The 72089-nt window shown below is 44.8% G+C and overlaps 1 protein-coding gene and 1 pseudogene across 1 annotated transcript; one reads left to right on the top strand and one right to left on the bottom strand.

The window, feature by feature from the left end:
- Positions 1-35146: 35146 nt before the first annotated feature.
- LOC120844302 lies at positions 35147-35845 on the bottom strand (annotated as a pseudogene).
- An 18283-nt stretch (positions 35846-54128) lies between these two features.
- On the top strand, positions 54129-55223 carry LOC115319316. The gene is made up of 2 exons (XM_029979198.2): positions 54129-54246; positions 54859-55223. Exons 1-2 carry the CDS (start codon positions 54133-54135, stop codon positions 55162-55164), a joined length of 420 nt encoding a protein of 139 aa, XP_029835058.2. The 5' UTR covers positions 54129-54132; the 3' UTR covers positions 55165-55223.
- The last annotated feature ends 16866 nt before the right edge of the window (positions 55224-72089 follow it).

Here is a 72089-nt window from a genome sequence, read left to right as displayed (position 1 = left end):
TGCTGTAACTGACCAATTATTTCGTCTGCGTGACTGAGAAATGTTCCAATGTGCCTAGTAGGTACAAATTATTCGTGATATTTGCTCTTATAATCGAGAGCAGAAAGAAAATGCACTCGCTTTTTCCCATAGAAATGCATTACCGGAAGTCAATTTCTGACTGCATGCTGTCTGCTTCAATTTGCAACAGCACACTAGCGCCAGCTGAGCCTCTAGCGTTTATTGTAATAACTCTATGTGCACAAAGCTCCTCCTTTCCTAAAAGTATGGTAAATGTCTCGATGCCAGAGCATAATCTGCAAAATATCAATGGAATATTTAAGTCGCAAAACATTTTTGAATCTGGGAGCAAGTTTAATATTTGGAAGCGTAGACTCGAAATAATAAAACAATGCCTTTTGAAATCGCTATTGAAACACCAAACTCCTGAAAATATTTTGAAGTGCCAGGATTGTAAACGTATGTCACAAAAATATTTTTTTTGTGTGCAGTACTTACGTTTTGAGAGTGATAATTAGTGGAGATAAATTCCAAAGCGTGCCTCAATGTTGGCATGTCATCCCGAGGTAGAAGCAGGCACGTCTCAATCTCAAACTGAATATTACGGCTTAGTGATATGCTGAAATGCTTTCTCCGGGAACGTATTTTTTTTTTGCCATGTGCCCTATCCAACTGCTGAGAAATTTGTGGAGTTCAGTGTTAATTCAGGAATTATTGTAGGACTTCAATGTATACTTAAGTCGCTTTTAATTTATTCGCTGATTTATTTCTTAAATACATTGATTTTCCCTGTCAGAAACTAATTTCTAAAATCATTTTATAAATGTTTAGCTTCCTTCTATTTTACTAGCTTGACACGCTAAGGTATAAGGAAATCAATACAACAAAAATTAAAGAGGTAATTGTTTGAACATATTTAAGATGCTAGAGCGTTTGTTATATTTCTCTGCTTAAGAAAACTAAAAGAAATATGGGCGCTTTGTGACCTACAGTGTAAATCCCCCGTCAAACTCCGAAGGACTCTTTCAGGCGTGCACCCTCAGTATGATTTATTGAACCAAATGTACTGGATGGTCGTCTTTTATAAGCAAACGAATGAAAGTTAATAATAATCTCATGTTTCTTTCCAGTATCAGCATAACTTAGATAATAAAGTTCACTCGCCACCTTGAGATCAATATACTCTCTCCTAAAAGGAAACTTAAAATTACTGTGAAAAGTAGGTAAGTGCAGTATCAACTTACTGTGGGTACTGCACAACCGTCGTAGTGGTAACCTACTTAAAAAGGCATAAATATTTGCTTTGGTAATTATGTTTGGCGGCTGCGTCCTCAGCAGTGTTTTCCGTAAAGCGTTACAAGTAACGTCGTTACCGGTAACGTGTTACTTTTTTCGGTAACGTAGTAACGTACTCGTTACTTTTTCAAAGCAGTAACGGGTAACGAACTTACGTTACTTATTTCAAGTAACGGGCAACACAGATACGTTCCTCCTTACTTCTTCCAAAAACCAAAAAAAAAAAGTACACTTCAATTTTTTTTTATTTTTAGGCGCTAAGCCGTGTACATTTTTGAGTCATTTGCGCTCTTTTGGGGTATTTTTTATGAGCTTTTAGGGGAAACCGTAAAAAAAGATGAATTATTTTGAGTTTCGGCATGAACAAAATATTTCTTAAAATATGGCGCTCATGCATACCTATACCGTCAAAGCAGTAAACCGTGTAAATTCATCACTAAAAAAGTAACGCAAAAGTAACCTTTTTATTGGTAGTGGTAACGGTAACGCGTTCCTTTTATTTTAAGGTAACGTAGGTCAGCAACGCGTTCCTTATGTTTGCAAGTAACCAGTAATTAATTTTTTTACTTTTTTTTGTCGGTAACGCTTACAACTCTGGTCCTCTCCTATGAATGCGGAGCGTCGGCAGATACGAGCCAGTTACCAATACATTTTAAAAAGTTGCAGTGAAATCACTAAAAGCAAGAGGCCATTCACCTCTGTGAATTCCCAAATATAGAGAACGCAGTAACAAACCCAAAATATCGAGTCATGGTGAACTCCAAATTGCATACCCGACGACGCAACACGACGGAAAGTCGCGCGTAGACTTCGGCGGGTAAGTTGCAAAGTGCGTAGAGTGGCAAGGACGGAACGCGAGAACCGCAGTTCAACGAGCGGTGAACCCGCTATCAATGCACCTTTTCCCAAACTTTCACGCCCGGGAGACGGCATCTCAAAAGTGGATCTCACCATACATCATTGCAATGCCATACTCTCGAGTGCTGTAACCAGGCCCGTATAGAGGTCGACTTGCGCTCTGACAGTACAATCTCCCCTTTTACCGTGAAAGGCAGATCCGGGAGACGATAAAGCGGGGGAATCTTGCGGTCCCTTTTGTGCGCTTTCCCCTTCCCCCTCCACCCTCAGTGGTAGATAGCGGAATGCTAAACGAAAATACGGCTGCGTTCCCATCCATATCTTCTGCGTGTGGCGTTGGAACCGTCATTATTATTAATAGTCGCGCTCCCCTTTCTGCTGCATAGATAATTCAAGGCCGGCTTCTTGAGCAGCGGTATATAGCTTCGCCTTTTTCGGAGAAAAGGATAAAAAACGAGGAGGGTTAAGCCTGAACCGTGAGACCTACCTATTTATCACACTGGGCTCATGACATGTATGAAGACTATAAATCCTCGTTGTACGTACTTTTTGTAAAATTATTAAATTGCCCTCGTGGTGTGTTACAATTTTGTTTCGATCTTACTTCAGAAAGCTGTATACTTTTTCTGTCCGGAATGTAATCATATAGTACATCCCTTCTCCTTCTTCTTTTTTTGCCCAGGTTCTACGGGGTTAGTAAAACTCAATTTTCTTCGTTCTGAAAAAAAGAACTGCTCGTCTTTTTAACCAATAGTAAAACATTTGACGCAGTACGGTCTAAACTGAAGCGACTGCGAAACCGTACTTTATTGAGTAGTAGAATCAGCAGGTAGACAAATCAGCGTGGCATAGTGTTTTTTAGACAAAGCCAACTTTTAGATAAAAAGAAAAACAGAAAAAAATACATAATACATTTACGTTTGACGCAGTACGGTCTGAACTGAAGCGACTGCGAAACCGTACTTTATTGAGTAGTAGAATCAGCAGGTAGACAAATCAGCGTGGCATAGCATAGATCAGGAATCCTCATTTTAAATAATGTTAAAATTTTTGTTTTTGTGGGCTCGGTATTTTGGCAGTTTCACAAATTTTAAATTTTAGAAATGTTACCTGGGTAAGAAATTCTGCGTCTTGGCGTGCTACGCTGTGTATTAGTTACACCTGGGATCTATTTTTGCGATATTTTGTAGTTCAAGACATTCCCGAAAATTAGGCTTCCGCAAAAATTAAGTAGCTTACAGTAACACGCAGTGTCTACTCAAAATCTATGCATTTCGTTTTAAAACATGCTGTAATATTAAATTTCTGAAGCACTCTTTGCAGGAGCAGTACACCAAGAGTACATCAGTGGATTGTTATTTAGAAACTGTCAGATGGACAAGCACGTCGTAATAATAAAACAGGCTCCTTTAATATCTCCCCTACGAAGATTACGGGAAAGCAAAACCAGTTTGGGTAACACCTCCCAGATTACAAGCCCAGGAGCTGAATTTTCTACGACTCCCAGAAGAGGAAAACGCGCTGCACGGATTGGGCTCGAGAGCCGCATGAAGCAATCCCACCCCCCTTCCCGGCCACACACACACACACACACACACACACACATATATATATATATAAACAGACACACACACATACAAACAAATAAAATAAACCTCAGAACTCCCCCAAGTTTTCAAATTGGGAGTCACAGCATATCTTTTTTGAGCACGAACATAAATAACTCAAGCGAGTTTCTCCTTTTTTTTTTACGCCGGTTTGTTGCTTTGCCAGTTTCAACAGATCCTGAATACGTAAATTTTTTCCAAAGTTATGCTTGTGAACCAAATGAAGGAAAGTGTTCAGTTCAAGAAGCCCCTTCCATACTGCTATAGCATTCTTAGTGGATCTCTTTGACAGTTCACTCGCCTATAGTTGTATTATAACCTATAATGTTATCGCGCAAAACGATCTTTAGCGTTGTGAGTATTATTGTACTGAGATTTCAGTTTGCAATTGAGAGCCGGCTCTAGTGGTTAGTGGCTTAAGGATATAGAGAGTGTCATATTCCTTTGACTATGATTATGGATAAAAATAAGAAGAAAAAGAGGGGGAGAAAGTTTCGCGTGAAAGGCGTGCGCGATAGGAGAACAGGAGGAGGATTCCAAGCTAGCAATCAGACCTCTGTGACCGAGCCGCAACGGTCGGCAACGGGCGCTCAGTCAGCGCGGGGCGCCAACAGGGTGGTGCTGTATAAGCACAGCTAGAGGAGAAGTACTATCGGGGAAAAATGAAATGCGAACAGAGGAGCGCGTGGCTCGCGGTACAGGCTGCGCCGCCTGGAAGTGAGCCTAAAAGCGAGGGTGCGTGGCCTACTCCGACGTGTTCACGCCCCTCCCTCTGCGCTCCCCAAGCTTCAGCAGTGCGCCTCTTAGTGCGCTGAAAGCCATCACCGCTATCTTTGCTGGCTCAGCGCGTGCTGTGCAAAGAAGCTGGCCGCACTTGCCGAGCAAGCAAAGATAGCGGTGACAGCTTTCAGCGCACTGAGAGGCGCACTGCCGAAGCTGGGGGAGCGCCAATCGAGGGGCGTGAACACGTCCAAGTAGGCCACGCACCCTCGCCCCTAGATTAACTTCCAGGCGGCGCAGCCTGTATCGCGAGCCACGCGCTCCTCTGTTCGCATTTCATTTTTCCCCGATAGTACGTTGCACGGTAACCGTATCATCACCCCAGGCGGCGATGGGCCGGAACGCACCATTAGAAGAAGCTTGGACTTAAGACGAGAACTGCAACGGTGTTATTTCTAATTGTGCCTTCTTTGTAGAAACATTACTCAGTGCTTTACTTTGTAATGTTAATTTTTCTCTATACCTCGCTTCTACCGTTTCTTCGTCTTTATTTTTCTTAAATACATGTTCCTTTATCATATTATAATCGTCCTCTCCCATTTTCTTCCCGATGAAGCTGACAGAGGGTAAATTTGTCCCATGTAGAACGACTGCTATATAACGCATGATCTTAGATGTGGATCACGTGGCAATGATGGGACAAAACTGTACCCCACTCTTAATATATCCATACTTTGAGCGATTTTTTTTTCGGTACCAGGCGCGTACGAAATTTCGTAAACTACACTTTGGCTTTGCGGAGCATTGCACTCATCGATTATAGTACCTCCCAAGCATTCGATAGCCGGTTTACCTGTATACATTCTGCGGAGTGATACATATTATTTGGTAGACTATGTAATGGGGACATTACTTTATTTGTACTTCGGCGCCATCTTCAATCACGTGAAGAACAAAGGGTTAGCCAATCGGCCTTGGATTCGTAAAGCCTGGAACTATGCAACCCAAAGTGAGGGGAAAATAAACAAGACTTCAGTTCCACCATATATGTTTCAATTTCATCAAATACCATTTCTAATATCATCTATCCTCTGTAAGCAACCTTTCTTCGTAATCAATAAGCGCTAGAAGTTTTTTTAAATTATCTATTGTTACACTTATATGTCGGGAACCCTGCTCTGCAGAACATGCTAGACAAAGAAATGCGATTTCAGCATTTGATATTTCTTAAGTCAAACGTTGCTCATTACTTTTTATTTGGAAATATTCTATATCTTGGGAAATCATGTTGCTACGAATACAAAACAAAAAGTTTAAACGTATAAAAAAAGCTTAAGAAAACGAGTTAATCAAGGTGAAATTTTGCCTGCAGCTAAAGTATCGTACATGCTGCGATATTGACAAAAGGGTAACTTACCAGAATGCAGGCAGCCGCGACTTATTTTATAGGAATTCCGATGTCGTGAACATTTCTGAACAGATCTCGCGATAAGTTCGGAGGTTAAATCGATAGACTCAAGAAGAGCAACGAATATACAATGGAAAACTAGACTGGCTTGATTTGTACCCATGCCTCTGAGTCAGTGCAACGTACGCTGCCATCTCGGTCAGGCACACGGGTGTACGTGCGTGGAATTCTCAATATTTTTTTTTCATACTGATGCGTACATTTTTACATATGTCGGAAGCTCCGGTCAAGGTCGGACGATTTGAAGCTGTAAAATCCCACGTTTCAAAAGCAGTATGTACAAGTACGTTTATGGAAATTTGAGAAATTTAAATTTTTACGTTTTTGACTTCTCTCAAAGAGAATCCAAGATGCCAGTACCGGTTTTACGAATACGAGCGTGTAACTAAAGGTAACCGGAAAGCCTTTCTTGAAACACAAAAAGTCAATGTTAAGATTCCATCTCCTACTGTCCTTCAAAGCACGGGTCTTTGATAAAAAAAAATATATATATATTTTTTTCCGAAATTTAAAGCCCGACGAGCCCGTAGAAGTCAAGGAAGAACCAAAACTAAGATTCCTTTGCCAGGCTCTGGGTATCATGATCCTAAATTGCCAAGCAAAAGCCAGAGCTATTCTTCAAAGGCGGGTTGCTCGGCAGTCACCTTGCGTCTTTGGGCAACAATCTCCGAACAAGTGTCAGGGCTAGCCTTTAGTGTCTTGTTTGGTTCTCGTGTTTCCTATTTAGGTTTTAATCTCGGAGCAGAACCTAGAGTTATGATTCATAGCTGTCTGCTTTGTTTGCACCTGGCATCTCTCGGTTATGTTTTGCACTTCAACAAAAAAAAAAAACACCAAGCTCCGGATTTTTGTTGTTTAGCTAGACCCAAGTAAATGAACCTTCACCCTAACTAGCGCCTTGGAGCAAAACTTTATTAATCAAGAATAGTTAGACCCCATGAATTCCAAGTTTAGATCCCAGGTGTTTTATTTTTCTCTCTGGTGAGATATTCATATGTAACTCTTCAATGAGAAAGCTGTTTATGGGGCCTCCCACAATCTTTCCCTGCACTTCGTATAACACGACAAATCACTCCCTTCTCATAGTTTTCTTGATCTGCGGAAATAAAAAAATGAAATCTTGCAGAGGGCGGGATTTGGCGAATACTTGCAATGGAAATGCACAATAAACATGTTTACACCGATATTCGTCTAAAACCAGTTTATTTTCGAACGAACACACTTGCTACACCCTTTTTACACCAAAATGTTACACCGTTCGAGCATTTATAGGTGTAACAAGCGTGTAAAGGCCATTTACACCGTTCCTACATCGTTCCTACATCTCTCCTACACCCTGCACGTAGCAATATCATGTAAAAAGAGTGTACGTCTTCTTCATTACACCTTTCATGCATGATGTGTAAAAGAAAGGTGTTATCGCGACACTATGGAATGGACCCAAGATTTCCTATTCATCTTTCTTTATCGTGTTAGCCATAGTTTGCCATGATCGTCTCAGATTGATATGTGTAGATTATATTAGTTCTATTTCACATTTAATAGCGTTCCTTGGCTGTGTGCAAGGTTCAAGGACGATAGCAATTAATCCTTCAGCACCCCCATAGTCACAGCAGCGTAGGCATGACACATATGCACAGCAAACCGTGCTCATCATCGCAAGGAGTGGTTCGTGCACAGCCGCCTCCCTCATTTATCCTCATGACCACAGGCGGCTCTTTCACAAGAAAAAGACCTTCACATATTGGGCAGCCTTTCTGCCCGACAACAGGTATGTCTCCCACGGCTGCACACAGTATTGCGCCAATGTTAGCCTAAACTCGGAAAGATTGGGCCGGTACCATTTTGATCCAGCCGACATCTGTGAAGTATCGGATTGGTCGTGCCCACGCCACCCTGAGAAAGTAAAGGCAGCGTTTTTCGTTGAGTGTGGGGAGTGTCGTTTGCGAATCGGTTAGGCTGGTCAGGTATTCTCATTTCGTGACCTACTCAAAACGAAAGTTGAAAAAAAAAAAGCAACACAGAATATGCTCACTTTTAGTCCGAGAAGGACAGACAAAGCAAGCAGAGAGAGCATAGCAGCATTGTCCATCGCCCTTCGACATCGCCTTTTGTTAAGCCCCCCCCCCCCCCCCCCCTTTCTTTTGTGTCTTCGGATGACTGTGAGCAAGCGGGACAACCACATTAAAGGAGCTGTGCAACAATTTCAGGGCTTTGCTTAAATAATTTTGGAAGTTGATGCCTGACACTTCTGTAGTGAACTACAGAAAACAGATTTTGCCTGGATACCCTAGTTTTTATTTTAAAAAAAATGAAAAAGATCCAGGTTTTTGCCGCCTCTCAACTCGTACATCGTCTTCCGGGTCACGTGCGCAGTGACGTCACTTGAGAAGGCGCGGGGTTCCGGAAAAGTTCTCTCTTTAGAGCCATCAGCGAGCAGCGAGAACTCATCCGTTCGCGATTGCGTGACCAGGTGCTGGCGGGCGCCCCGCGAAATATGCGGTGAAAGGAGGAAAGTCTCATCCGGGTCCGGCCATACCCGTCCTTGCCCGTCCGGCGCTATCCGCCCCCCCCCCCCCCCCCCCCTCCGGCTTCTGGCGGCTATTCGCTGTTTTGTGGACCTAGGATAGATGGCGCCACTAAAACTCCGTATAATAAAAGTTTTGTCGATGATACCAGGGTTTTGACGCATTTATATATATGTTGGAACGACAAGATTTATAGAAAAGTTACCTTTTATCGAGCAGGTATTCACACAACTTGCTATCTTTTTTACAACTACCCAAGCGACGTCACGCCGCTTGTTTCTCATGGCCGCCGCTCGTGGCTGCAGGTCGAGAAATATTCTAAGTTTTGCCTCGCTATTACGCGGCGGAATCGCAACATTTCGATGAAGGGAGGTGTGTTTTCTGCCATTCGTGACACAGTGAACAATATCAAAAGCAGAAAATGCCAATTCTTTCAATGTTAAAATCGTTGCACAGCTCCTTTAAGCAAATCAGAGGGCTAGAGCGAAACACATGACAGCTCTCCGTAGGACAAAAACGCTTTGACGAATATTTGCCACGTGACTTCCTCTGACGCGCTGATGGGCTCATTGGGGCCGTAGTCTGCCAAGTATGCCAAGTTTCTATTGTATGCCAAGTTAAGGTGATGGAAAGGGCGCCAAGTAGGTCCGCGGTTTCCAAAATGCGCTTATCAGAGTTCTGGTTTTCGTGCCTCGCAAGCGCGGCCATGGTTTATTGTTATGAACGGCCGGAATACGTCCACATTAACGTTTCGGTAATGGCCGCTTTCTTCGTCAGAGACCATAGAAATACAGTACTGTGGTCGTTCAACGCGCTTCGACAAAGAACTGCTCATCGGCGACAGCAAGATTTTGGTGAATGCGGGAGACCTTCATTCTCGACTTTGTGTTTGCGTTGCTCTGTGCTGCCACAGTGAGATTATGCATCTATCACATATTGCGTTATATCGCAGTTTCATAATAAGTGCACGGTAAGCATGCTTCTGATAGTAGCCCTGCTTCCGTCTCAATAAAGAGTTTGGTATATCGTTCCGATACCTTCGATACCATTAATAATGATACGATATGAAGTTTTCGTATACCGTTTTCGCCGTCCCGCAACGTTTTCCGCAGCCCGCTGCGATACCGGGAACTATACAGTCAAAGCCATCGGTGCGCATGCGCAGTAGGGGCTCTTTCGTTGCGGACGGCTAAGTGGGGGAGGAAACGCGGTCTACAAAAACTCCCTAAAGCATGCGCAAAGGCGGCGGTGGAGTATATATTGTTGGAGTCATCAGAATGACGTACTAAAGCGCCGTAATCTTCACGGTCCTTCGTGTTGGATTTGTGAATTTTGCTTGGAATAAAAACAGTGTAATTATATTTAATCATTTCTTTTCCGTTCCATAGACAAGTATTACTTTTGTAAATATGTCGAGAACAATCTGTCTGTAATGATAGTGGTTTAATAAACTTCTGTGAGAGATTGAAAACAAATTCGTTTGTCCAAGTATGCGTGAAAAGAGGACACTGCCGATATTGCCGATATAACCGATAAAAACCGAGCAGATAGGCGACGTTCCACCCATACATAGCAGCTGCAAATCCGGCATCTGGCCAATCCCTAGCAACAGACCGACCTGGGCAGTACTCGCACGATATCTCGTCGAAACTATACTTCGTTTCAGTTTCCGTCCGAGCGCAGCCAAAGGCTGAGGGACGGTTCGCAACTTCGAGAAGAGCATTCCTACGCACCCCAAAGTAGTCCGCGAAAGTTTTTATTTTTTAGTAACTGTCTTGTGCCTAAAAGTTGCACAATATTCCAGATGTGTATTTCTGAGAATGATTTGAAACTAAAGGAATTAAATATCTGAAGTTTAAGTTTTAATTAATATATGTAAATGCATGCGTTTTTGATAAAAACACGTACATCCGCTGGCAACACGGCTGCAGCGCTCGGTTTTTTATGTGTGATTTCGTTGCCATAATGACCAAATCATGTGCTTCGCTGCTCTCCTCACCGAGTCGCTTCAAAACGTCCTTTCGCAAAGGTAGAGTCGCCGGCCATATGAGCTCCCCCGGCCGAACGCCAACCGGATCAGCGAAAATCCCGCACGCGGCGCGTCGAGCGTTGCCGTGTTTTGGGAGCCGGGCTATTGGGACCGAACCATTCCCTTCTCAGAGGGGTGGACGCATAGCTTTTATCGGGATTCCAGCTTTTAGAAGTGTGAATCACAAAAACATGACCGATTAGAATTGCCGTTTCTGGTGTTGGCCTCAAGTGTTCGGAGATGATGTTACAACTGCTGATAACCTGGATCTTGCTTTATGCGTAGATAAAGCAGCAGTGTTCGGTCGGTGCTTACAAATGTAAAAACCCTATGTTTGATATGATATTAGGCATGACAAGAATGATCCTTCGGCAAGCGAGAAGTGGCCGACCAGGAAGCCATCTGCAAAATCATCGTGTAAAGAGTCACCCTTGGCGAAGCAACACGCTACTGAGCCCAGAACAATAGAGTCTTCTCGAGAAAAAGCGTTCATGAAAAATGCCTGAATCATTATTCTGCTTCGACACAAATCATTTTTTGTTATCTATAGCCATATCCTTATAGATCAAATAAATTATTTCAAACTCGCTTGTCATTGTCTAGTCTAGGTTTAAGAAAGATTGTAAGAAAAGGTGGGGGGGGGGGGGCTTGTGCGTAGGATTACTCTTCGGGTAGGAACTATTTAAAATGAGAAACCGATTTTGCAGATAAAAAAATAGCATATAACACGTCAGAGATATCATGCAGTGAAGAATTTCGATAAGCCGTCTGCGTTTACCTACAACCGGAGACGGGATTGTAATCGGCCGTGCTTTATATTCACGTTCCAAAACGTGGAATGCTATTCAACTTCCTGCGTCCACCCCTTTGACAACAGAATGATTTGGTCCCAATAGCCCGGCTCCCAGAACGCGGCAACGCTCAACGCGCCGCATGCAGGATTTTCGCTGCTCCGGTCGGCGTTCGGCCGGGGGAGCTCATATGGCCGGCGACTGTACGTTTGGACGTCAGGCACAAGATGTCGTGATGAATGTCTACTTTCAAATTTGGCAGAAGACTCAGGCTGCGTCGTACCGCGAAAGCATTGTAAACAAGAAAATAGTACGGGCCACTACAATTCACTGATACGCGGCGAAATCAGGGCACCCCTTTACCTGCCGATCACATTGAACACCGAGAAGCTCGTGGAGAGGACTGCGCTTCGAGCCCTGGTATATCCAGACAATAGAAGAAAACATCAACGGCCGGGTCATCGGGCACGTTGCAATCTGTACTTACATCTCGAAATTATGCCGAAATGGCGAACAGGTGAAAAGCTCGGACACAGACGCCACCGGCCAGCCTACGTACTGACATCCCGTGACTAAATTTGAGAACGTGAAATGGCACTTTTTAAACCGTAGCAGACGATACCGTTGATACACCCGTAGCAGACGAAATACTCGGCGAGCGCGGGCGGCGTGGACGACCAGCGGCGCAGCGGAGTGATACAAAAGTGCAGGCGAGATCGCGTGACCCATTGCCGGCGTGTGATTAGCTCCGGCCATGAGTAGCTTTGGCTGCGCTCGGACGGAAGCTAAAACGAAGTATAGGCCGCTCGCGAAACGGCGGTACGCCAGTACCTACCGGATGTCAGGACGTGGTGCAACACCGCACAATCGGCCAACATTGGAGCCGATTTATGGCCGACATTACCACGACATTGGCCAAGTACCGCCGTGCTGCTTCAGTGATTCGTTTGCGTAATTTTTTGGCAGTCATTTCATTGGGTCCCGGGCCACAGTGCACACCTTAACAAAAAAGTGTATTCTATCCATTGCACCTTTACGAGAAGGTGTACTGTGGTCTTACACCTCTCTGAGAAGGGTTACTGTGGTACTGCACCTTTATAAAAAGGTGTACTGATGTATCCAACATTTTAGTAATGTTGTTAGTAAAATCACAACTTTTTTGAGGGTGTGAGATTTACACAATTTTATAAAGAGTATCGTTAAGTCTATTAACGTGTTAGTTATGTAACACTTAATTTATACCTATAAATGTGTGAACATGTTTAGTGTGTACAGTGCATGGAAACGCTGAACACAGAACCCTTGTCCGCTTTCTCACAATTACGGCCGTTTCCCTCGCACACTGTCATGCCAGCGAAGCACACATATAGTAGACGAACGTTTCATATATTGATCTGTTAAAATTCGCTGGCATGAATTATATGATTTTTTCCAGAATCTTGTTCACTGTTTTGTTTTAATAACCAATGTTGATTAATGAACAACTCTATGTATGTCTGTCTTTTTCTCTTTATTGATGGTATACGAGATTGTTTAGATTTTCACCTGAAAAGTCGGCTTTCTTGAAATACCAAAAAAGTCATTCATTGACTAATGGTTCGCCTGAAGCCTTGAAGTGTTTCCAAACCATATCAATTCTTTCAGGTACAACAAAAGGTTTAACACACTATCTTTGCGACTTAAGATTTGTCATCACACAATCTCTGAAGCTAGCTTGCACGCATAGGCATAAAGAAATCCAACAAACGCTTCATTACCCCTAGAGCTACCTCAATTGCAAGATTGACGCGGAAAAAAGTACGCCTGCGATACAGAGTGAAATAATTTGTTACTCAAAAAACACACACGTAAAATTAAAAATGTAGGTTAGGTTCGGGTATCCTCATTTGGAGATTGTTGACAGGTCTTCCACATTTTTTTAAGCCGGTTTGGCTTAGAAAGAAATAAACGCAAACCGGCGGCACTGCGAAATAATAAATCAACGACGGGTTGGGAACATTCCCACTCGACAATTTTAAGCATAAAAAAATATCTGTTCAATTAGTTTCTTTTTCAATGCACCTCCAGCGACGTTTTGGGTGATCAAATCTGTGCATAGTCCTACGCTTTTCATTTTTAGGTGTTGCCAACCGTAGGGTCGATCATTATCGGGCACCGTCAAATAAGAAGGTGATGTGCAGAGCATCAACGGCATAAATATTTCTTTTAAATAGCTGAACATCAAGAGAACCACTACGCTTACTTGTCTCGTGAATTAAATTCTGTCATATCATATTTCTTATTGCTAATGTCAGTCCCACCTGCAAAAAAGGAGAAATTTGTAGAAACGTTCATACATGGTAATAAAATAACGCCATCCTCATATTAAATGTGCCAAAATAACATTTGCGCCTAAGCATTTCGAACAAAATCTAAAACTACAAAAATTTTGAAAACATTGCTACGTCATCTGTAGTAATTGCAAGAGTTATTTGCCGGTAAGGATCAACGAACATGCAAAGAAAACGAAATTTTGAAATCAATTTGGAAATATATTTAGTTATAAAAAAAGTTCTGATAGAGTACTGTGAGTGCTCATTATCAATGCACTGATCGTGTAGAGCTCGGGAAGAGGGGGGGGGGGGGGGGAGTGAGAGTGTTCAAAAGCTTTCGAATCGTGTCTGGGTATAATAAAACCAGACGGTCGAAAAACGAAATTGACTTGACTTCCCCATAGGCCTCCTCCGTTAATTCACCCCGAGCACGTTTGGATAGAAAACAAGGCACGTAGCGCCTAATGTGTCATACATTACCCGCGCGCACCTAGAGACAACTCGTTGAAAATTCAGCCACGTCTGTCGTATACATTCCCCACATGTATAGCCACTCCTCTCGGTTGTTTGCTGCAAGAATAGACGCCTTTTCTGTATTCAAAGTGACAAGCTTTGAATTCAAAGACCGAAATCTCCTCTTTATAATTGCTTCCTAGGTCTGCGGACACCTTCCGTTTTAATCGTAGAAAAAACAATAAAAAATCCAAACAAAATTTTATGAGTGCGATATCAGATGACGGATAGTTCTTTGAACATTCGCAAATAGAAGTGATCCAGTTTTCAACCTTCTAGTAAATCGTGAGTAATTCGCACCATCGAAAGGTACTTTTTTGTAAACAAATGAGACATTACAAGCTACTTAGCTCCAAGTAGGTCGAAGTGTGTTTTTCTTTATTCGGAACCGCTTCACCATGTAATATAATAATGCAGTTAGTACACTACAACATCTCGCCTAAGAAGGGGTGAAGTATAATTCCCCTCCAGTAAGGAATCCATCTATCAATATAAGGTTGTCTAAGAGTGCAGAAAAAAACATTCCTGAGGGCAATTTGCAGGTTGTGCTGGAAACAAGGTAAAACTAATCTACGAAATAAAGCGAAACGTCAAAATAGCCTAAACGCTTCAAAAATACCATAAGTTACAAACTAGTCATGGGGAGCAAAAAAAAATATATGTTACTTCAATCCTATAATCTGTATGTATAAAAAATTTGCAATACAGAAACCGAAACAAAGTCATATTCACCCTAAATAAAGAAATAAAACAAAAAAAAGACGCCGGGGATCGACGAGCTTTTTGCGCCATTAGATGCGAGCTCAGTCTCTGAAGTAAAAGTATAGTGCGACCTCGTGCGAAGTCTCTTCTCTTTCCCACATGCAGTTCTTCGTTGTCTCACCTATTCGAGACTGTCTTGTAATGATTTCGGAGGCCTGTCTTATCTTGGGGCTGTGCGCGACTCAGGAGAAGGAGCTTAATATAAGCAGGGGATCAGGAGCGGGTGCCGAATCTCGCTGATTTATCGTCGGCTAGATTGGTTCATTGGCGGGTGCGCGAGGCACAATGGGCATTGCGGAATACCCGAGTCGTCATTGTTATGGGAACGCGAAGATGGGTTTGGACGAGTGAGTTCATGACAAATAGGGGCAAGGGAGCGGAGTTATGTTACTGCTTACATTTGATTTTGTCTTTTAATTCAGCGGTAAGGACATTGACTTTTGCGTTTAGTGTTTGTTCTTCGAAGCTCTTATTTATACATTTATTCACCCCGAACCTTTGGCAACATAAAACTGCATATTTCGAGCGGAATAGTTATATATAACGGTGCTACCTCGTAAGAGTTAATTGTACCTTTCAGTGCAGCAAATATCGTTGATCGTTATGGCGACATTACTGCGGCGACATATACAGAGTATATTTCGCTTAGGTTCGTCTACAAAGTAGGAAGTTCAGTAGCTATGCCAACTGCACAGGGCGAGTGGGACAAATATATTACTGTACATCCCATGAGAATCATCAAATAGGTCTATGAAACCGTTTTGAATTTCCGATCGGTACAAATACGATCGATACGATCGACAAACGAGTTTTTCTATAACCCCTTCTCGGTTCAGCCCCCAAGTACTCGAACCCAAAAATACGCATATGTTGCCTCCAGACGGCGACGGCTTAGACCACTCTGGTACTGTGCAGGCATCATAGCCGGTTGCTCAGGATTTAAAGTAGTTCACTAGAATACAGAACCATGTCTCCCGGTCTGGGTGAGTTAACTACGCATCGCAGAAAGCGCAAACTCCGTGATAATGTGACGCTAGCGGTTGAGACGAGAAGCGAAAGTCTGAGAACATGATAATACTCGCATGAAAAGATAATTACAAAATAAAAAAATGTATATATACCGAGGTTCGCTCAGCCTACTATTGTCAAAACAAGAACTGACGTTGTGGACGCTTATCGGATTTATATCTGTGAAAACAGTTGTAAGCAAGACAGGTGAGGTTCTTTCATTTTTCGCTGAGAAGTTTGTTTTTAACTGAAATATGTGCTACAGTCGCCGGCAACCTAATTTATAGATTTCACGATATGACGATTTTGTGGTCGTCCAGGCATGCAGACATTTTGTTTTTATCAATTGTAGTTTGAGCAAGGCCACGTCATGTTCTCAAACTCCCACGCTATCCCAACCTCCGTACTGATCGGAGATAAAAAAGTTCATTAAAAACTCGCTCTTACAATTCCATTATAAAGGGGCGTTGCAAAGATATACAATTGGAATGTTTTCTTTTTTTTTCACTTTACATGAGCATACTGTCCCTTGTGGAACTCAACTATACTCACACAAAAAGCCATTCACGACCAAAGCTTTTTGTTGCGGTGTAGTTTCAAGAGCTGAAGCGAAAGCTTTTTTTCAGTCTCTCCCCCGCTAAACTTGATCTTGTAGTTGAAAGGTAACAGTGTCGACATAGTGTCCCTGTGATGATATTGAATGCAGAGCATAAATTGGTCCCACGCATTCCGTGAGCACTCATTGTGGCTCGCGATAATCAATAGTTCGACAAGCGTTTGGAGAGTGGCTCGTGTTCAATCGCTGCAATGGCGACTTTAACCGGACCCTTGTAATATCTGGAATTAAGCAGGTGTCTTGTGCTTTTCCAACCCCAGCACGGTGCTATGGAAAGAACTGATTTGCGGCTTGCAATCTATTCCAAATTAAAATCAGCCAAAAAAAACGTTGTTACCTTGTTTTACTCTTATTGCAGGATGTAAAATTATAAAGCGCCTTTCATAGGTTATAGACGTCAGGGATTTATTCTAATAGTTATTTACGCAAATTACAATAATCCTTGTACCGCCCCTTTACGATTTGAACTGCAAGAAAGTTGAAATTTTTCATGATATAATTTTCACGTTTAATAATCACGTGAGAACCATGGTGTTTTTTTTCATATATCTCACGCACAACTTCATATCATAAGAATGGAAAACAAGTTGGGCAATATTTTTACTAAATACAAAACAAAAATATAGCCCAACTTTTTTTTTTTTTTTGGGGGGGGAGGGTGCTTGATTTACCAGAATGACAGATGTAAAATCCGATTACATATACTTATGGCACAGAGCACTGATTTGATGGTCCGCTTTTTGTGGAAAACCTACGCGAGTCTATGTCAGAAATGTTTGAGCCAGGCATCCGCGTCAAGTCGCATAAAATACGGGTCTCTACGGTATTATTTTTACTAGAACTGGACGAATATTTGAGCCCAGCCTATTTTGGATACTTTCTTAAATATAGCGCGTCTCTTTCTAGAGATCCTGAATTTAAAATTGGTTAAAAGAAGCCATTACTTGCATGGTCGATAATCATCGACTTTCTCCGCAACGCAGTCATGCTCATCTCTAATCTTTTCCCAAGTCTTAAAAAAGAGGTGTCTTCGGACTAAATTCAAACTATGAAGTCTGCCCGACGACTTTTAAACACCTACGCGTCTCTGCTACTCGAGCCATGAATTGGCAAAGAAGAACAGGCGGTCCCGCCCGCAACTGAATGGGCACAGCCAGTTAATTTTCTTTCGTTCAAAAGTTGAGCCAATAATCGCTTTGCATTTTGGAGTGTTCCATTAGGTACAGCCTCCTTATTTTTTCGCCGGAATATCTCTGTATAGTAATAATGCAAGCTTCGACAGCTTGCATTATGACTATACAGAGAGCCAAAATGAGACCAACAAAATATTAGTGGCAAAGCCCCAAAGGCGTAAATAAGAAATAGGCGGAACAAGAAACATAAAACGAGTACCGTTTATTGACCTATGAACCAAGGAAACTGTTAGAGACCAGTGCTCATGGTTCTCACTTCCCTTCCACATAACGCCACGTGAATCCGAGCATCGGAGACAAATTACGGACGGCATGACTCCAGTCAAGAACTTCTTGCCGGGTCTTGATATCCAGCATACCATCATAAGACAAAAACAACTCAAATGAAACTGACGCTGCTATGAAGCTTCTATAATACACCAAGCAAAACTTCGTCCTTGCCTGCCATTACTCAATAGTGACAAGGTGGCCGATGCGGCGAGAGCATCTTGGTGAAGATTAATGATAGTCCAGACCTTGGAACGGCTTTGATTAACAAAGTTCATAGTAACATATGCCCTCTTATGATGGAAACTATCGAAACAATCAAAAAGAAGCACGCCGAGTTTTGTTTTATTTTTTTATTTAATCAACACTAATACGGTTTATCAAGGCTTATGTCGCTGTAATTTAGGAGATTATGGTTGAAAGAGCCACGCAGTTCACTTTGAATTTTGAGCTAGGCGCTTGTGAACGTAAAGAGACAGAAATGGAGAAATTCGTAAATTTTGTTAGCGCCGGAAAATTGAATATTATTAATTTTTTTTGTACCTTTCGTCATTCCGGTGTTAAAATATTGGGAGTAAAGTGAGGGGAAGGGGGCGGCATTCAGATCACATCTTTAAATGCTGGTTCAAATGATGCCACATAACTACAAGTATAATCATGTCCTGCCATTCCCGGTTTAGATATAAATAACAATGTTTATTTGATTACATTCAAACGTCCATCTCCGTTTTGACATAATGGCAGGGAACTTTATGTACATAACGTTTCTACAAATTATTACACAAAGGAAACGTTTTGTTTTGATTTAGAACAAATAAAAACTAAATACAACGTCAGGCAAAACTCACTTATAGATAAAATATAAAAAAACACAAAAACAACACAATTTTATCATCAAAGTCCACTTTGAAAAATAGACGAATATACATTATTTGGCAATTTGTTCCACTCTTCGACTGTTTCTGGAAAAAAAAAACACGAAAGAGCAAAACATATGAGTACGGCAAGAGTAGGGTCGTATCTTTCTTTGGGTGTCTGCTCTTCCTGATACATAAAAACTATCATGCAGAAATGTATCTTTGTTTGGTAGGAGGAGATTGTGATATATATTATCAAAGAATTGTAACTTAATTTTTTTTTCGGTCGGTAAGTGATTCCAAATTTAGGGTTCCCTTGATAATGGTGACGCTCGCTCCAAGTTGATAATTATTCAAAACAAATCTAGCACATTGGTTCTAAACTTTTTCAAGTTTATCTATTGAATTATTTTAGTGGGGGTCCCAAACAAATTGACGCGTAAACCATACATGCGCGAAGAAAAAGGAAATACAAAGTTTCCTTAATTTTGCTGGATCCCTGTCGGAAATTACGTATTATAAAATTAAGCATACGTACTCAATTTAGGGTTTTTATATCTACATGCACTTTCCACGTTAACTGACTAGACATGTACTTTACATTCGATTCGGATTGAGATATATCATTTTTTACTATATAGTTAGATGAAATGGGACATTTTTTTTAGTAATACTCACGTGTACGCATTTAACGTTTCAAACTGGAGCACCATTCAGAAGTTCTGTCAATATCGGTCTGTAAGAGATTGGTGTCTTTGACACCCATAATTACCCTATAAACAATGCAGTCATCTGCAAGTAGCCTGATATTTGATTGACTTTTATTTGTGACGTCATTAATATGCCTATACCAGAAAGTGCAGAGGACCCGAGACAGGACCCTGGGGGACATCAGAAGTGATAACAACGTATTCGCACTTTTCACCATTTTGTACCAAACATTCGTTCGCTCAGCTAGTCCTTGTAATATTGTCAATTTAGAGTACGCTAAGTTCATAAAATAAAAATTCCTGGTTAACAAGACCAAATGCTTTTCTAAAGTCTAGAAGGAAACTGTATATATCTCACGCAAATGTTTTCTAAGAGTCAAACGTAATACACATTGTGTAAATTATTTGAAATATGCCACGGCACCCTAATATCGCGATGCCACGGTGGTGTACTATTATTAAGCTTCTGTGTCTTCAGAATTTTTTTTTTTATTTAATTCGGGAGTGTTTTTCGATGGGGTGAGGGGGGGGGCTATTTACAACAGTTATTTTGTGACTCTTGGTATCAATCTTTTGTGTAGGTAAAATATATAAGTTTATCATATGGGATGCTGAGCGTCCAGGACACGGGCACGAGATTCCCGTGAGTACATTGTCCATCTGTTTGACCAGAATGCTTTGAAAATATGCCAGCACCGACAAAAGGTGAAAACGAGATGAGCGGTTTGGTTCCCTAAGGAAGAGACATCCAAATGGAGTTCGGTATTTACAATTTTGATTACCCTTTAAATATTTCCCAAAACTTTTTTTTTGACCGGGAATAAATTTGAAAATTGCAATTAAAATGTGTTTGAATGCGAAGAAATATATTACATTTCTAAAGCTATTGTTTCTCTATCAACATTCATTTCCTTTATTTTATTTTTTTTTTTGGGGGGGGGCAGATATTTAGATTAAATAAATAGCCTTGAGTAGCCCTGGTATCGAATAATATTTCAGTGAGGCAGTAATTTAATTTGACATAACTCACAACGAGAAGAATATAAAAAATGTATTCCCTGCTCCCTACTTGTCATGAATCTCACATAGTTTAAATTGCAAGGCCATTTTTCACCACATGATAAAACAACGCAGAGGTCATGGAGGAAGAGAAAAGGATAGGTAGAAGAAAAGAGCGCTGACTCCCAGTTCATTTGTTTTGAAAGAGGAAAAAAAAGAATTCATAGAAATGGACCCCACGTGATAGTTAATATGGAAAAGAACAAAGAAAAATATGAAAATATAAACCGAATGGATTATCTTCCTCCGTGTTATGTGCGCTATTTTATCATGTTTAAGTACCAGCTAGCTGAAATCCAAACTTTACTATACCTTGCTGAATGCATGTTTTTTCTCGCAAGGGTTGCTATTTTTTTTTGTAGATTTTACGCGTGATATATAACTCTTAAATCACCCTCTTCTATGGAAGAAATAAAAACACCTCGGACCTGTTCGACAAAACTTCTGTAGCGCTATTCTACTTTTATTTTACTATGTTTAGTGCAATAACTAACGGGGGCATAACATTAAAAAAAAAAACATTGAAAACTGTGAGCGGTCCATGATAAATCCGAACTTCCGCTGTGGTATTCAGTCAGCACCAACGACGGGCCGACAAGTTATTTTACCTCCAAAATTGTTGGGTAGTGGTACTACGAATGCCGGACTAAACTTACTGAATTCCGTTCGCTCCGCGCTCTCTCCGGCCTGGCGTTCCTCTGTTCTGTAATCCCTCCACCGCTATGACATCGAAACGGCGTTGTCCATTGGCTTCATGTGTTCACTATCGCTTGAAATCGTCAAAGACGACATGCATTCCCCTGACTAGATGTATCTGACCATAGCGGAGCTAGCACCGAGCTCGAGGTGCATACTGTGTGACAATCAACCTGGCAGACGCCTTAAGCTCTGGCGTTGTACGCGCCAATGAGAGCATCTAAACGCTCCCGCATATCGGCGAGGCAGGTGACAACGCCCCAATGGAGTTCCATCTTGCGGTTCGTTCTTGTATGTTCCTCACCCAGGTGCTTAAATTGACTCTATAAGCAGATCGCATCCGGTGTTCGCCAGCCTATATAAAATATGAGCCGAGTGTACCGTGCTGTTGGGTGCCCGCTCCTTTCATCCGTTTAACTGGAAAGTATGTCAAGGTCAAGTGACAACATAAAATTAGAAGCAAGAAAACCGAGCTATGTTATCTTTTGTCTACTCGTTGATTGCGGCTTTGTGCTCCCATACATTCAAGTTATCTCAGTCATACCATCTAGCCTAAGTTCCGTACCCTTTCACCAGGTGGATTCGCAAGGGTGTTAATAGTACGCACAGGTTGCTCATAAACATTGCAAAAAAAGTTTAGGCACTGGTTTTAGGAGCAACGACATAAACATTTAGACCTTCTGGTATTTTTTTTTTTATTTTATATATATTATTTGCTCTTTTTTTTTGTTACACTAAGGTTAAATGTCATGTGTTTTTGTCCAGCGAACCTACGAGAATTAAGAACAAAACGAGCGTGTTGGTAACGGTAATTAGACATGAGGAAAATACATAGAAAGGGGGGACGGACAACGTCCCTCCCCCCTTTCTATGTATCTTCCTCATGTCTAACTACGAGAATGTTAGTTTAGTTTTACCTTTGCTGCTTCACATCGAGAATGTTAGCAATAAGAGGAGTAAGAAGTTTGAACATCAAAAAGGGAAACCGTTCAAGTTCATACTCTAAATGAGACAGTGATTAGAACAGTCAATGAATACGTATAACATATCTCCCTATACTTACTTGTGAGTGAATGATAAATAAAGGTCATGTTGTGCCGATTTAATGGCAAGGGAAACTGATTTGATGACTATATCGCACTTAAATTTCACTTTTTACGGGAGTCTGTAGCTGCAAGCATCACTCGTCGGCGCTGTGTACGTACTGCTAATGCCGATGGCAGCTGACGATCCCGTCATGGAGCTCCAATATGTAATTTCGTAGAAGCTACGCCGAACCGATTACATATATTGGTTATCAATTACTATGCAATGTTTTCGGTTCCGGTTTATGTTACATTAACGTGTCGGTGGTGTTCTCCTAACGGTTTCCGAATAACTTATTCTCTTAAACCTGGTTTGATTCGGGTTACAGTTACGGCTCGAGGTTATGCTCGTATCACCTCGACATATTTTAGGTTACCAATTTTCGATCCACCATGGAAAGGTCAAAATTAAAACAATTTCGAAAACATCTCGAGCACAAAACGGGAATCTTGTAAATTTATTTTACGCTTGTAGTTGTGGTTGTAACGCACACTGGTGTAACGAACCAGAGTTTGGGAGCGCCTTCCCAACCTTTTAAATTAATAAGATATTATCCGGAAACCCAACATTTGTTTTTCGTCGGAATTAAAAATGTCTTAACCTCTTAAAATTCCATAGGTTTATTGTTTGCATAAAAATTGAATGTGGTAAAAGAGATTCATCCTGCAAAACCCAACCTTAATTGAGTACGTGAGAAGTGTTCTGAGAAAAATTACCGTGCAACAAATACTGTTTCTTTACGAAACTTTCTTGTTGTGTCCCCTTAGTTAACCTTTCAACCGAGAGCCGCCCCATGGCGCAAACACACTGTCATAAGAGCAACAAGACATGGACGTACACGGGAAAGTGACGTTTGCGCCACTATTATATATTCAACGGTATGCTATGAGAGCGGTGAAATATACGTGCTCGTTGGTCAATCGTTTTTCTTTCCACAGGCGATAGGTCTCTCTTTGCATACTCTCACGCAGAGAGCGGGGTCAGGCAATGAAAGCAAAGTCATTGGTTTCTCCGGTGAGCACACATCCACCATTTTTTTCTATCAGACTAAAGGTAAACTAACATACCGGAGGGTGTGTAGTCGACAGAATTTCACCTTGTGCCATTTAGGCGTTCGAAGCGATTACATTTTATCCAACATATGTACTGTATGCAGTCTTCTATTTCAATTTAAGTCTCGTTCACGTCGTTTCCATCAGTAGATGTTGGATACCAAACTCCAGAGACACACCAAATTATTAGCAACGAGACACTACCTTAAAATATTTCTGCACCTCTCAAATCGTATTTGCTTGATGATGAAGTTGAACGGATAATGTTTAGTTATTCACACCCACCCCTACACTGTGAAATATTTTTTTATGTTGAACGTCGCACAGAATATATTATATTTTAAACTTTTGGGATATGGCATTGAAAATAAATGCTCCTTTTGTGCAGATTGGCGAGTCATTTCTATCTTTACAACGCAAGAAACAGCAAGGAGCAAAACTTTGAAAAACAGGTGTGCATCTCAATAGTAAAATAGTCGAGAACTAATTATTTTAGGTCTAGTCATTTACAGAGTCATTTATTTAAAAAGTTCAACCATAATCTCTGCTGAGTAAATATAACGAGGAATTTTATCGATTGCCAAACGCGGGTTTGATTTTCATCTTTTTTTGCAAAGACACCCTCGACGGCACAACTACAGCCCGCAAATAATCCCCTGGAGGTGGTGGAGGCAAGGCCGGTTTCTCTTCAGTAGTTACTACTGCCACGGGAGTTGAATGCGCTAACTATTGGCGACCAAATGTGGGCTCATATTCTGTTCTGAGAAAGAAAGTTTTCATATAGAGGATATAATGTATATAAAGTTCACCAGCCAGCATGCTCAATAGGTCAGTTTAAAGATACCTCCACACAATGGCTTCAACGTAATGACACAGCTTTTCTTATTTTGGTCGTAAATGCAAATAATGTTTTTTTTTTTGTTTTTTTTGCAGTACGTCAACATCACTCCAACCGCGGAGGAAATATGAGGCCATCGCAACGTCACCGGAGGATCTACATCACACCCTTGAAGCTAGCTCCCCCTTCTGTTTACCGTACGCTCTCAATACAGTTCTGGGTGCAGGCGCTGTTATGTAGGTTCTCCATTGCTCCATCTAGCGTAGCACAAAAGAAGTCATACCTTAGTTGTGCGAGTCTGCTACTGGAGGGCAGTACGAGCCCGCCGCGTTCCGTCTGGAAAGATATCGATCGCAGAAAATTATGCTACCAAGTGCGCCCGGCTATGTGGGGATAACATAGGCAATGTGGAGTTTTGGAATAGCGCACGCTAAAGGTTTGCGTACGCAAGGAATAGCGTCGTCGCCACTGCATATGCGCTAAACGCTTACCACGTTTTGGGCTTTGCGAGAGCTATTTTAGCGTAGGCTATCTTTCGGAAATTGCGGGCGTACGCAAGGAGTCTTTTCGCTCCTCCAAGGATGAATCTTGATGAGAAGTTGGCTGAAACCAAGACGAGCGCAGTTAAGATGTGGCTCCCAGGACCACAGCTGCGGCCGCTTTGGCGGCTTCGTGAGCGCGACGTCGGCGGCATCCTCGCGACTGCTATTTAAAATACGGGACGACATTGTACTCGGTTTCGAAAACCCAGTAAGGTGGGCAACGATCATCGGAAACTTGATGTTTGCGATGCTCGAGCATTTCTCGGCGACGAGACATCTCTGGTTAAGGCAAGGCAAGCGGACACGACCGGCCGACCGATTGCGTCATATTCTCATGTTTCAAAAAATCTAAAATGTTACTCAGGACCAAAAATCCTTTTTTCCTAAGTTACGGCATTTTGTGTGGGAAATAAAATGTGACTGCACCTTGGTGCCGTTGCAAGCGCGAGAGGCTTGGTATTTTTTGTCGCGGAGGAGAAACGCTATTCTTAAACACTCCTTCGCGGCATGCGCTAAATCAAGATCTGTTTAGCGCTAGCCTGCGCTAAAGATGCGTATGTTAGTCTAAAATTTCCTAATATCTAGAGACCGCGGAATTCATAAATGCCGAAAAAGAACAGCTTTTTGGGTTGGTCCGACGTCTGTAGTGGGTTTAAACCACAATATCTTACTCATGCCGCAAAATGCGGTTAAATATACGAGTCGTTTATAAGTGTAGTGGGGGTAAACTCTCAATAAATTATATTACAAATGTTTGTGAAACATAGCTAGTTCTCAACACGATTTAGTAGTTTCAACCACGTTTCTCAGAGGCATTTTGTAATAATGATTTGATGTACTACATACTTATAGTAGTTCGCCCTTCAGCCGTTGTTTTATTTGACTCCCTCATCCCCCTAAACACCTTCCGCTCATCGCACCCCTCAGCCCTTATAATCCTCCACACCTTCTGATACTTCAACTTTTAAGACCGCTTCAGCCTTTCGACCCTTTAGATGCCCAAATGACTGGGGACCATATATAAGAATTCAGTCGTTTAAAACATGATTGAAAGATAATTTGAGACGCTGAACTTTACATGCATGCTGAAACTAAAAAAGAAAATAATAAAAACTAACGTGCGCTCATACCTGGTCGCAAACAGTTATAGACAGAAGTGATAAGACCCAATGGGGGCAATCAAGTTTTTTTGTTGCCAAAAATGTATTTCGAGGTACTCGCAGTGCCACTGGGTAAACTACTGAGATCTGAGGTAGGTCAGCTCCTGAAACGGGGTGGGCGCACCACACACACACACATACACACACATATACATACATATACACACGCACACACACACACGCACATGCACACACATACTGGCTGTAACACACTTTGCGAAAATTACGAACGCGAAATCAATATCAGCCGTAATCGACGAAATGCTGAGCGGTCACGGTGTCGCAACTGGTGTCATCGCGATGGCGTCCCCGGCGTCTTTCTCTCTCGCTCGACGAGTTTCAGAAACCGGACGGACCGGACGCCGCTAGAAACGGGGCACTCAGAGACTTTCTCTTTTATCCGCGCACTGAGCTGCCCTGGTACGGCAAGCCGACACTGAGCGACCGCTCGTTACGGCCGTACGATAAAAAAATAGCCAAAGGGCTTCCTCAACGCATATAACCTGAAGGGTCACCTGATCCCTCTCACACACCCGTAAACATTATTTTGATGGGTCACGTACGTGCTTTTCCAGCAAAAATTGCGACGTACATTACAGGCCTCTCAGAAACATATGAGGGACCCTTCACACCCTTTAAAATTCTTGTTTAGTAAGAGGCCTGGCGGTAGAAAGCTTTTACAGACCTCTAAACCTTTCAGAAATTGTTAAATGTACGTCAAAACCTTTCAGAAATCTTTGTTGGCTACAGAGACGTAATTTAACAAAGTTAGTTTAGTTAAGCAACCATAGTTATAATTATTCAAGAATATGGATTACATTAATAAAGATGATATAATAAACACATTTTTAATCCTTCTGTTATTTATATTGGTTCTTTTGCTAGCGAATTTATCCGTCATTTATAGTGCTTAAATTCTGCAGAAACATCGCAGTACGAATAATGAAATCAGGAATATTAATTATTTAGCGTTACACAAAATATAAAAAAGTAATACTTATTTGCAAAAGAGGGGCAGGTTTCCAGCGGTCCAATTGGAAGACTTCATTATCTAGGAGGCAGAGGCTGAATGTGTAAATGTTTTGCCAAATCTCCCACGCACAGCTTCCTTGGTGTATAGGTGAGTGTTTAGATATTCAAATAAAAATACAGTATGTGCATCACGGTTTAGTGTTAGAATAACAAATGGCGAAAAACTTCACCTTAGGACAAAATGTTCATACGTTTGTCCGGACTAGCTAGGAGAATCATTTCTGGATAAATCGAGGGAACGCTCTTTTAGTCGACTCATTTTACGAAGTCGAGCAAAACAAAAAAGTAAGTTGTATAAATAAAATACTAGCCGAATATACATTCATTTATCAAAATTTAAGAACACATTCATCAAGGTTTCATGAGCCCGAGGAATCACGTGTTCCCTAATATACTAAAGGATTGAGTTGTATCATTGACGGTTACTTGCATCCTAACGTAGATTACTTGAAATATACTTGATATCGAGACGCTGTTGTATGTATACAGAAAGACAAAACAATCAAGAAATATACGATGCCTCCGGAGCATGCATGTATCTTTTGTAACTTTTTGTATTAGTAATCAGCCTTTATAAAATTTATTACCCTCACTCACTCCCTAATTTAAAGCACAACACCTTCTATAAAAGTCCAACTGAAAAACCAGAAAAATATTCATTGTAGAACTTACGCTAAACATTTTAACCCTAGTAAAATGAACGCCACAAAAATATTAGCAAAATGTATTGCCCAGCCAACCGCTTGCAAAAAAAAAAAAAATAATGAATTTCAAATATATTTTGCACATATTTAGTCAAATAACAATTCCGCATTATTTTGTGATCTTTTTGGAATCAAATTATATTCTGGATGCCTTAGAAATGAATTCTAAATATACTTCCCAAAGCATCAAAGGTATGCAATATATACATGAAAATACTTTTCGAGGTACTAAAAATATCTTTGAATTATGGGTACAAATTTTTCATATATATTAAAATACGCCGGAATCACGTGTGAGTCATATTTTTAATATAATATAAATAAACCTAGAATTTTAGATAAATGTAATTTAATGCGTTCTGAATGTATATTGAATAATATTTATTCTGTTCTTCAAATGTATATTGCCTGTACTGCACTGAGCTTTGCTAATAGACAGTTTTTTTTTCTTACAAACGCCACCAGCTGGCGGTCCAGTCTTTGCCACCAGAGCGAGCTTCCAGTTCATAAAAATAATAAATCATGCCCGCATTAACACGGCTGCTTGAAAGGTCAATGAAATATTTAACCACTAATTCTGCTGGTGAACGCCAAGAGAACCAAGACGCGCGAGGTCTGTACAAAATTTCCGAATATTCTTGTAAATCAACTTGTCTCGTTCAACACGTTATATTGTACAGGCAAAGTCCCTCGCTAACTCTCCAACCTAGTTGCCCGAGTAGCATTTATACGGCGCTGCTGACCATACATTGGCATTCTCACTCATGAGTGCGATCACTCACGATCACTGACGCTCACCGTCAGATTTGAGGTAATCGTGAGTGAGGCCGCGAATCTCGAAAAATTGTGAGTGTGAGTGTAATCGTGAATTCTAGGAACTCATGAATATGAGTTTGAGTTTTGAGAACTAATAAGTTTGAGTGTCAGTTCTGAAACCTGATGAGCGTGAGTGTGAGCGTGAGTTCTCAGGACTCATGAGTGTGAGTGTGAGCTTGAGCTCTAATTGAGGGGCCCATGAGCGGGAGTTTTGAGATCTCTTAAGTGTGGTCGTGCGTTTTGAGACTCATGAGCATGAGTCAAGACGTGAGTAACGTCCTGACCCACGTGAGTCCGGTGATCATGACTTACGTCGTGATCACCGGTCCCATATCCACCCTATACGGCGGATATGAGTCCGGTGATTTCATTTTCTGCGTGATGAGGTGAGTCTGAGGACCATGGCTATAATGAGTTGCGGTGAGCGCTGGTATTATCTTGGCTGTGTTGGTCACGTAAGCTCCCGGGCCAGTTTTGTAGGCGAGAAGACTCTCGCTTCGCAACTATACATGTGCGGGGCTCAGGGTTGGTCTGGCTGTCGTTCGCCTGCTCCTCCGCCATGTCGATGCGCTGGGTCCTGTTGAGAACGTAGGAGGGGAAAGGGTGCTTTTTCTTGCACGCTTTAAGAAATCACTGCGCCTCTGCTTACCTGCAAAACACTCAAAGAGGCTATCTCAGAGATCTACGAAATCAGCTCAGCGAATGATGAGGGGAAACATCCGTTTAGACCTAAAATGAAGTCTGCGCTGTGGCATTAAGGGATGCAAAGCGTCATGCTTGGATCGCGTAATGCCACAGCGCAGGTTTAATTTTGAGGTCTAAACAGATGTTCCGCCCCATCATTCGATGAGCTGGTTTCGAAGATCGCAGAGATGGGCTCTTCGAGTGTTTTACGGGTAAGTAGACGTGCAGGCATTTCTTGGAGTGCAGACGCCTCCTCGCTAGCGCCCTCCGCGATGTGTCGACTAGCGCGGAGGGCAGAGGGGGTAAGGGGGGGGGGGGGGGGTTCTCTTTCGTCTCGCCTCGGCGTTCGCTCATCGCTTCACGGCAGACGGCGAGACGCCAACCGACTGAGGGCACTTCGAGGCGGCGCGGTAACGTCGGAGTTGAGCTAGCGCTCCAAACAATTAGCGCTCCTCTCCCTGTGTCATAGAAAGGCTCGTGTGGATTTCGGCTCCTGTTGCAAAGTTGATGCCTGAGGGCATAGAATTTTATGATTGCGTCAACTATAACGTTCGCACTGCTGCGATCCAATTAAGAGACTCATACGATGCTCATTAGGACCCAGTCGCACAAACAATTTTATCTTTCCGCGCACCTCATCGTACCTTTCGCAAATGAGTTATCAATGAGGAAGCGCAACAAAGGAGGTGCCCTGATCCATCGAAGGAACAAGTGAGATGTTTTAAATTATGCAATATTATGATTTCAAGTGTAGTTTGCGGCAAGATGGCTTGCCACGTGATAAGCGGCGCGCCCTACGTGATAAAGAGCGCGACAGAGTGTCACGCGTGGGCGACCCCAAACCCCCAAACCACTCCAAACCAAACCAAGCAAAGCCATGCCAAACCAATACAAACGAAACCAAACCAAGGACGGCTGCATGTATCATGATAACAAATGCTGACAGCATTTTAGAAAGGCCGAGATGACTGAAAAAGAATACCGACCGATGTTTCGTTATATCGCCGCGTACTCCAGGAAGCACGGTCAATCAACAACACGAGAAGCAACTCGAGTTAGAAGGAAAACTACGCCTCCGCGGCCTCTGCTCATAAAAATGCATACGACTGACGGCCACCACTGCCAACACTGATTATGGTGAGATTTCAAACCGGCGGTACGTCACGTGAAACCGCCCTACTTAATATTACCCCCCCCCCCCCCCCCCCGAAAAAAAAAAAAAAATGTCGATGCCCATGGTAACTATGCTGCATGAACTTCCGTAGAAGTAGGTTTGGTTTGCACAAGAATAGAAAAAAGGGAGGGGGTGATAGATCGAGTAATCGCTTTTTTTGTGTACACATGTGCGAGGTATGCACAACGAGGCGATGCTCTAATCACTGCCACGTTGTGTGTGTAACCTTTCGGAAGGCGTGTTTGTGTTTTACTGTCACCCTTGTCAGGAGGCGAAAGTTCAATTCACCCACTTTCGTCAGCTTGCATTTACTGTTTCTTTCAAAATTATTTCCAAGGGAAATTTAGTACAAATGTACGGAGCAGAGACACAAACATAATAAATTTGTTTCAAATTGGATGAGCGTTTCAGAAGTTCACTGTTTCGGGGCAGTTTCCTTGCCGCACGAATCACGCGAAGACAAGCCAACGGGTTGCGAGAAACAAAAGAAATAAAAATGAGTCGTTTACAAATCTCTGTAATGTGAAATTAGAGTGCACCTTTTGAGGAGGGTACGGAGGGAAGGGTATGCCCCTCCTGCTCCTCCATACGTTCCTCTCATCCTCCTCCTCCCCTCCTCCGCTTCTCCTCCTCTTCCTGTTTACCCTCCCATCCTCTTCCGCCGTACCCTCCCATCCCCCTCCTTCATACCCTCCACCCCTCCCTCAGCTTCCCCGCTAAAGTTAGCTGGAAGATTGACGACACGTGACCTCAACGAATTTCGTGACCGTGACCTCAACGAAATTAACATCACAAGACTTCGTGTCAAGGGACCTTTGAAAAATTCAGTTTCTCCGCTAAATTTGGCGGGAAAATTGACGTCGCGTGACCTCAACACCAATTCAACTTCCCACTAAATGTAGTGGGAGAAATGAACAGGTGTGTAGGTCTGTGGCGCCCGATAATGCAAGACTGGGTATTCAGTTTCCCCGCTAAATGTAGCGGTAAAACTGTTGTCGCATCACCTCAACAATGATTCACTTTTCCCGCTAAATTTAGCAGGGAAACAGTGACGTCCCATAATGGAGCGCGTGCGGTTACGGCGACGCCGCTCAACGCGGAAACGGACACCTAAGAGCTGCGCTCTAAAACACAAAGAAAGCAATCTGTAAGCCTGATGACCTATGAATGTGAGGACACGTGTGTGATGAGCCTGATGACCTGTGTGAGTGTGAGGACCGTGAGGAGCTGTGAGTGTGAGGACCGTGATGACTTTTGAGTGTGAGGACCGTGAGGAGTTGTGAGTGTGAGGGCCGTGAGGACCGCGATGACCTGATAGTGGGATGAGCGTGGTGATCTGTGGGTGTGACAACCACGAGTACCTGTGAGTGTGAGGACCGGTCTGTGAGCGTGAGGCAGCGTGAGTGTGATGACCTGTGTGTCTGATGACCTCTGACTGTGATGATATGTGAGCGTGACGAGCTTGACAACCTGGGAGTGATGAGCTGTGTGCCTGATGATTCGTGATAACCTGTGAGCGTGATGACCGGGATGGTCTGTGAGCGTGACGACCGTGATGATAACGGCGAGTGAGTTCTGATTTTGTGTTCAACCGTGACGTAGAGTCCGGGTGATGACCCTGTTTTTAATAAATAGTGATCGTGAGTGGGCGTGAGTTCTGATTGGGGAAAAATATATGATCGTAAGTTTGAGTGTGGACACCTGAAATGCCGACCTATGGTGGTGACAAATAAATTCAAGGGCCTTGCAAATTTGAGGACACGTCGCGGCCGCGACAGCGCGGGAGATTTGGTGTATGCTATTGTCATACCAGTAGGGGTGGGCGAACAGTGGTTTGAATAGAAAAGAGCAGTGTTATCCCTAGCATCAACAGCGCAAAGAGAACCGGTTGCATCGGCTTCCCTTTCCACCGCAAAGGCTATGAATGACATCGTGCTGTAGAGGGGGGGGGGGGGGGGGGGACGGCGCACTCGCAAAACAGTTACTCAAGTTCGCGCACACAAAAGAAAGACACACTTAAGCACACAAAGAAAGACACACTTTGATATATTTACACTTTCGTCTTCGTCTTCTGTCGGTATTACAGACTAGGGCCATAGCAAATAATTTGGTATTTTTCTTCACTAGGATGCTAAACCGAAAACCATACATAGAATTAAAATTAATGTAAGGCTAGGTGGACTAACCTTCCATTTAAGGTGCATAGAGGCAGGGACTCGAACCGAAAAAAATAACGTTTTGATTACGGTTACGGTTACCGCTCCCTGTTGATAACGGTTTCATTTCGTGTTTTCTTTTGTGGTTTTAATTTTTACGGTTAAGGTTACCGGTTACACTTTCCTAAAAAACGGTCTACTGTGGTTTTTTTTTTAATAATTTGTTTAATTGAAATGCTGGACAGCTGTTTTATTGTTTTATAATAAACTGTTTAAAGTAGTCCCAGATACCCAACAACGTGAAATTCAAGGAACTCAGATACGTCTTAACACTTTTAATCGGTCAAAAGTTCCACACGTTTCTAGCCCCAACACTTGTTCATTACATCTACTCACATTACATAGTTTGATGCCCGAGCATACATGTTACTTCCACTACTCGGGGATCATCGCCCATTCTATATAATAAAACAAAACAAAACAAAAAAAAACCCTACCTTTTTGTTCGGCAGTGTTTTTTAAAAAAAAAACCTTAAGAAAGTTCCCACGGGGTGGTGAAAGAACCATTTTTCACCTTTTCGTCGCAATAGTTTATTTCAACCCAATACTTGCAGAAGTGCATTTTCCCTCACTGAAGCAACGAGCAGAACTATATCCGTCCTCTAGTAAAATACTGCTAAGTGGAATAAAGTAATAAAATTGAAAGCTGGAATTGTTGGTGAAAGTCAAACATAATGTAAATACAATAGCCCAAAACAAGAAAGACTGAGGAATGGAGCGAACAACACAGTAACAACACAGAAAGCTGTAAAAATATGTCATATGTTGTTCGTTCCTTTCCCTAGTCACCGTTGTTGTGCCATGTTACACCTACATCATGTTTGCTATTTACAAGCAATTGCCTATGATTATCGAAGAGCACGTCCTTTGCTGGCCGATTCAATGACGCTAGAAAAATTTTGCATTTCATATAGGAAAAAATAGAAAAAAGGTGCGGACGCGAAAAATTAAAATGAAGTGCGGACGTACAGTGCCCCTCAAACTTAACGCCGCCACTTCGTTACGCAAATATTGATCGATTGCATGCTACCTAAAGATATATTGGTCGCTGCAGCAGCTGGAATACCTTACCCTGGTTCGGTTTTCATCTGAAACGCAGATCTTTACTAAATGGTTCGACCGCTAGGTTCAGAAATAGCTCAAAAAATGAAGAAACCGGACCATCTCGTACATATATTTTGGCTTTCAAGGGTTTCGTGTTCATTTGATCAAGTACGGATCAATCATGATCATATTTTCAATCATATATATATATATATATGTGTGTGTGCGTGTGTGTGTGTGTGTGTGTGTGTGTGTGTGTGTGTGTGTGTGTGTATGTGTGTGTGTGTGTGTGTGTGTATTCGAAAAAATGCAGATAAATGAACAGTACTTCATCGAATGGATCATTGCTTTAAGAAACCGGCGAAAGCAAAAATAAACGGCGGAGCCAGGATCTGAACTCTCGGCCTCCCAATGTCTGGTCGGGTGTGCTTATGTTATATTATATTATATTTTAATATATTATATTATATTTATCATACGGGCCGCGGGCTACTTGGAATTTTACATTCCTCTTTATGGCTCTAAGTTCTTTCTTCTTCGTCCCCTGTTTGGCAGAGTTTTAAACCAAATTCTTCTTTAACCCAATTGTCCTCCATTTCTTCTGCGTGTTTGGTCGACTTTTCCGCACTAACCATCGTGCCACCTTCCCCGCCACCTGGCAGCGCATAGGCAGATTCCTTCGGAGTCAGTTTAAGAGTACTTGTAGGGGACTGTGCGCAGGCAATCATCGCCCCTCTGCCGAGGCCAATATACCTCTAGGAAAGTGTCGGCGTGTTCTGGTGCGCGTGCATTGGCGAGAAAGGGACTCTCCTACACCCGAACAACATAGCTTTGGATCTAGCGCTGCACAGCGGCCATGGACGAGTTTCGCCTTGGGATATTGCCAATGCCGTCTTTCTCGTTTGCCTCAATAAAGATACGCCAGTAAAATGGGTACCGTGGGTCATCAGCCCCGCCGACGTGCCGTTGCTGGCTTGACACGCGATGGCGAGCCGGCGGGCCATCGAGTCCTCGCTCTCTCGGCGCCAGACATCTCTTTCTTCTCGTGCTGAGGGTGGCGGAAGGATCGAGGAAACGCCCGAAAGGTTTTTGTATGTTTTTTTCAACAATTGACAATAAATAAAAAAATGAAGAAAAATGGCACTGGCAATAGCCGAAGGCAAAGCTCGTCCCTGGCCATGGCGCAGCGCGAGAGCCAAAGCTCTGTTCTCCGTGTGTAGAAGAGTCTCTTTTTCGGCAATACACGGGCACCTCAACACGGCAAGTCCTTTTCGGAGGTATATTGGCCTCGGCACAGGGGCGATGATTGCCTGCGCACAGTCCCCAACATCTACGCCGTAACCGACTCCGGAGCCATCTGCCCATGAACGGTTGGGTAGCGGGAGAAAGGGAGAGCGGTTGGCAGTGCGGCAAAGTAGGCCAAACACGCAGAAGAAAGGGAAGCCAGTTGAATGAAAGAGGAATTTGGACAAACGTTTTGAAACAGGGGACGAAGAAGGAAAAAACCCAGAGCCATCGTGAGAAAAGTAAAATGACAAGTAGCCCGCCGCCCCCTGGAGCGCCTAAAGGGGAAGCGAGCACTCCAGCGAGCGAAGGACACCAGGAATGGCTCGGAGCCGTTCCGGCGCGTGCGAAATGGTGTCATCGGCTATGTCGAGCCTGAACCCAAGAAAACCCATGTGTCGTGTGGACTTTGGGTGTGTCGCTTAACTTTAAGCGGAATCCCGAAGGCAGCAAGTCCTTTACGAGGAGGCGCACCGTAGATGCCAACTTGTCTGGGTCGGGATGGGCGCACAAGAAGTTGTCTAAGTGATACCAAGCCCAGAATCCACGCGCGCGCAATTCTCTGGCAATGGTTGTAGCCACTAGCTCCATGCAAAACGGCGCCGGTCATATCACGAGGGGCATCTGGCAAAAACGGTAGTAACCCCGGCCTGCTCTTATTGTGATCAGGATACGGGAGAAGGAATTAAGCGTGATATGGTAAAAGGTCTCGGCAAGGTCGAGCTTCACCATATATGCTTGGGGCTGGAGGGGGTTTGCTTTAAAGGCCTGGAGTAAGCGGAGTAAGGCGGAACAGAGGTGCCTGGAGGTAAGGAGTAAGTGCGCCGCAGTCTTTCACTTAACGGGACTCTGTGGCTGACTTAGATGGTGAGGTACGGACCACGTGAGGAGCGTTCGATGATGCAACCAACATGTTGGTTGCATCGTTAAAAAGAGGACTGGTCAAGAAGAGGGGGGCGGTGCGTGAAGCAAGAAGCCTTCATGCAGCGAATGGAAAGTGCGCCGAAGTCGGGCGGCCCGTGAAAACTACATGCCTCACTAAACACTGCCTAGTCGAACTCAGGTGCCTGCTGGATCGGGTGGACTGGCGGCGGAGGTCCCGTCGCTTTCGACTTGTAGGCAATGCTATCCAGGTCCGACACAGAGTCTTCGACGTCGCTTTTTTTGTCTGGGGTGTGTTCCTTTGCGCTGGTGTGGTTTTCCTCCTCGCCATCGTACGTGTCGAAGGAGCCGTCATCGGTGTGGGGCTCGATGACATTGTCGGTCCTGCTGAGCCACTCGAGGATTTCAACGGCGGCGGTGGTCGCCGAGTCCGCATTCAATGGGTCGTTTTCTTCGGTACAAGATCGAGCACGGGCAAGGTCGGCCGAGACGCTAGCCTCGCAAAATGCGCGTGCGAGAACGTCCTCGACCGGGAAAACGCCCTGGAACGTTGAGTACTCGACCATGCTGTCGATGACGGCACTGGTGGGTCGCGAAGGCCTAGGGTAGCTGCCAGACTCACTTAGGATTAGGGACCTTTTGGACTTAGTGCCTGGGCGGTAGCTGGTGTTCGCGGGAGCACGAGACGTGCAGCGTCTGCGTCGAGGCTGGTTGGGCAGCTGGCCGGTGAGCTCCCTGAAAACCTCGGAGTCGAACCTGGACGTCTGGGATAGGATAACCGCCCTCCAGTTTCCCCTCGTGATTACGTGGAGGAGTTCCAGTCCATCGAAATGAGGTGCTGGTGTTCGGGGAGCATGACATCCCAGTAGAACCGATACAGGGGGAGATGTCAGATCTCCTGGACATCTCTCGTAGGAAAACTTCTGGTGTCTGGGCGAGGTCGGGCAGAATGTCGTAGGCATGACAGACCCTCGCTCCGTGAATCGGCGGTAGGGGCTTCAACGAAGATAGTCGGATCGCGTCGGTGCCCTATTGAAAATATTTCTAAAGAGCCCGTCAGCTTTCAAGGATTATGGGACCTCACAGGCCCTCAAATTCCTTCAAAAATACCCCACAGAAAAACCCTTCAAGGATACCCCATAGAAAAACCCTTTAGCCCCACAGCCCTTCAACCCGTCAGACCCTTTAGCCGATCAACCCTTTAGAAACCCAAACCATTAAGAAAATGCAGTTAGAAACATTATTGAAAATGTATTGCAGACATTTAGTTTTACATGCATATTATAACTGATAGAGGCGATAAAAAGCAATGTTTGTACAAGCAAGGCGCAATTAAGGAGCTGTAGACGAAAGAGATCATATCAAATAGGGACAACAGACTTCTTCTTCACAAGGAAAAATATCTTTCAAAGTACTCACAATACCGTTGGGTATATTCCTGATGTATGGTAGTTCAGCTAATAAAACCGAGCAGGTGCACTTTACGGACACATACACAGTCTTAGTAAGCACGTTTAGCGAAAACCACGAACTCAGAAGAAGCACCCGCCGCCGTTGAGAAATCCCGAGCGCAGTCACGGTTTCATCCACAATGACGTCGCGCCGGCATCTTCGCCGTATTTTTCGCTCGCTGGATGCTTCTGAAGTCAGACGGACGAAGAGGCGCAAGGAACAAGTCCGGACAGCGGCCTTCATCCACCGTCTCAGGACCCACAGTGCCATAATCCCGGTGCGCAGGCACAGCGTGCGATGGGACGCTGACCCCGACTGCCAGGCTTTGCAGCGAGTAAGCCGACTACCACCATCTCCTTGAATGCGCTGAACGCGATGGCGCTCGAGCGGTGCTGAAGGCGGCCAACGCCGAACTGTGGTTCACCTGCATGACCGTGGAAGAAAGTGCACGGATCGAAACAGACCAAGCAGCGAACCCTCAAAGCCATGCATGCTCACATTCCTGGAGGAAATTGGTCCGCTCCAAACATCCGCGGCGTCTCCTGGGCTAACCGGAACCGCCCACAAGGAGAGAGAAAATAGCTATACTGGCGGCTGGCCTCCCCCGCTTGCACACACGACTCTTTCCCGCCGACCGCGGGCCTGGCAGCCCTGCACCCTCTCCCCACTGCCGGGCGGAGAGAGGCGCAGTGTGGGTTGCCTTTTGGGGACCGTCCCCCGTGGAAGAACCGGTTCCCGGAACGAGTCGCTCCCGCGTGCGTCCCTGTTCCTGGAAAACGCACTCCTCTCTGCTTGTTTTTTTTATTATTATTATTCATGGTTGCACGGATTTCGCCTCGAGCGGACAGGGTTGCGTTCGCCTCAAAACGTCGCTCGGAACACAACTCGGCCCGCGGCTCGTCAATTCTATACATGATGCGGACGCCCTCAGTGGCCTCCATGGCGACCGAACACCCGGGCAGTGACAGACGGGTCCAGGAGACCACTCGTATTTGATAGACGAGCAGCAATAAAAATCTGACTTTACACACCTACGATCGGCATTCTCCAAGTACTTATTTTTTTCCCGGCGCGTACAATAAGCAGCTATGTTCTAATTCTAAGAAATGTGTTTTCTCCACCTAAGCCGATGCCCACAGACATCTCAAGAAGCCTGAAGGTTTTCCCGACCCATTAGAAAAGTTCTTGAGAGATTTTCAGACATTTCAAGGCATTGTAAAAGACACTTCAGACATTTCAGGAAAGCCTCTGACGGGGCCAGCGAACCCACTAGAAAATATCGGTGCCCCCTTCAAACATCTCAGAAATTCCTGAACTCCCCTTCACGCCCTTTAAAAAAAAACCTGAAATACCCTTAGAGCGATTTTCAATAGGGTTTCTCTGGTAGAAATGATTCCAGTAGAAGCTATACCTCTGGTGGCAGCAAGGGGGGGGGGGGGGGGGTGGGGCTCGCTGATGCTGGAAGCGATCTCTTGATGCGTGTCTGGATTTTGGAGCTCACCGTGCCGACGTTCGAATAGCTCGCGTCCAGAGTTCTGCGACAGGGACTGCTGAGACTGCTGGCCGTGTGGGGCGAGACCGGCCAGGGCATCGATGATTGGAAGCAGGGCAACTCCCAAGGTTGAGGCGAAGGAGGTATAAAGGACATCTCATCTCTGTTAGACGAGGGCGCTCCGTCATCGAAGGCCAAGTGCGTTCGCGCGTTCGACGACGAGGCATCCTTCTTCTTGGCTTTTTTTCTTGTCATGCTGAGATTCGTGGCAGTGCCGGGGAACATTACACCCTTCAAGGGTCTGCACAAAGCAGCGCACATCAACTAAATCTAGGAAATCGCAGACAAAATGGACATGAGTCAGTACAACAGGCTGAAGAAAACCTGGCGATTAACGCAGCATACTCGAAAACCTAGGCAAAAAGACATGGTGCATTCGAAGCCATCGACAACCTCCACCAGCGTGGGAAAACGAACCAATTATCTACCTTAAACTAACGTCCAAGAATCGAGGTGAGGGATTTAGTTAGAGGCTTTATGGCGCAAGATTCTACTAAGGCCCAAATCGCGGGAAACTGTTGTTGGCTCACATACTCGTTACAATGGAATGCCACGTTGCAATATAATGGTTATTAAAGCTGATGTTAAAAGCCAGTGGTAGAAATAAAACTGAGTACACGTTCAAAACGAATGAGAAGGTGATCTCCTAATAAAATAACAGGGTGAAAATGTATATGATATCTAATCAATCGAGGAAAATGATGCCGTCGTTTTTCAACAAGGCCAGAACAAATCCATATAATGTGTAGGATGAAACAATCCTAGAATGGGCTTGGTAATGTAAACCTTATTGTCCTATTCTTTGTCCCCTTCTGTTTGCAGTCTGTAAAAATTCGGTGCCCTCACGACCGGTTTAATATCCTCGTAAGATAAGGAGGTGGCGATTACTACAAAACTGGCTCAAAATACAACTGTATTACGTTCTTGTATATTCTCGGTTACAATATTGTCGTTTAGTGTGGGGCACAGCAACAAAAACAAACACTGAAAATATATTCATTTTACGAAAAAGGTTGTAAGGATTATTGGTCATTTAGGCTACAGCGAACCTAGAGCACCCTCATCGGAAAAACACATGTTATTACCATTAGAACATGTCCTCTCACATAAATTGGCGATCATAATATCTGATCCGATTAAGCTTGATCAAGGTTGAATCACTTGAAGGTCGAGTGATTCAACCATTAAAAACACATTACTCAGATGCCTCAAAAACAATAAATCAAGCTGCAATCTCGTTCCTAATCATCTTCCGTCGATCTTCTCACAAGAAGCGAGATCACCTAATGCTTGTGACTGGACTGTTGCCGTCACAGCAAAGCCACTTGAAACGATTTATATCCACTCCCAATTATAGTTAGTGAACCTTATTGGTACCCCAGGGAGTCCAGCTTTTTCGCAAAATTTGTTCTGTGTCTTGGAATGTAGGACTATAAAGGAGGTTTGCAACGGCATTCGGTTAGAATGTTTCTCATTTCGCTCAAGCTCACTGGCACTATGGAACCCAAGTATACTCGCACGCAGCGTCACTGGCCTGGAAACATTTTTGTCGACGGATAAGTTCAAGGATAAAGTGATATGTTTTTATTCAGACTCTTCGCAAAATTTGACGAGGAAGATGTGGTGATTGCATGTTTTTTTGTGCGTTGTCAACATCAAGATCTCTAGAATTTTGTCATAAACTTTTACAATCTCCTCGATGACCATATTTAAATACGGTGGACACAAAAACAGTTCGTGAGCATTCCATTTGACTTCTAAAAATTAGAGCAACTGTATATTGCCGCGTAATTGGCCGAGTCGTAACGTACCAACTCGCAGGCAGAGGCGCCATGTTTGATTCCTAAGGGTCACTCAACTTTTATATTTATGTGGTAATATAAGTTTCTACATCATCCGAGAAGCTTTTTGTTTAGAATGTTCGAAGACCGAACATTATAGTTCCTATGTTGGCGAAAACCGTGCGTCTACAAAAGAGGTTCCACGTGGCTCAACCAAGTCTGGTCTTCGCCAGCGGTCGATACTTCTACTACGCCGACATCGATGCTCGCCTACGACACCCATTATTGTTTTTAGTTTATTTGGGGCACAAGTTCTCCCGATTAAAGTATTAATTTTTCCAGTTATTCGCCGCCTCAACATTTGTCAATGGGGACAATATGTCAGCTTTATGTGATAGAGTAGTGACACAACGCTAGAAGGTCTACGCTTTGTTTCACCTGGAAGGAGCCAAGGAAAAATGTTGTCTATTTTCTTATAAGTAATACTTCGGAATCCTTAGCCTTAATAACTGAATGCATTTGCATTAGAGTTTTCTTCTTGTCAATGACAGTCGCCAAAACAAATTCATGAAATATGAGCACCATTCATCATTTCAACTCAGAGCCAGATCAAGCGGCCGGGTGGCCTGGTGCCTATACTATGCCGGCAACCTTAATCATACCGACTCGCTGGGGTTAGGAGAGTAGAAAATGGGCGCTAAACTACAGGCATTGTTAAGACGGGGTTACACTGCTCAAGCATCCCACAAAGGACAGTCTGCAAACAAGAGTCACTCCAATATGTGCGGGTCGAATGAGGCTTGCCGAATTTCTCCTTGAACTCATTGCCATGCTGCGCTCTAAGCACGTATCTTGCGGTGACTCGCGTTCGAATCTGTATTCGAATGTAGTTTGTATAGTCTGTAAGCAGTGTTTCCTCAACTTCAAATTTCGGCTATTCTCATCACCGCAGTAGTTGTACACGAGCCATTACACGACTGTCCGCCGAGTCATAGATTAAAGAGTTTTAGTAGGTCGTTTTGTCATTACCGCAACGCTATACGCGAGAGCGATTACACTACTGCGCTTGCGCGAAGCTAGCGAAGAATTCGGGTAACTGCTGAAGCTATTGGAGGCGGGCTATTTTACTAAGATTCTGTGAAACGTAGCGCACGAGCGCGTTGTCCTGTCGTGGGGTCTCGTTAGAACGAGTATTGACGAGACTATGGAGAAACAGCAAGGGGCGTAATTCAAAATGGCCACCGCACCGCGTCTGTCCTCTTCGCTATCGCGATTCTCAGAGGTGGATTACACTTTGCTGTTGCGAGAAGTAGACGCGACTAAGCCGTTCCAGGATTGTAACAGTTAGCAATTTATGACGGATAATGCGAAACATGGCCACGGGAAAAAAAAGAGAGCTTCGCAATTGTCGCTTTGGACGAAGGGTGCGGTTTCGTGCTAGGCAGGTTTTGTCGTGAGGACAGAACCAACAAAGAAAGAGAGCAAGCAGGCGTACCTGAGAAATTTCCGTGCCCCTTTATTTTGGGAAACCGTCTGAAAGAAGAAAGAAAGCCGATCGCAACGGAGTAACAGAAGGGCTACAGCTGTTGTAGTTTATTGCCGAAGCTTTCTCTTGGTAGCTTTTGCGCTTGACTTACATCGGATCGGCTTGGCCAGCTTGAACCTCAGTTGTATTCAATTACAAGCATAAAATTAAGTTACTCATAAAAGAAGCGAATGTTTGCACTTTCTCCGATAAAACGATTAGCCTATTGAGATTGCGACGTCATTTAAAGATTACAAGGAATTGCGTTAGAATCCACTTTTTTAAGCAGGCCATAATGGCTGAAAGGGCTGCTAGTGGCGATTCGTTAGCTTTCATAACGCTGCGAATGTTCTACTAATACTTGAAATTGCAGTTCTCCTAAGCCACATATAGCGGATCTCGGTGCGCGCTGCAGATTGCGTAGCGAAGGTGAGTAAACAATCAACTAAAACACTGTATTGCTACGAGCCGAAGTTGAGTGCTCACTTTGTTGTCGTGTCCAATCCATGAGTCGCGCTCGACAGTTGTCAGGAAGGTGATTTCAATCCCACAATTATATCATCAAGCTTTTAGAAGGCAAGACTAGAAGAAATAGTCCCCCTTTATCCTCGCAATTTCACCGCGAAAAAAGAAGCTTCTGAATCAGTGGCGGTCAGTGCGAGTATACTTGGGCCAGACTAGGACCCGGGGCCCTAACCTTGTGAAACACAAACTTGGAGCCGAAAGTTCGTGCAGCGCGCCGATTGGACGTTGGCAAAAAAAGCGCAAAGTCGTCATCGTGATAGGCCAGTCGGTGCGCTCCGCGAACTTCGGCCCCAACTTTGTGTTTGACGAGTTTAGCGACCAGTACTCCTCTGCCAAATCATGAGCATTCCAAGACGATATCGTTTCATAACCCCTATAAGTACAGACGCGGCCGACGCCACAAGCTGATAGGACCAATCAGACAGCGTCAAGACCGCACCACCATGGTGGCGATATCGCCACCATGGTGGTTACTTTTCTGGACGTGTTCATTGTCTCTGTACTAATCATAAACAAAAAAAGGCCTAATGACTTGCGCTTTTGACGCTGCTTGACTGATCCCATTACCTCGTATTGTCGGCTGCGTCTAGACTTAAGATGAAACAAACCATAGGCCTTTTCAAATGCGTATATCACCGAAATAAAAAAAAATGCTGAGTCACAGACCAGTTTACGCACGCGCAGCCTCTCATTAACCACACAACAAAGCAACAGAGCATGCCCGGATGGCGTTCCACAGCCCAGCAGACAAAAATGGCAGGGCACAGAAGGCGATTTTTGGAACGGCCTGTGTAGACGCCGAACGTCAAACGCTCCATAGCAATCTCCCTTTCGGGCCAGGAGGCTACCATAGTAACCGAGCTGCTAGCTGTGCCTGGCGGCCTATTCATTAGTATGGCTTGTTTTATCTCGCAATCCTTTCATTGAAACGCAGTAAAAGTCGGAAAAGTGAAAAACAGCCCCATAAATCTGTGGTTGGCATACCGGCACGGGCATATACAGTGATACCGCGCTGATATGGACACCTCCGTTCGTTAAAATATCGCCCATAATATTAGTTGCCTGTATTAACGAGACCAAAATGCATGTACTTTCCCAGTTTGTCCCTAAAGTGGTGTTCATACAACGGGGTATCTGTATTAACAAGGTTCATATTAAAGCAACATGACTCTTTGATCTCCTGAGCGCCTCACTTACCGTATTTTCAACGCACGCAGAGACACGCCCTGACAGTTTAAACTTCGTGCTACTCGAGAAGTGAAAGAAGCCAGAGATACCAAAGCGAAGGGAGCACCGAAATATACAAACGCTACTTCGAATGTTTGTAGTTCTTGTACGGCTCTATCGATTTCCACAGAAACTACATCAGCTCTGCCGGCTGCACTGATGCCACGCTAGACCCATCACGGCGACAGGCGGCGTGGAGAAAAGCGCAGCGCTACACTCTAAAGCTGTTATATACAGTGGCTCTGTAGGGGACATTCACCGGACGCTATATTTGAGGGCGATGTTTTGAGCGCATGCTCAGAACACGCTCACATTGACAGGCTCCTAAGACCGGCAATCTTGATGGTCCGGAATGCGCGTCGCTAAAAAACTGCGGAATCTCGCCATCAGCATGCGCTCAGCAGCCGCGCACACAACTATGGACGCTTGTGAATACTCCCTATACACCATTGCAAGTGGGATCTTGGCCTAACCTCGAATCGAGAGCCAAGGTGAGGCGAACTTACTCTCCAGCCAGGACGTTCGCTGCCTGTTTTGCTACGGGGCCAAGCGTATCTTGCGGATGAAAAGGATATATTTAAGGAATACAAGAATAAAATAAACGAGCCTTTATTCTTTTTTTTTGAACGTTTTAGCACGTGCTGCGTGGCTATTTTCATCCCAGTTAAAACCAAAAGGACAAAATAAACGCTTCCAAAGAATGCAAACGGGACGGACGTCAGGAGCCGCATGGTCATTGCATTAACGATGGCTACCGTAAAAGGCAGCGCTGGCTTCAACGACGTGCTGCAATAGAGGCTGCGATCCTTATAAAGTCAGTTGCAACCTTCATACATGCCCCATCTTACAAATATATGATGCCAGGATTGCGTGTAGATTCCTCACTCCGCGTTTCGAAACAGTAAGTACGTCGCTAGTGTGCGCTAACATCGGCCGTCGCCGAGGCTGCATACGTCACCATCTTGTCCTCTCCCACCTCAATGGCTTACCCCTAGCGCACCTCAACATGGCGAAAACGTTACGCGGCGCCAGCATCGCTCACAATGGCAGCGAACAGGAGCCTTTCTTGCAAACGTGTATACAAGGTGACAACTTCTCTTTGCATTTTTGAGGAGAAGAGGAAAGCGCGCGCAAAGGTAATAAAAAACTAGGATACATAAGGCGCTCTCTTAAACTCGAATCCTCAGAAACAAAACTCACAGCACACAAGATGCTAATAAGGCCTCTATTAGAATACACATTGGAAGTCTGGGACTCGCATGTTAAATATCTCATATCAAGTCTGGATCAAGTTCAACGGCGTGCGTGACGCTTTGTTTTCTCTTGCTATAGACGGCTGGACTCTGTGTCACTTTTTATAAAAGGGCAAATCTACAGCTGCGGAGGAACCAGAAGCGGCTAAATCTTTTTATAACATAATGAGTAATGTGGTTCTAGTAAATAGGCAAGATTATATTAATGAGAGTCTATCGTGTATAACCCTCAACAAGCATACTCGGTATGCGGAAGAGCGGAAAATTTCCAAGGACAGTTTTAGGTACTCCTTATTTTTGCAACCAGCGCGAGAATGGAAGAAGCTTCGAACCGGGTGTAAGTTTCCGACATAACCGTAACGATTTATCGTATAACAAAGAAAACTATAGATAGAGGACGCAAAAAAAAAAATATCTACCGCAACACAATTTCAATAAGGCACCAGTACAACTGATTATGTGAGCCTCAATCCACAAACGCAAGGAACAATGTCCACGAAACAGCAATGAGGAATCCCACACTAACACAAAATGATATAAAATATACTGTATATATTTTTTATGAGTGAATGAAACAACCGGCAACGGTTAGTAGTCCAAATATTTCAAACAAAAGGACTTGGTTCTAACAATTTTAGACATTGGGCCATTATGAAAGCAGAAACAAAACCGATCAATCCATATTTAAAAAGAAAACTTTCAGGCATGGATGAAGAGAGAGAGCATTCTGAATACTAAATCATAGTTGTTTGAAGGAAGGCTAAAATCACTCCTGCAACCCTTCGATTTCCCGTTCCTCGTGCTGAAACCAGCACGCAAGTATTCCACACGCAAAAAAAAAGTCGTTAAAAGGTAACTGCAAAAAAAAAATTGTGTTTTTTTTAAACAACCTTTTGAGGAACGTGTACAACACTTATACTGCGGTAGAAGCGTCTCCAGAACTTTGGGTTACAAATTACTGTTTATAATTTTTGTTTGGTTAATGATGGACAAGTCCTCAAACAGGACCCCATAAAAACTGAATGCGAAAAAGGGTCATTACATTTTCATTTTATTTCGCACTATTATTTTTTAGGGAGCTGACGTATTCGAAGAAACTGCACACTATTTCGTCCTTAAAACAATAACGTTTTGTTGATTGACCTTATTAGATGTCTTAAGCTTACTGTGCATTCTGTGTCGAAATACTGGGACCGAATTAATCTAGAATAACGGGATGGACTTCCTCTACAAAACGCGTTCCCATTGCATCTTATGGAATCAACTACGCAAGCCATAGTAAAAGGAATTTCTGTAATCATCTTATAATTCTTTTATTTTGTATACAGCAATTTTTCTTACAACCTCCATTAATCATATGCCTTGTTTTATTTTGTTGCGACATCTTCTTAGTTTATTGTACATTGTTTCCTTCCTAAAAAGCTGTAGGTGAGTGTAGGTTAATTGTTATCGCGCGTTTTGGTTCTGGACGTCCCAAAACGTACTGTGTGTATAAAAGCCGCAGCTAGGCGCTGGTTGAGGAGAGTCTTTCCGCTCATAACAAAGGATGCTCGGTACATTCTGTTTTAGTTCATGAGCCTAAGTTCGCCTTATTTAGAGTTAATTTGTATGTTCTACTTTCATGAGCACCTTTCAATTTGTGGCGTCTTTAAATTCGTCTTTCTCAACAACTGGCGACGAGGAATTACTAAGGACCATGTTTCGCTAACCCGGATGTGACCGTTGTACCAGAGAAGTTATTCGCCAGTGTTATGCCGAAGTTGGAGAATTTCACGGGAGATTGCGGCGAGGGAGTGGGACAACTATGCCGAGATTCTGGGGTAGTATTTCATCACGAACAACGTTGCGGCAGACAAACTACGAGCTGTGTTTCTGAGTAGCCGCGGCATAGAAACATATGCATCTATGTTAAACCCCACGAGACCATAAAGGGCAATTTTAGCACAAGTCTTTGGTTGCTGCCACAACATTACTCACCATGACTTTTGGTCATCGTTCAAACATTTATTTTCAATTTCCGCGTGCAAAAGTTTGGGAAAGCGGTCAAGGAATTTGCGACCGAGCTGCGGTCGCTAGCGCACAGGTAAGAATTTAGCGCGGAGTAGCCGAAGAACCTGCGGGACTGTATTGTGCATGCCGTTTGGATGGCGCTGTGCTGAGGTGGTTGAAATAACCGGATCTAATGTTAGGCAGGGCTGCGCAAATACTCGTACGTATGGAAGCAGCCGCAAAAGGCTCAGAACAGACAACGAATCGCGCGAGCGAAACAGTCGTCAATTGTGTGACAGAATAATAAGCTTCGGCGTAGCGACGCATCTGTTTTTTGTTGCGAAGGCAAACACCGGCGATAGGTGTAATGTCAACAGCGGTTGTTTTAATTAGACACTGAAAACGCGGATATATTTAAAGAATGTGCGAGATCAAAACTTTCCGCGAAAGCAGTTGCAGCAGCAGCCACGCCGAAAGCCAAGCACTGGACAAGAAGTATAAGAACAACTTGAAAAAGACCCCCGTGGAGTGACTCTGATACATACCATGTAAACTACGGACAGTGAGGAGTCGGAGGCAAGCGTCGTGAAAGAGGTTCGTCCTCTAATACCGAACGAAGATGCAAAATTACTAGGAAGTGTGCAACAAAAGACGCCGAGGCCAAGGAAGGTGTCATTTATTACGCAAGTGAGAATACATGGCACTGCCGTTCTTATAGAGCTGGATGCGAAAGCAGTGTTTTCGCATATTGATGTCGTTGAAATTTGAAGGCGGTTTCGCCTTCCAATTTTATCGTCATCAATTTCATCGGAAGGTGTCGCAGCCAAAGCATCGGTCGTCAAACTGCTGAGCTACTTCGATCAGCTGCCTGGAGTGACCGACAAGGTGACAGTCAGAGCAGAGTTCGGCGGAAAGACTACGCTACTGCCATTGTTCGTGGTACGAGGCTGTTCTTCAGCTGTTCTGGGGAGGGGCAGAGCGTTAAATACACCGTTAGAAACTTTCGCCAACGTGCATCCTATAAGCAACACCGACAAGTTAACGGCCAAATTACCCTCAGTATTTTCTAGGCTACGGGCTACAGACACTACAATGGACGCAGGCGAAAATCAGCCTGCCGGAAGGAGCTAGGACGAGGTTTTTAATATCTCGCAGAGTACGCTTTACCCCTGCAACACCTGGTGGCGCAGGAGTTTCAACGATTTTAGTGTGACAAACGATTGAGCACCGCACGATCATCGAAGTGAGAAAATTTTACTTCTAGAAAAATTGGCAGGATGCGGATTTACGGCAATTTCACTCAGAGTAAACCGAGTGTCCAATACAAAAGTAAATCATTTGCCTAGATTGGAGGAGATGTGGCCGAAGCTTGCTGGGAGCGAACATTTTCCACCTTAGGTTTCCACGACAATTATAAAAAGATTAATTTGGAGCCGGAAGCAACATGCGTTGCCACTAATAACCCACCAAAATGAGTTTTCAAATACAACAAGCTGGCTTTCAACGTGGAATCTGCCCCTGCCTTAAAAAAAATTGAAAGTCTTTTACGAGATTGTATTGGTGTCGTCGTCTATTTTTAGAACATCCGAGTCATAAAAGCTACAGATAAAGACCGCTATGGGAGCTTGAGGCAGCCCTGGAGATCTTAAGTTAGCTTAGGTTGAAGTTTACAGGCAAAGTGCTCATTGTTTAAAAAGAGTGTTGAGTTCTTGGGCACATTCTTGGTACTAAAGGTCTTCGCTCAGCAAACAACAAAGTGAAGCACTGAATGATGTACCATTGCGGTCAAATTTGAAAGAATTGCTGAGTCACTTCGAGTTACTGAAATATTATTGGAAGTTCCTTCCAAACCTACCGTCAATACCGCACCTAGTTCACAAGCTGTTAAAAAAAGGAGAGCCCTAAAACTAGGGATGCTGAAGAGTGAATGATTTTCACAAACAGCAAGATGATGTTTACGTCCCCTATTGGAAAACCCCAATATAAACAGCGTATTATGGATATTGGTAAACAATATCTTTTTATTGTATTGCAATACAAAATAGACAGTGTATTGGAAAACATTACATTTATTGTATTGTATTACAATAAGGATTGGTTATGGGATTCCAATATCCATAATACGCTGAAAATATTGGTATCCAATACCGTATAAACCCTTATTGGATCCCCATGCGTCGTATCGGGATCCAATAAGGGTTTATGATTCCAATATACTCAGCGTATTATGGATATTGGAATCCAATATATTATATCGGCTATCAATAAAACTATAAACGAGTTGGAATATCACGTTCAGCGCAACATTTCTCTGCAACGCAGTCTCTTCTTGTGTGTATTTCTGAGTGATAAATTAAAAAAATGTTGCTGTTGTGAAATTGTGAATAAAGAAGAAAAACACTGGACTTATCCATACCAAATATATTTAACATATTCCTGAACTGGAGGATCTGGCATTTACTGCAAAAGAAAGTTAATTGTTTAGGACTCTCATTCAAAAACTTGATGTTTGAAAACAGAATGTGAAATCCTCACCTTAATGAAAACAGCACCTGCTAGCTGTAGTTATATAGAAACTGCAAAATAGAAATTTCTGATTAGTTCGCGACAAGTAGCAATCCTTCACCAAGCGGGATAGATTCAAAATTACGTCTGCGTTTGATTGTGAAAAAATAAGCTTTAATGCCACTGCCACAGGTCATTCTGAGCTCGGTCAATTAAATATGCGTATCCGCTCGTCTGGCTTCACTATTCCTGCTTCGCACCTAACTAGAGTATCTGGAATGCTCACCTTTGAGGAAAAACAAACTGGTGCTTCCTTGCTTGTAGGCCGTGGAAACTGGAAGAGAGATTTCCGGTTAGTTGCGTCCAAGTAGCAGTTACTTTGAGTAGCCACGTAAAGCACACTAAGTCTGAAAGATTCAAAATTACATGCGCGGGACATAGATATCCTCTTGCGACGTAACTGGGCACGTGTCAATTTCGCCCGCTTGTATTACAGAAAACTAAGCTTCAATGGAGGAGCTCCCAGTCGTTCTGAGCTCCGTCAATTCAAAATGCTGTACCGGTCGTATGGCTTCAGTATTCCTGCTTCGAGAATCTGGAATTCTCACCTTTGAAGAAAAGCAAACTGGGACCTGCTGGCTCTTAGGCTGTAGAAACTGCCAGAAAGATTTGCGATTAGCTGCATCCAAGTATCAATTTCTTTGACCAGCCACTTACAGCACACTAAGCCGGATAAATTCAAAATTACATGTGCTTGACATAATATGCCTCTTGTGACAAAACTGGGCACACGTTTTGTCGCCTACAGCAACACTGAAGCCAGACAGACAAACGGTACGGCACCTATAATTGACGGAGCTTAGAACGAGTAGGGACGCTTTCACTGAAGCTTGTTTTGCTGCAATACACATGTGTATTGCAGCAAAACAAGCTTCAGTGAAAGCGTCCCCAGTCGTTCTGTCAATTAAATATGCCGTACCGCTTGTCTGGCTTCAGTACTGCTGCTTCAGAGCAATCTAGAAAATCCAGAATCCTCACCTTTGAACGAGAGCGAACTGGCGCCGGCTGGCTTGTGGGCCATGAAAACTGCAAGAGAGGTTTGCGATTAGTTACGTCCAAGTAACAATGTTTTTGGGTAGCCACCTTCAGCACACTTAAAATTACATGCACGGGACACAGATGCCTCATGCGACGGAACTCCCTTCGTCCTTGTTTTCTGTTAACTCTGCTCACCTTCACCACTCGCCTCCAATTTCTGCGCTACTTCTTTAATTTCAATTCCCTGGTTCCCGAAGGCCATGCCATGGCTTGCGCCAGTCACAGATCTGTCAGCTCTGCGACTGGCGCTATTGTGGCAAAGACGCCACAGCACCTGGCACTTGATGTGCTCTTTCAATATTTTGAGCACGGCTCAAAACAGGTGGATGGGTGTCTGGTATGCCATTTGCTTACTTGCAGATCGTTCCGAATCAGAGGGTAGGCGCCTCTGCGACCTGGGCGCATGCTCGGTATTTTACAATAGTTGAAACCGAACTCTGCAGGAATCTTGAAACATAACAAACATAATGTGCACGCCAAAAGGCATAGCAAATGAAACACCCACCATCTATCTATCTTCGTTTCTTGTCCGCAAGAAGCTGTCGTATATGTAGCCTCCCTTGCTTAAGCCGTTCCTCCCTAGTGTCCCGGTTGGGTCTCGTCCTGATGAATCGTCGGTGGAGACCTGAGGAGCGGTCAACATCAGATTAGACCTTTTTGAGACAGAACCATATACTTGCTGAGAGGAAGTACACCCAAACAAATCTCAGGCATGTCATTTATAGTGCGTTTTAAATTGAGACGAATGATGTAAAATGAGACGTCAATACTGACGCACCCCTTTAGCGAACCCAAAATTTTGAAGGCCTTGTCCCGCTCGCTAGGGGGACAAGGCACATGAATCCCGGCATGTGGATGAAATTTTTACCTTAACATCCCGACTCAATGCCCATCCCTGAATATTCGACCACCACACTTTTAGAAAAAAAAAATATTTTTTTTTAGAAAACACCGAGTCATCTACCACCTTTACAAACGCCTGAACCAAGCATACTCGTACCGTGGCTTGTTTGCTCAGTGCCGCCCCCGAGTTAATTCAAGCCGACAATGCTTTTTTTTTTTTTTTTTCAAATGGAACCCACATTCTTAGTTTTGGTTTGTCTTGTAGAAGCAGGTGGATACTTTTATAAACCGACACGCTGTTTACAAACAAGCCCACGTTTCCCCACACCAGGTGTGGGCACTGCGCGTGCGCAGAAACCGAATTTACGTGAAGTGAGACGTCTGCGCATGCGCCGTGCCGTCGACAGCGCCACCGCGGTTGCGTGACATCAAGGCCGCGTGTTGGTCTATAAAGCTTCCTCCCTATGCGCTTCCGAGTCAACACTTTTGCAATGGCCAACCCCCGGGCTTTGATTTTGCGCTCCTTGATGAATGCTGAAACTCATATAGGCGGGCAAGAGCTCGCCTTGAAAATACTTGCTTTTGGTGGCCGAGAACAAACTCGTGTTCCTGATTGACAGCCACTTGCTGCCAAGAATTGCTGCACATATCCTAAAGATTAGTCTTACACAGATGCTTTGGCCGGACAGAGACACAAAAGCTTGAAACAAGGCCACTATACAGACAGGTAGAGTGTCTCTGAGGAATGAAACAAACAACTCAGATAGGCATCAATCACTCACCTTGAAAACACTTGCCATGCGCAGCAAAAAAACAAACTTCTGGCCTTGATTGGCTGGTTCTTGCCACCAAGACCTGCATGTGTAAGAAAGAACCCGGTCTTAATTAAACTTGGGTGCTTTTGCAGAAGAGAGACAACAAAATACCAGTGCAAGCCCACTACAAACAGGTTATAGCATTCAAGAGGAATGAAATGCAAAACTCATATAGGCGGGCAATAGCTCACCTGGAAAATACTCGCTCTCGGTGGCCGAGAACAAACTCGTGTTCCTGATTGGAAGCCATTTTCTGCGAAGAATACCTGTAGATATCCTAAAGAACCCAGTCTTAGTGTAACGCAGATGCTTTGGCCGGACAGAATACAAAAGTCTGATACAAACCACAAAAAGCAGGAAATAGTGTCTGCGAGAGATGAAAAAAGACCCAAGTGGAGAGGCTCGTTCTGTTTCCCGTTAGTCAAATAGTGTAGCTCATTTTGCTAAAACGATGCATATTTGCTAAAAAAAGTATCTATATTTTGCCCCATTTAGCAGAGTTTACTGCCAACGGTACCTACACACCAGAATAAGTCAGAATTAGTCAGTTTTTTTTTTCTTCTTTTGATGAGCAACAACAGAATCCTAAACAGGTGATGAAACAAAATATGAACCCAGCAAGACAGGCTAGTTTGCCTTGATGCAAGCACAGTGCCTCGGCCAACCAAATGAGGTTCTATTCTTTATCACTTGTCATATTTGGTGGGAATAGTAAAGTAAATGAAAATAAGGCAGCCTCTCTTCTAGCCGACAGCTGCAAACAAAATTCATATACAGTGTAATCCACTTATAACGATACCAGATATAACGATATATCGCTTATAGCGATCAAATTTTTTAGATTTGTCAATTCTCCCATCGCCCCTATGTAAAAATAAACCATATATAACGATAGAATTATCGGCGACATATCGGATACAACGATAGAATTCTGGCCGCCCGGAAGGTGCTTATCACGAAAAATTTGCCTGGAAATTTGAGAAAAATTAAAATACTTGAAGCGAACGACATGAAAACTAGTAAAAATATCAAAAACCGGTCGGCGTGGAAAGATCCGCTAGGTGACGCGAGGCGCCGCCCGATTTAAAAAGTTCAGCCTCATCCTTCGGAACTAAGTGCTATCGTCATCGCAATCGCTGAAGGGAGGAGAGAAAGAGCTTGCTTGGCCGCCGCCGCGCAACGCTTCCTAGTTTTCCCCCGTTTCCGCACGTTCGTACGTTCGTGAGGTAAAAATGGCGCCGACTAAGCGCAAAGCGATATCTCTGGAGGTGAAGCAGCGAATTCACCGGGATTTCCGACAAGGATTCAAGGTTGGTAGCCTCGCAAAAAGATACGAGCTGTCTCAATCAACGATTTCTACAATCATCAAGGCTGGAGATGTCTTGAAGAAGGCTGGCACCAGCGGTCACGACGACCAGCGAAAGCGGGTTAGGGATCCTTTGTACGGCGACGTTGAAGACTCCCTGTACCAGTGGTTCTTGACCACTCGCAACCGGAACGTGCCCATAAGTGGACCTATTCTTGCCGCAAAGGCGAAGAAATTTGCTTCCCTTCTGGGACGGGAAAACTTCGAACCCGGCGGAGGATGGATTCAGCGGTTCAAGGATCGCCACGGCATCGTTTATAAAAACGTCGTCGGGGAGGCTGCCTCGCTGGACGTAAATGCGAAAGACGAATGGCTGGCGACGAAATTACCCGAGCTGTTGGAGCGCTTCCAAGAAAGTGACATTTTCAACGGCGATGAAACAGCACACTTTTATGAGATGCTGCCTACAAAGACGCACGCGCTGAAAGGTGACCCGTGCGTTGGTGGCAAACATAGCAAGGTCCGGGTGACGGTGTTTGTGTGCGCAAACATGGACGGTACCGAGCGTCTCAAGCCCTTTGTGATCGGGAAATCGAAAAGGCCTCACTGCTTTAGGAATCAATGCATTCCAGTCCGCTATCGAAATAACAAGAAAGCGTGGATGACGCGAGATCTCTTTGAGGAATGGCTCCTCGAGTTTGACGGCGCTATGGAGAAGCAGAAGAGGAAAGTGGTGCTGCTCCTCGACAACTGCAGCGCACACAACGTCAGCCCGAAGCTAACGTCCGTTGAGGTAATGTTTCTGCCTCCGAACACCACGGCAGGTCTGCAGCCCATGGATGCCGGCGTAATCGCCAATTTCAAGGCCCTCTACAGACGTCGCATGCTGGAATGGCTCATCATGAAACTAGACTGCTCAGGATTGTCTCAATACGCCGGCGGACCTCCTGACCTGAAGGTGAGCTTGTTAGAAGCGGTGCGGTTCGTGCATGGTGCGTGGTATGAGGTGAAGCAGGTTACACTCAAGAACTGTTTTAAAAAGGCAGGCTTCGTGCGCCACAACGCCACGGTCTCGGAAGAGACAAATGACTTGCTCATCGAACCTGCCGATGTGGGTGAACTTTGGGACCACATAGCAGCTTACGAGGAGAACATCGGCGGAGCTCTCTTGGGAGACTTTTTGAACGCGGACAACGCTGCCGCTTCATGCGAGGAGTCTACTGATGAGGCCATTGCCGAGGAACAGCAATCGCGACGAAAAATCACATCGAGCGACTGCGAAAGTAGTGACGACGACGGCGGCGACGAGAACACCCCGCCTCCAATGTCTTCACAAAATGCCCTGCTCTCCATCCAGTCGCTGGTCGGTTTTGTGCACGCAAAAGGACTGCCGCCAGCGTACGCGCAACAACTGGAAGCAATGCACACGGCAATTGTCAAACTTCAGCTCAAGCAAGCGCAAATTTCCGACTTTTTTAAGCATGCTTAAATTATTTTATAGTCATTTTCGTACCTTTTAATAAAGCCTTCGGTTTTCTTTGCCTCGGCTCGCGTTGTACGACCTGATTCACTCATCGCCCGTAAGTAACTTCTCTTTGTGTTTTTTTTTTGTCGGTCCAGATATAACGATAATCGGCTATAACGATTGGATTTTGCGGTTTTCTCAATATCGTTATAAGTGGACTGCACTGTACCTCGATGAACGACCTGGAAATAAAATTGGGTGGTGACCAACTGGTTTAAGGTGTCAGATTTCAAACTTACAGAATGTAGTTTTGGTTTAAGTCCTCCTGGTGTATATTTTTATTCTTATAACTATATTTACATTGTTTTTTTTGTATTTTTGAGGCACAAGTACTTAATTTATACGCTAATTCACCTTTAGAAGCGTTTTAATTACACTCCATGCCTTTCTCGTGCTCGTAATTGATTCTTGGTGAAAGCGGTCTTAAATTTTTCTTTTCTTGCTGTCGCTGCTGCTTGCTTTCTCACCTTTAGAATGCTGACAACTCGAGACAAAAGTAATAAAAAATGTGTTTAAAATGTCATGAAGATCAGCATTTCCAAGCTGTACCCCTGCTTCATGCCCCGACCATGCCACCATAAAATAGCTGAGTGCAGTGACAAATGGTCCCAGGTTTGTCACCCGACCGTTTTTTGGGCTTACGGTGTGGCGCGACTCATGAAGCACCTAGGCTTCGCGATGGAGCCAGTGAGCGAGGTGTGACACACTAGAGCTGTGCAAGCCACAGCTTTACAGCCTGCAAAGCGTGGGAAGATCCCTCTCCCTTTGCAGAGCTGGCATTAGCTCACCGAGAAGCTATTGCAAGCACTAGAAAGCCACAGAGTGTGAATAAAAGCGCTTCTGAAAATGAATTAGTGTGTAAATTATGCATCTATATGTTAAAACTTAAAAAAGTATATATATATATCTACATTTAAATACTAAAAATGGCAAAAAAGAAAAAAAAAATGTTTCCAGGTGGGCTTGCACCCGGAGCTCCACGGCCCTTGAATTCAGTTCCCTAAAGCCCGCTTCAGACGGAACAATTTCGCCCAGCAACTTCATGTCGCAACACCAGCAACACGGGCCGCCCGCGTTCACATGCAGCAACCAAATTGCTACGACTTGCCATCATCATCATGAAATTTTATTTTTCTTACAGTATTTAGACGCACAGTTATATCCTAAAAACATGTTTTTATATCTTTAAATTGCGCTGAGAATACAAACTCATCTTTTTGAAACAGTTTTTTTTTCAAAAATGATCCATTTCAAACCTGAACTAAGTCCTCAGTTCTCATCGTCACGACCACAGGGGTGTCACATGAAAATATTGCATTCCTGATTGGCTGCTGCCGCTTCAAACATCTCCGAGTAGTCAAAGTTGCTCGTCCGCTTCGAGCCGGAGCCAATCTCAGCAATTCGTGTCGATCTAGGGAAAACTAGGGAACAACCCGCCAGCAGCCTTAAAATTGCTGGAAAGGTTGCCCCGTCTGAAGCGACCCTATACTCTGTTTCATATATAGAGTGCAACGCAGTCAAAGCTAGCGCACCGGTTTGCAATGCTGACCGTGCCTACGTTCGCCCCATAAGATAGTGCGTCCCCTGGAAAAAATTTTTTAAAAGTCGGAAAATGTGCCTCCTCGAGGCTAGTAACTGATAGTGGCGTTATGATTTCAACGGAGCACAAATGTTTTCCAAGAAAAAGGAAAAGATAATGTAAACCACCTTAAATTGTTTTCGTGTTCATCCGTGTGGCAGCCGCTGTGGGTTTTCGGGTTGTGTGGCACTGGCTGGTTTTGAGAAGATGGCGTCTTATGCAGCAAGCTCAAGTACCTCTCCTGCTCGGATGTTTTCGAAGATTCGTTGTGCGAAAATCTTGAAAGAGTGCAAGCAGATGATCGCCAATGTGTACGGGAGTATAAGAACACATTCCCCGGAGAATTCGGTCGTGAAGTCCTGGAGACGGCCAGTAACGACACTGGAGTGTGCCCTGTACTGTCGCGAAGTGCAAGGCGCAGTGCCCATCTGGCAAGGTGGCGTCCCCGAAGCAAAGACCTCGCAACGTGAAAGTTTCGAGCACGGGGACCGTCAAGCATGACGAGTTCACACAGAACGCCATTCGCCTGAAGGTGCATCGCAAGTGCTCCGAGAGGGAGATTCCTACCCTTGACGGCTATTTCAAAATAAACTGTACAGGCCACAACTATTGTCGATTAACGTTTTATTATAAATTTTGGGACAAAGCCGGTATCAGGGCCTTTCCTTATTACACGCTGCACGAAAGAAAATATAACTCGGTGCTGGAGGCAAATAACACTCGCAAAGCGGCAGACCAGATGGTAGAAATCTGGCCTCTCGGCGACTTATAAATAAAAATGAAGAAGGAGGAACTGAAACATGCACTTCGTCAATGCGCACAATCTTGCACGAAAAGTATGTCTAAAAAAGAAAGAAAGAAAAAAAAAAAAAAAAACTTTGCGCGTAAATTGGGTTCAAAGCACGGCCACCGAGACGTCAATATCGCCAGAGCAGCGCCTTCTACCACTCGTCCACGAAACGCGCGGAGTAATTTTTTCTATTTTTTCATGCGCACCACTTTAGTACCTTTCACAGCGTTGCACGCTAAGTATGAAACAGAGTATAAGACACCCTATTGTCTGGTACAGAGACCATTTATGAACGCTTGGGTGTTTAAACGATGTACTACACATTTTACAAAAAGAAAAAAAAAACATTGGGTGTTTAAACGTTGTACTACCCCTTTTTCAATAGAAAAAAGCAACAATAAAAAAAACACATTTCAGAAGAAAAAGTTAAGGAAACGGAATGTACCATTATGTTCAGTGAAGTTTGGTGACAAGACTCGGGACTCGAGCAGGAATGCAGTTGTCCTTGGTGTGACCCCATGAGACTGTCTTGCTGCCTTTGCTGGGGTTTATCTAACTGAAGTACCTGTACGAAAAGTAGAATACATGTGCATAACACTCATTATTCACAAGAAAATTTGTCAATGTCCAAAATGACCCATGAAGAAAATTATGCGAGGAATTTTCAGGCTGCGTTGGCCGAGTCACCTCTCGTGGCCAATGTTTCATAGCAACTTTAATTGTAGTGAACAGTTATAGGGTATATTACGAACAAAGTGCAATTTGGTTTTGTAGGAAACTATAACACACAAAACGACACTTGAATACAGTATGTTGAGGTACCTCTAAACAAACTCCAGGGTTTCATGGCGCCTCCTTCAGATACCTGATGTTGAACATGAAATATGTGCACCAAGGAGTGAGCAAACAGCGACTTCAGATTTGTCTCTAACACCAGCGACATGTCGACAAGGAGTGCAACGTGTAGAAGGTCGTCTAGAAGTGTGCTAAGATGAAAAAGCAAGATGTAATGATATCAGAATAAGATCACACCAACCAGGCACCATTGTGGTGAGACAATCTACGATGTAGAGACAGCAATCGGGAGTCAACCGACGTACGGCCGCGATTTACTTTGCGGCGACTGAAATAAAACATGGCAAAAAAAAAAATTTTTTTTTTTTTTTTTTTAAATTTCAAAACCCGTTTTTTTTTTTTCTTGTTTTTTTTTTTTTTTACCTTATTCTTTGAGCGCAGCCGGTAGCAGAGCAGTTGGGCGGCGTCACGAAAATCTGACAGACTCGCTAGCTTTTCTCAACTTCGTATTGGCGCCAGTCGGCACCACAGATGAATGTTCGGCACTCTTAGTCTACCAGGGAAGAAAAAAGTACAAGCTCAGAGCCCAGCGTCGATCGCGACTTTCGTAAAGAGAAGCTCCGGTAACACTTCGGCGACTCGCGAGCGTTAAACAACGCCTCTTCGAACGAGCCCACGAATCCAACACGTCGAACGGTTTGCGCCGGTAAGCACGGTGGGAGCCAGGGGGCTGGAGGTTGAATGTCCGAAAGGGACGAGGCGCTGGTTTCTACGTCTATTTCGCACATGAGATAACAAGCCGAGTGATAGCTAGCCGAGTGTAAACACTGACTGAAGTTCCATCAGAGTACACGCAGTCGAAATGACGTCTGCAACAGAGCACAGCCAGACGCTTTCAGCAGGGGACGCATGCGTTCAAATAAGCTGCGATTTCAAAACATCATGTATCCCTTCTGTCCTTCAGTGTTCACTTTGATCTGTGTATACCAAAGCACTCAATGCTGCAAGTAATAAAGTCGTCTATACGTACCTTTTGAAGCGATTGAAAGTGCGTTGATTTCACTCGGAATCCACAAGCAAAGTGCGCGACGAACTTGACGAGCCGTTATCCGTCGGTCCCGCCATCGCCGCTGTCTCGCCGGGTTGGCGCGGTCGCGGTCGCTGCGCAATGGCGTAATCTCGGCGGCTTGGCTAGGCTTGGCTGGATCGGCGGATTCGGCCACTCGGCGGCTCGCTCCGCTCGCTCAGCCGCTTGTCTGGCTCGATGGGCTACTCGCGGCCAGTTACTCTACTCGCGGCTCGCTCGGCTCGCCTCCCTTCGGAATTCGAACTGCCTCTAAAGCTCGAGCGCTCGAGCTTTCGCGCGCGCGGGTTGACGATGGAAACTTTTCTCATAAAACGAGTCTGTAACGTATCGTTTGATGGCGCAAATGCACGTATTTTTCCCGTCGTTTTTTTACAGTGTGTGAATCTTGCGAAACAGGCGACGAAGAGTGGTGGGTGAAATGTGCTCGTGTGTGGTTGTGGATTTTGTGTACAACGTAGGATTACCCAGAAAGGTGGGTCAATATCGATAAATGTGCGGGTAAGAAGCACGTGACCTGTCAAGCCCATTAATCCTCATTATTTTATCGTGCGAACTGACATTGTCACGTATCGCGTTCGATTTGGGTTCCAACATCGGTAACCTAACTTTTGTTCCATTAAACTGCAATAAACATTTGTTTGAAAACGATCACTCCAATGAGCACGTCGTTATTGGGCTTTCTCATTGAAAGGTAGGTCGCTGGTGTCCCAGCTAGTTATTCTGAATGGTTTGGTGGTTGTCTAGCATTTCAAGCGCTCGAGGCTCTGTGTACTGTGTGCCGTACGTACGCTTGCGCTTTCGATCAATGTGAATGTGTTTGCAACGCGGAACGTTTGTGTTCTGTGTGTATCCACTTCCAATATCGTTCTCTCTCGTATTGCCGTATGGTAACTCCTGCTGTTCTACGATATCATTCACGCGATGTCGTATATGTGGGCGTACCGATATCCACATGTTGCTTCACGGGCGATCAATACTGTGTTACGTATCCTCTTAGTCCGCGGTATATGCCGACGTAATTCATGTTGGTAACTTGGAATTCGTTCTGAGATTTATCCACGCGATATTGTATTCTCCTTTGGGCCCGTGATCGACGACCGATATTTATATATCGTGTGGCCGCACAGTATGTCCATGTCGGTCACCAATATGCACGCGGTGTCGTATTCTATTCCAATAACAGTAAGTTCTGTCGGGATATTGTGCTTCGATATCGTGTTGTATACCAATAACCGCAAGTTATATCGGGATATTGTGCTCCAATATCCTGTTGTATACCAATAATCACATACTATATCGGGATATTGGGCTCCGATATGAATTCCCATCGTGCGTATTGGGTTAATCGGATAACAATAAGTTTTTATTGGTTTCCATCAACTTCATTGGAATACAATATTTCCAATAAGCCGAGTTCATATTGGCCTTTTTCAATAGGGTCTGCAAGAATTTTGTGCATTGTGATCCTAATCAGCCAGTGGTACTTTGTTGCGATGCGTCCCTATGCCAGCATATAACTGAATGATACCGTCGCGCTTTGAATTCAGATTTCGCTATTTTGATTTGTAGCGGGTGGGTAGATGGCAAAAATGTGGGAAGACAGGGTGCGTGTCACTAGTCCCTGTTCGATTCTTCGAGCTACGAACGCATTCATATAAACGCACCCTGTATAAAGTGTGGGGCGGTATTGGCACAGAGATAAACCCTAAGCGAAATCCGCAGCGTCGGTTAGTGGGGTTCCGAAGAACATGCTTCGTATATCACCAGTTAGTTGTCTTCGGCGTCGGCAAAGGCCAGAGCGCAAAAGCCTATTTGTGAAGAATCCTTCTCTTTACAAGCACTCACGCAGAGAAAACTCTTTCAAAAACCGAGCGCCCGCGCCCGTGCATTTTCCGGTACTCAAAGTAAAATTTCAAGCTGAAGTGTACGTCCGCCATCTTGGCTGCGGCAAAAAACCAGCAACAGGCGGGGACGACGAGCCGGTACATGTTGCACAAGAGCATAAAACAATACTAACCCTTAGCTCACACGCGTGGCTGAGGATCGATGACGGTGACAAAGAGGCGTCCATTGTTACCGACAACGCTACAAGATTGGAAAACAGCAAAGAAATCTCGACGTAACAAAGACGGCAGCACACAGTGTTGCCAGACGTTCGAACAATTTCGCATATTGTGAATTGGATTCAGAGAAAGAAACAACCATAGCCTTCGCGTCCAGGCGAGTTACAGCGGCGGAAATGGACCACAGTCAATTAGACAAGGAAGCCCGTGCACTATTATTGGGAGTGGAAAAGTTCAACTAGTACGTGTAGTGTCGACAGTTGGACATTGGCGCGGATCACACGCCGTTGCTGGACCTCCTCGGTTATGATCGGGGAGTTCTACAGCAATGTTCCCCACGAATTATGTGTTGGGTCTTGACCTTACGTGGCTACCGTTATCGGCTGACCTTTTGTTCATGGATTACACTAGGCAACCGCAATGGGTTGAGTCTAGTGTCACCACCTGTTGTCTCGGCGACATCCAAGTGCCAGGTGACATGCTTACGCAAAAAAATGCGTTTTCTGCATTTTTGTTGCCAGCAGCACTGGCGCAAGCTATGGAAGAAGACACCAGGGTGTCTAAAGTAAAATAAGCCCTGTAATCTGGAAAACGATTACCGGAATTTATCGATTGAACGCCGTTCTTTTGTCGTCTGGTAGAGAGTTGTACGCAGGACAGCTGCGTACCGCGGGTCTGCCGAGTAGTTGTACCGGCATCGCTGAGTTCAGTTGTGTTGAGTGTATTACATGACATACACCAAATTATCGAGAAGATTAAGATGGTTACACGGAGGAACGTATGGTGACTAGGAACCAACGAGAGTATTGGAAACAGAGTTAATAGTTGTGTCCACATATCAAATATATCGGCGGGTACCGATATAAGTAGAGCAAGTGCCATTCTCTTTCTCAGAAAATGTTTGGTCATTTTAGAAATCTTACTATTTCCTGGAGGGGGATACCTTCTCCAAATGGGTAGATCTACTTCATTTGCCCACACCGTTGGCGAGAGTGACTGAAGAGTGCTTGTAAACTGGCTTCGCCACACATTGGCTACCTGATATCGTTGTCAGCGACAAAGGGGCGGCATTCATCAGTGCTGAGTTCAGATAATTATTGGCAAGAAATAAAGTTTGATACATAAATATTTCAATGTATAACCCGTCGTATAACGTAGCTGCAGAATAATGGTACAGACGATCAAAGACAAAATTAAGTAAGCAAAACAAGAAGATGCTTACGTCAAGATTGAGGTATTCCTTTTAAATTACAAAATTACGCCTCACTATTTTACAGGACGGACTCGCACCCATCAGGGAAGAATATTTCTTCATTGTTGGAGATTTAGTATACATGGGTTGCACTTGACGTCATTCAAAGCGCGCTCCAACGTCCACCAGAGAACAGCCCTATTGAAAAAACAGCTTAACCATGTCCCAGCTTCAAGCTGGGTTATTGTTCCAGCATGCCCAGTTTGAGATGCGGGTCATGCTGGCTGATCTGGTCCCAGCTTCAAGCTGGGTTATTGCCCCAGCATGCCCAGTTCGGCATGATGGTCATGCTGGTTAAACTGGTCATGCTAACGGACTTCCCAACCAGTTCAACCTGTTCAAATAATACACAAGATAAACAAGCCAAGCACTTCAGAAAAGCCAACATGGCATCCATGGGTATGCCGGCCTTTAACCAGCTTGTCTCCCAGCTTGACCACATTGGCTCCATGAAAACCAGTTTGGCCAGTTTGGCCAGTTAGGACCAGCCTGGCTCCCAGGTACACCAGATTGAATCTAAAACCAGGTTGTAGTTAGACCATGCTGGTTTTACTTAAACCAGACTGACCAACTTAATTTCTAGCTTGCCTAGGTTAAACCTGCTTGATTCCCTATAGAAAATTCCATCAAGATACGCAATTTGGGACACTGACTGGCAGTCAGCAGCCTTGGTGGAACGTGATCGACCATCAGACGTCATCTGATGGTCCATCAGATGACGTCTGACTGCCACTGCCAAGGGAATTTCATCAACAAGGGCAGCATTTATATAAGTGTAGATCTATACGCACTCATAAATATCGCCAAATGCCTCGATAAAACAAAATGTTCGAGAAAAAAAAAAGAAAAAAAAAAGCAGGACCACCGCGGATCGAACCCGCGACCACTTGCGTACAAATCGGACACCTTAAGCCCTATGCTATGCCTCCACTTTGGAAACTCGATTTGACCATTCGTTTTATACGAGATGCTTCGGCTGCAAATGCAGTTAAGCCTTCAGCCTGTTATGCAAAGCACTCGTACATCACTCGCAGTACTTCAGTTCTACTTACCTGCCATGTAGAGTACTTTCGCTTCGTAAAACGATCCTTTTGTTCGCGCGTCTCCGGCCAAGTAGACCTGATACACCTTGTCGTCTTCAACTACACCGCTAAAGTCCCTTACATCGTCGGAACTCACAACAGGCTGGGTCTTGTCGAGTAGAAATTCTACTAAAACATAAGACATTGTAGAGCCCGGGCAGGATCGATAGGTTGGAGCGAGCGGGCAAACAAAGCGAGTCGAGAGCGATCGTTCTTGAAAGCTCGGCGAAGCCTCTATGGGCGAAGCGAAGTGGCATGTTCGGCGTTTCGGCGGGCTTCTGATCAATGTTGTCGGTCGGCTGCGTGTCATATCTCTAACATCAGCGGTTTTATGGGCTCACGTCCCGAAATCGTTTTCTTGTGCATAGAATATTTTTCGTATTCATAGATTTGACGACCAGAAGGAAAAATCCACCAATGTAACCCTGTTTGGCAGTCAATGTTTTCTAGTGGACCGCTGACTGTGCCTGACTGTACGTTAAGCATGTCTGATTGGCCAACAAGTTACTCTGACCGACAGACAAACTCCAGTCAGATTCCACTTGTAGGCTTTCTGATGGTTTCCTGGTGGCAGTCGGCCGCCGCGAAATGCCATCAAGATGTCTTGGTGGCGATTCTGATTGTACATCGATTGTCTCTGACTGTACGTCAAAAAGCTCTGACGTGCAGACAGACGTACGGTCAAAGGACATAAAGTTCGTTCGGATACCACTATTTCGTCAAATCTATGAATACGAAAAATAATCTATGGACAAGAAAACGATTTCGGGACGTGAGCCCATAAAACCGCTGATGTTAGAGATATGACACGCAGCCGACCGACAACCTTGATCAGAAGTCCGCCTAAACGCCGAACACGCCACTTCGCTTCGCCCATAGAGGCTTCGCCGAGCTTTTAAGAACGATCGCTCTCGACTCGTTTTGTTTGTCCGCTTGCTCCAACCTGTCGATCCTGCCCGGGCTCTAAATTGTCTTATATGTTAATAGAATTTCTACTGGACAAGACCCAGCCTGTTGTGAGTTCCGACAACGTAAGGGACTTCAGCGGTGTAGTTGAAGACGACAAGGTGTACCAGGTCTACTGGGCCGGAGACGCGCGAACAAAAGGATCGTTCTACGACGCGAAAGTACTCTACATGGCAGGTGAGTAGAACTGAAGTACGGCGAGTGATGTACGAGTGCTTTGCATAACATACTGAAGGCTTAACTGCATTTGCAGCCGAAGCACCTCGTATAAAACGAATGCTCAAATCGAGTTTCCAAAGCGATGGCATAGCATAGGGATTGAGGTGTCAGATTTGTACTCAAGTAATCGCGGCTTCGATCCGCGGTGATCCTGCCTTTTTTTTTTTTTTTTGTTCTCGAACATTTTGTTTTATCGAGACATTTGCCGATATTTATGAGTGCGTATAGCTTTACTCTTACATAAATGCTGCCCTTGTTGATGAAATTACCTTGGCAGTGGCAATCAGATGTCATCTGATGGACCATCAGATGACGTCTAATGGTCCATCACGTTCCACCAAGGCTGTTAACGGGCAGTCAGTGTCCCAAATTACGTATCTTGATGGAATTTTCAATAAGGGAAATAGTGGTATCCGAACGAACTTTACGTCATTTGACCGTACGTCTTTCTGCACGTCAAAGCTTTTCGACGTGCAGTCAGAGACAATCGATGTACAATCAGAGTCACCACCAAGACATCTTGATGGCATTTCGCGGCGGCCGACTGCCACCAGGAAACCATCAGAAAGCCGACAAGTGGAGTCTGACTGGAGTTTGACTGACGGTCAGAGTACCTTGTTGGCCAATCAGACATGCTTGACGTACAGTCAGGCAGAGTCAGCGGTCCACTAGAAAACATTGACTGCCAAACAGGGTTACATTGATGGATTTTTCCTTCGGGTTGCCAGTTAAACCAGTTTGACTACCACATCGACCAGTCTGCACAGCTTGACCAGTTTGATTTTTATGCTGGTTTTTCCAATAGGGGCGCTTTCCACTTTTGCCTGCCTCCTCCTTTCCTTTATCCTCTCCACTTTTTACCTTGCCCCACCTTGGCTCCCCTCGCAGCTTAGGAGAGGGGGAGCGCTAAGCGGATTATCTTCCCCGCAGAAAACCGAGGTTGTACGTTTGCCTTTAAGCTGGGAGGCAAGCTGGTGAAGCTGGTCGAACTCATAATCGTGGCGGTCAAGCTGGTCTTGGTGGGGGCGCGCACGCCAAGGTCGGCTGGGGATAGTTGAACTGGCATTGCTGGGAGGGCGCGGCAAGGTCGGCTTAGGCTGGGACGAGGCCACGTCCTCCTCTTTGTTCTCTCGTTTTTGGTAGACGACCGGGCGCTTGCGCGCTGCGAGCTGCCTTTGTGTACGAGAAAAGAGAGAGAGTGAGTGTTAGGAACGGAGAATTTGAGACACGTTTGGGTATCTTGGGCAGATCTCGAAGGGATGTGTGTGTGCGCGTTGTTTGGAGACTACTTGAACGACGGTGCAAGCGAAGCGGGATTTGAGGAGACAGCGAGCGGCATGCAGTTTGTTCAGCGCGGGAAGAAGTCGGACTCCCCGAGTGAGGCGTCGCTTCGTGTCTTCGAACGTGCGTGTGCTCGTGAATGACGGTGGTGCCAAAAAGTATCGCCAATGCCATCCAAGCCACATGGATATCCTCGCCTCTGCCGTCTACGCAGGAGGCCGCTTCGCCTCCATCACTGGCGGGAACCAGGTTCGCTTCTCTCATCCGTGTACGTATTTTCTATTTCTATTGTCTGCTTTTGGCGAGTCCAGTATTTTTGTGTTGAGAGATAAGCAATCTAGGTTTAATAACATTGTTTGTTTCACACCGAGAACCACAGTCTGTGCATCCGTTAGTACTTTGTCAGCGCCGAGGATATGTAGCATCTGAGCTCATGTGACCAGGCGAGAGCTCCTTTCTTATCACGATTTTCTTTTGTGCCTCCCGGATTTGCACGAACGTCGCTATTTTCCTCCCAAGAGATTATAGAAGATTAAGCCGTCACTCAAAATTATTAAAAAAACCAGGTGTCCTCTCCTCCTCTTTCATAGTGGTTAAAAGTATGCGATGTGACGTCAGTGCAACCCATGTATAGGGGGTTCAACGCATTGGGTTCCCCTAGTGCCTTGGGGCGTTGCACAGCGATTTCTCTTTGCCCTTACTATTCGCCACTGAACTGCCATGGGTTCAGTTGAGCTCAATTAGTATACAAGGTTGTTATTGAAGACTTTCATAACCTAGACCTGTTATGCTGTACATGGCTAGGGAATATAGTTGTAAGCGGAGCCAAGAACCCATGAGTTGTTTTCTAATTAATTCTAGGTCAATTGTTGTTTATGTGCCTTAACTTTTATGTTGCTTTTAGACCGTATTTTTCTGATCGCAAATGTTTCCGGGAATTAAACTTGACAATAAACCTGACATTGGTAGCATCTCGCTATTTAAAATAAAAACAAACAAGCTATGGCGGCAGTGACGGCAAGTTGAGTCGTTTTTGGTGAGATCACCTAAACCATCGTTGGCAAAGTGTCACGGAAGAAACAATTTCGCGAAAGATTTTTGAGTTTTCTAAGGAGAAAGCCAACAATGAATAGCCTAGTCTCAAAAATAACTTTGACAGAGTTTCTAGAATTAACGACTACGGAGTGGTATGCGAAGTATTCACGCCACACGTTACTGCACATGTCTCAAGTAGTATGGTTAGTCAACGCGAGCCAATTAACGACACCCCGAGATGACAGTCTTGAAAAATCTTTTATTCGTCAATGGCTTATGTGAAATGCGAGAAGTATACTGGAATTTTATTACATGAAGCACTTACAGTAAATATGCTGATGAACAGTAAGATACGACAGTTGTAGAAAAAAAAAGAAAACAATAAATGACTCTTCATATTTTGTCAGTGTTGAAGTTGCGGTACACTGAGTATTATCCAATAGGTTGCCTTAAGTATTACATTTTAATCTCAATAAACGTGCAATGTTTGTGTTACCCTACTTTATCTTAAATTTATGTTATATATTTGCGGTTTCTAGTATTATTGTATTGTAGAAAATAGCGGAAGAGTAAACTCACTCACACTGCAAATACACGCGCACCAGAAAAACGCTCACTCGCGTCGCGCTTTTTTTGTTGTGCGTGTTTTTTTCGGCGTGCGTGAGTTTACTTATGGACTGTTTCCATCAATATGAATATCCAACTCGCCCAACTATCCATTCTAAGAAGATCTTGCATTATGTTCTGGGTGAGCGCTTTAAAGCAATGTATGCATTCAAGATGTACAGTTAATGATATTGCGCAACTGACTAGGTAGGCAGCGCGTTCGTGTCCTAATGATAAATAAAAAAAAAAAAAAAGCGTTCGTGTTTTAACGGTTATCGCGCGTGGCTTCCACGCGGGAAGCCAGGGTTCGACTCCTGGCCGTGGGAACACATTTTTGTTGACTTAATTTACTGTAATTTTCTGGTAAATTCAAGAACCGTGTTGGCTGATTCAAGGTTAGAATGTTCTACATGCCGAAACTTCCACGCCGATTGTTCTAGAAGCCCACGCGTGTACAAAAGGGGCTCCGCGTGGCCAGCTGGAGTCAGCTTCGCCCCAGTGTTCGACTCTGCTGTCACGTCGACTTCGACGCCAGCGACGCTCTTTCTTCTGTTCCCTTTTTTTTACTTTTGGTCACAATATCGCCCCATTAAACATTTAGTTTCTTCAGTTACTATCGCGTCATCACTTGTCATTCGTGAAATTCTGGTGGAGGTGCGTTGCACCCTATGTTTCTTAGCTGTACCCCTCCGAGGACCCGTTCGGCAAGCCCCACTCCAAGTCGGCGATTCGTGGAAGAGGCAGGGCCCCGGGCAAGCCAGCGTCTGCAAGGACAACGCCCTGAGTTCGGACCACTGCCGGACCAGACAAAGAAGTCATCAAAGCCGACGATGAGCTCCCCGGCCCAGCAGACGGAAAACCTTCCAGCCTCGTCGTCCTACTTGTTCTTGCCTGTGGTTCCCGGTGTGCCGACGCCATTCCACGGTGAAATCTACGAGGACGGAGAAGACTGGCTCCTGCGGTACGATCGAGTGACCTGCCACAACGAACGGATTCATAAGCAACGCCTCCAGAAAATCTACTTCTCACTGGAAGGAACAGCAAGGCAGTGGAATGAAAATCACGAAGTCGCCTTGACCACGTGGGAAATTTGTAAGAACGAGTTGAAGAAAACATTTGTCAGTCAACAACGACGGGAGCGTGCCGAAGACCTGTTTCGAGAGAGCAACCAGGGACCCAAGGAAAGCGTGACATCTTTCACTGAATACGTCCTCCACCTTTTCGCCCGCGCCGACCCGCAGGCCACAGATGTAAAGAAGCTGCGGGTGCTCATGCGAGGTGTCAGGGATGACATTTTCGGCGGCCTTTTCCGCAATCCTTCGTCGACAGTGGAAAGCTTCATCTCGGAGGCAACTAACCTTGAAAGGACGCTCCTCGCTAGTGCGAACCATTACCAGCGGTATAATAGCGCCACCGTGATTCCACCATCTACCAGCAGCACCAGTTCCGGCAACTCTGACATCTGTGTGATCCTTCAGAGGGTCAGAGACGTTGTCCGCGAGGAGCTTAGGAAGTTGGGCCGGCAGCAGAACGACCAGCTGCGCCCTCACTTACCGAGCTTGTTTAAGATGAAGTGCAGCGAGCCTTTCAACCGAGGTCTCCTGTCGATATCGCTGAACCCGAAGAACCGGTGGTAACCTACGCTTCAGTGGCGCGACGACCACCACCGGCAGATCGCCAATACAAGTCGCCACCGCGACGAGACGCCCCACCGCCACACTACCTCCGACGACAAGGAGAACGGGTCCGTACGTCCGTCCTGAACAGCCCTGGGCCTGTTCCGGCAGAACAAGAAAGACGGAACCCTGAGCTTCTGCGTGGAATATCGCCGGCTGAACGCAGTAACAAAAAAAGGACGTCTACCCACTGCCTCGCATCGACGACACCCTGGACCAGCTGCGCCACGCCCGATACTTTTCGTCAATGAATCTGAAGAGTGGGTACTGGCAGAAAGAGTTCGACGAACGGGATCACAAGAAAACTGCCCTCGTCACGCCGGACGGACTGTCAGAATTGAAAGTGATACCATTCGGACTGTGCGCCGCTCCGACGACCTTCCAGCGCGTAATGGACACCGTCCCATCCGGCTTGAAATGGCAAAGCTGTCTTGTGTACCTTGACGACGTCTTGGTATTCGCAAGCAACCTCGACGAGCACCTGAGACGTCTACGAGCCGTGCTAGGCTATCCAGAGTGCTGGACTGACACGGGGCCCATCAAAACGTCGGTTTGCTTACGATAAGCTCAAATTCCTGAGCCAAGACGTGAAGTGCTCAGTGTGCAAGCCCAGACCCTGACAAGACATCCGCTATCGCCGACTTACCTAAGCCATCAGACAAGAAAGCGTACGAAGATTTCTTGGGCTGTGCGCTTACTACAGACGTTTCGCTCATAATTTCGCCAAGATTTCTGCACCGCTCACGCATATGACGAACGACGACGTGGACTTCCGGTAGGGGGAGGAGCAAGAACAAGCATTCGACGAACTGAAGGAAAGACTCCAGTCGCCCCCTATCCTCGGAGACTTCGATCCATGAGCGGAAACCGGACGCCAGCACGCCGGGCTCGGCGCGGTGCTTTTCCAAAGACAAGATGGAGGAGAGAGGTTGGTCGCTTACGCAAGCCGGGCGCTGTCGAAGGCAGAGCAAAATTACTCAACGAGCGACAAGGAATGCCTCGCTGTCGTCTGGGCGTTAACCAAGTTCCGCCCGTACCTGTGTGGAATCCCGTTCCGCGTTGTCACGGACCACCACGCTCTCACTTGGCTCGCAAACCTTAAGGACCCGTCAGGACGCCTGGCTCGCTGAAGTCTTCGACTGCAAGAATTTGACGTAACCATTGTGCATAAGTCTGGTCGCAAGCATAGCGACGCCGACTGTTTATCTAGGACCCCAGTCGAATCTCCTTCGACAGCACCGACGACGAGGATGACGCCCGTTTTCTCGGCGCAGTTAGATACCGACATGGAAGCACTTCAACGCGCCGACCCAGAACTTCGCGCCGTGATCGGCTACCTCAAAGGTCAAGGAAGTTCAGCTCCGCAAGCCTTGGCCCGAGACTTGTCAAGCTTCGTTCTGCGGCCAGGCGTGCTCTTCATGAAGAACTTCGGAACCCGCGACCCTGCCTGGATGCTGGTTGTTCCTGCCAGCCTGCGAGAAGAAATGTTTCAAGCATGCCACGACGACCCGACGGCCGGACACCTTCGCTACAGCAGGACGCTCGCCCGGATTCGTGATAAATATTACTACTGGGCGAGACTCCCAAAAACCGTCCATCTGTACACACGGTCGTGCCATGAGTGCCAACGACGTAAGAAGCCTCCGACGAAGCCAGTAGGACTCCTGCAGCCGATATCTGCCCCGACTACTCCCTTCCAGCATGTCGGAATGGGCTTTACTTGGGCCGTTTCCAACATCCACGTAAGGAAACCGGTGGATTATTGTCGCGACCGATTATCTTACACGATACGCTGAGACGAAAGCCCTTCCATCGGGCACAGTGGTTGAATTCGCCAAGTTTTTCATCGAGTCTATTTTCATTCAACACGGCGTACCTGAAGTGCTGATCACAGATTGAGGATCACCTTTCATGGCCCAGTTGATGAAAGAAATCTATCGTCTCAGCCACACCAGCCATCGTCGCACCACGGCGTACCACCCACAGATCAACGGGCTGACGGAGAGACTCAACAAGACCATCGCCGACATGATCTTTATGTACGTCGACGTGGAGCACAAGACATGGGACGAGGTGTTGCGGTACGTTACGTTTGCCTACAACACAGTGGTTCAAGAAACCACTGGAATCACGCCGTTCGAACTGGTACACAGCCGAACGGTTACCACGATGTTCGACGCCATGCTACCTTTCGTGCCTACCGACGATGGCAACGACGACGCTCAACTGATCTCTCAATGCGCCGAGGAACCTCGTCAACTGGCAGGAATCAAGATTCAAGACCAACAGCGAGTCGACGCACGCCGGTATAACCTTCATCGCAGGGACGTCCACTTCCAACCCGGAGACCGGGTATGGGTGTGCACACCGATACGGCGCCGCGGCCTGAGCGAGAAGCTTCTCAAACGCTATTTCGGACCCTACAAAATCATCCGACACCTCGGCGATCTGAACTACG

Source organism: Ixodes scapularis, unplaced genomic scaffold (genome assembly GCF_016920785.2).
Source record: "Ixodes scapularis isolate PalLabHiFi unplaced genomic scaffold, ASM1692078v2 PGA_scaffold2__306_contigs__length_199485367, whole genome shotgun sequence".
NCBI lineage: Eukaryota > Metazoa > Arthropoda > Arachnida > Ixodida > Ixodidae > Ixodes > Ixodes scapularis.
This window is presented reverse-complemented; position numbering and strand designations above follow the sequence as displayed.

Bases quoted from the DNA above. Each gene is read 5' to 3' on its own strand.
- LOC115319316 (XM_029979198.2), top strand. From the start codon at position 54,133: ATGCTGCCTACAAAGACGCACGCGCTGAAAGGTGACCCGTGCGTTGGT. The intron at 54,247-54,858 runs AAGCCCTTTGTG...GGAGACTTTTTG, and splicing joins TGGACGGTACCGAGCGTCTC to AACGCGGACAACGCTGCCGC.